The sequence below is a fragment of the Arvicola amphibius genome, chromosome 10 (genome assembly GCF_903992535.2).
Source record: "Arvicola amphibius chromosome 10, mArvAmp1.2, whole genome shotgun sequence".
Lineage (NCBI taxonomy): Eukaryota > Metazoa > Chordata > Mammalia > Rodentia > Cricetidae > Arvicola > Arvicola amphibius.
In genome coordinates, this window is record NC_052056.1 from 87,994,615 (window position 1) to 88,065,632 (window position 71,018).

The 71,018-nt window shown below is 43.1% G+C and overlaps 2 protein-coding genes across 5 annotated transcripts in view; one reads left to right on the forward strand and one right to left on the reverse strand.

The window, feature by feature from the left end:
• Positions 1-3,874: 3,874 nt before the first annotated feature.
• On the forward strand, positions 3,875-53,419 carry Vkorc1l1 (vitamin K epoxide reductase complex subunit 1 like 1). Of its 2 annotated transcripts, XM_038345181.1 has the most exons (3): positions 3,875-4,168; positions 44,970-45,079; positions 48,918-53,419. In XM_038345181.1, exons 1-3 carry the CDS (start codon positions 3,975-3,977, stop codon positions 49,142-49,144), a joined length of 531 nt encoding a protein of 176 aa, XP_038201109.1. In that variant the 5' UTR covers positions 3,875-3,974; the 3' UTR covers positions 49,145-53,419. The 2 variants fall into 2 exon arrangements, with proteins under 2 accessions (XP_038201109.1, XP_038201110.1); XM_038345182.1 differs by lacking the exon at positions 44,970-45,079.
• A 2,980-nt stretch (positions 53,420-56,399) lies between these two features.
• Positions 56,400-71,018, reverse strand: part of Gusb (glucuronidase beta) — a 14,678-nt gene continuing 59 nt past the window's right edge. The window contains exons 1-13 of one of the 3 annotated variants that reach the window (XM_038345189.2): positions 70,831-71,018; positions 68,813-68,998; positions 68,478-68,656; positions 67,700-67,842; positions 67,148-67,335; positions 66,175-66,318; positions 65,803-65,981; positions 65,570-65,716; positions 63,268-63,352; positions 60,585-60,761; positions 57,843-57,913; positions 57,241-57,376; positions 56,603-56,742 (exon numbers count right to left, since the gene is read on the reverse strand). The exon at positions 70,831-71,018 is cut by the window's right edge and continues 59 nt beyond it. In XM_038345189.2, coding sequence (XP_038201117.1) covers positions 57,250-57,376; positions 57,843-57,913; positions 60,585-60,761; positions 63,268-63,352; positions 65,570-65,716; positions 65,803-65,981; positions 66,175-66,318; positions 67,148-67,335; positions 67,700-67,842; positions 68,478-68,656; positions 68,813-68,998; positions 70,831-71,018 — 1,814 coding nt within the window. In that variant the 3' untranslated portion in view covers positions 56,603-56,742; positions 57,241-57,249. Of the gene's footprint in view, positions 56,743-57,240; positions 57,377-57,842; positions 57,914-60,584; positions 60,762-63,267; positions 63,353-65,569; positions 65,717-65,802; positions 65,982-66,174; positions 66,319-67,147; positions 67,336-67,699; positions 67,843-68,477; positions 68,657-68,812; positions 68,999-70,830 lie in introns of those variants that run through there. The other 2 variants (XM_038345188.1, XM_038345190.1) reach the window with 2 other exon arrangements.

Sequence of the window (71,018 nt, forward strand, 5' to 3'; positions counted from 1 at the left end):
AAAAAAGAAAAAAAAAAAAAAGAAAAGCTGGCAAGAAACAAGCCAAGCTAAGGCTGGGAGGCATTAATAATAAGCCTCCGTGCATTTATTTGGGACCCTCCCCGCAAAAAAGACTAAAGAATCAAAAAAGTAAGACCTCACCCAACATGGTTTCTCTGTGTAGCCTTGGCTGTCCTGGAATTTGCTCTGTTGACCAAGATGGCCTCAAACACAGAGATCCACCTGACTTTGTCTCCCAAGTGCTGGGATTCAGAGCCAGGACCACCACCCAGCCCAATTCTCTATGGATATTGGATCAATGGCACAGGGTTTTAAAGGTTTGTTTAGAAAACAGGGTCTCTCAGCGTAGTGAAAGCTGGCCCTGAACTTGAAATCTTCCTATCTTAGCTCTTCTGAGTTTAAATATGACATATGAACTGTCCTCACATTAACGAAATGACAGCAAACCCATTATCTCTAAATGTGAAAATACCACCTGTTTCCTTGCCATAGGCTGTTTCCCAAAGGGAGCTGGGAGGCTTGGACATTCAGACTCCATTTTAAAGCTTTCTAACCCAGTTATTGTTATACCTTAGGGTTCCTGCTCCATCCTTGCTGGGATCCTTTCCAAAATGTTGGGGAAAAGCACAGAATTCTAATTCAGCAAATCAAGTCTGAGGTCATTGAAGAAGCTTGCAGAAAACTTCTGGTATTTTTGTTCTGGAGCAGAGAGGTAAGACAGCAGCAATCTCTTCCTTTGTTCAAAAACAGGGATAGTAGGTAAAGTATTCTAAGGAAAAGAAAGCAGCTTTCAAATATGAAATTACATTTGCCAGAAAATACTGCACATCTCCTGATGCCAATGAAACAGGGAACTGGGGGCTTGGAATGAGGCTGTTTGTAGAGTGCTTTCAGAGTGTGCAGGAAGACCTAGCTTCAAGCCCCAGCATTACATAATCTGGGTAAGGATGTGTGTGCCTATAAATCCCAACACTGGAGAGGTGGAGGTGGACAGAAGTTCAAGGCCATCATCAGCTCTATGGTGAGTTTGAGGCCAGCCTTAGGATATGTGAGACCTGACTTAAAAAGAAAAGAAAAAAGGAAGAAGAAGAAAGAAAAGTGGAGGGACCTTGGAAGCACCAGCGTCAGGTATGGTGATGCCTCCCCGTGATTCTACCCTTCTGCCTGCTAGTCACGCACTTTACCGCTAACTACACCCCAGTCTCTTTGGTGTCCCTTCCTCGCTTTTGGAAACAGCGCTTTCTTGTGCTTTAGAGGAACTGGTCGCTCCTTAATAGAATTTAACAGGTAGAAAAGCAGTGTCTCTGCCTTAAGATGACTTCATTCAACCAAATTTCTCTGAAGTACTGGCTTTCAAGGAGCAAGCAGATGAATTTAAGTCCTATGATACTCTTTTAACCCAAACAAATATCCCCCCCCCCCGTGTGTGTATGTGTGTGTGTGTGTGTGTGTGAGAGAGAGAGAGAGAGAGAGAGAGAGAGAGAGAGAGAGAGAGAGAGAGAGAGGGAGGGAGGGAGAGAGAGACTGTTTATATAAATATATGTCTGGGTTAATGGACTTGTTTGTTCATGGATGTCAGAAGAGGGGGCACTGGATTTCTCAAAGCTGGAGTCACAGGCATTTAAAGTTGCTTGGCTTGAGGCTTATACCCCAACCCCCAGTGGACTATCTTCTAAGTAACAACGTTTGAAAGGGATAGGATATCATCTCCGAGCTCATCTAACAACAGAAGACTCAGGCTGGAGAGATGGCTCAGCTGGTAAAAAATATGCTTACTGCCAAAGCATGAGAACCTGAGTTCAAACCTCTGGCACCTATTTAACGCGGCTGTATGTGGTTGCACCTACTCACAACCCTTGCACTGGAGGTGGGCACAGGGAGATGGGTCCTCAGAGCTTGACCAGTCACAGATTCCAGATTCAGTGAGAGGCTCTGCCCCATAAAAGTAAGTTGGAGAGCCATTCATAAAGGATTACACGCAACGATCTTCTATGTACTCACATGTATATGAACACACACACACACACACACACACACACCACTAATAGAACTTTAAAAGACTCGGATATCATTCCTTCTCTCTGTTTGCTGGAGGTTTAACCCAGAGTCTCACATATACTACGCAAGTGCTCTACTGTTGAACTATAGTTCCCTTTTCTTTAACCCCTTCTTATGGGGGTGGAGGCGGGGAGGGAAAAGCCAGCTGCATTTTCTGGGGGTGTAAATTGGAACAGCTGTTAGTGCCAAGCACCCAGAGAGGTTGCCTGCCACCTGCTAACTATGGAGTGAACCTGAAAGAGGACGTTCAGGGTTTGAGAGAACTACAACCCTGCCTTACATCTTGATTTGATCCAAGGCAGAGGAGGAGAGGAAGACAAAGAAGAGAGGGGATACTCCAAGTGGGAGGATAACGCTAAATTGCATCCAGATTTCTGATCCAGAGAAACTGGAAAAACAAAACAAAACAAAACACACTTCATTGCTTGTTTAAGGGTGCAAAAGATTGGGTTGATTTGTTACCTCACACTGTATAATTAATTGGAAAACATTACTTATTAATCAAAATCACTATGCAATACCCCCCAAAGCCTGAGAGCTGCGCTGGGGGCAAAAGCTAGTAATCGCCATAAACAGTTTGTTTCTTCATAGACACAGAGGCCCTTACATGTATTTTCCTTTCCAGTTTTGGCCACCAGGCAGCTCAAAGTCAGTTATGGCTCAATTTGAACAATTGTGCAAGCCCCTATGACATGACCTGCTTGTTATCTGCCTTCTCGCGTCTCCCTTTCATTTTCTTCTGATTTGCCCCTTTCCACGTCTTGATTTCTTTTTTTGTTCACTTTTATCCTTTTCGTATGAATTATGTTAAAGCCATATCAAATCCAAATTATAGAGAAGTATTCATGGACCCATTTAAAAATAGTCTTCTTTAAAATATAAAAATAGTTTTGCATATTTAAGAAAAAAGTTTTTCACATGTTGAACACAAGATGACTGGAGGTGGTGCCTGGGGAAGATCATGTCATGCAAACGTGTCTCTGGAGCTCTGGAGCCATTGGTCAGGGATAATTTGGATTGGATAAGAAATATCAAGTGATAACGACGAAAAAGAGGGGGGAAAGGGCAACTGACTGCTACCAGGGGCCAAGGGCTTGCCCAGTCATGCACGGTAACAGCGTCTTTGAAACCGATCCTTTGCAACAGGCCCCTCAGGCTAAGCCAAACCACCTCGGGCCTCTCCCCTTCCCCGGCCACACCCCTCAACTCCCCTGGCCGCGCCTCTGCCCCCTTCCAGCACACTAAAGATTTGGCGCTCCGCCCCTTCCCTCCGCTCCCGCCTTCTCTGCCCCATTGTACTCCGCCTCTTCTTTGACCGCGCCCTCCAGTCTAATGAACCCTATCTCTCCGTCCCGCCCTCCACTTGCGCCACGCATCTCTGGCTGGCGGACACCTCCGCCTCTTCCCCGCCCGCGCGCTTCTGGCCCACACCGCCCCTTTTAAATTAAACCACGCCCACATCTTCAGCCCCGCCCCTCGCCTGCGCCGCCTCGCCTCCCTGCCGTTGCGCGCTCCGCCTCCTCCCTCCAACCTTATGTGCGGTTTCTCGTCCCGCCCCAATTTTGGAAAAGCCCCGCCCCTTCGCAAGCCCTCCCCTCCCTCAGACCCCGCCCTCCGCATGCGCCGCACCGCCTCCCTGGCGGTTGCGCGCTCCGCCCCTCCCTCCGTGCCCGCGCGCGCCTTCCCCGCCCAGTCCGCCTCACTCCTCTCGGGGCGGTTGGGCCGCGCGCCTGTGGGGGCGGGGCCCGGAGGAGGCGACCGAGCCAATGGGGCGCGGCGGTGGCGGTGGCGGCGGCGGCGGCGGCGGAGGCGGTGGCGGCAGCGGCGGCGGCTGGGTCGGGCCCCGACGGGCGGCGGCGTCTGAGGTGGAGGCGGAGGGAAGCGGTGGCAGCGGCGGCGGCGGCGGAGGGGGGAAGATGGCGGCGCCCGTCCTGCTGAGAGTGTCGGTGCCGCGGTGGGAACGGGTGGCCCGGTATGCAGTGTGCGCCGCCGGGATCCTGCTCTCCATCTACGCCTACCACGTGGAGCGGGAGAAGGAGAGGGACCCGGAGCATCGGGCCCTCTGCGACCTGGGGCCCTGGGTGAAGTGCTCCGCCGCCCTGGCCTCCAGGTAGCCCGGCTTGAGTGAGGGGAGCGCGACGCGGGCGGCGGCGGGGGGGCGGGGAGCGCGCGGGGAGCTCCGGCCTGACGGAGCGGGGCCCGGGCCGCGACACGGACGGCGGCGACCGGGGGGCGGCGGCCGAGGGCAGGGCCTCCGGGATGAGGTGGCACGGTGCAGCCGGGAGAGCGCGGGCGCGTCCTGGCCGGCGTGACTTGTCTCCCTGTTGTCGCTGTGCGAGGCGTGCGGAGCCCTCGGTGCAGGGATCGGCGAAACCAGTGTCCATCCCCAGGGTCCTCGGACCTCTGCTGCCCCGGGGCAGTGTGGCCGGATGTGCGCTCCCGGGGGTGGCTTTCCCCACCAACCTCCGGTTGTTCAGGACAGGTGTTTTCGGTGCTCAGGCCTCTTTGTACTCCGTAGAGTTAAAGAGAATTGGCAGCCCTTCTGAAGGCGACAGTGACATTTGCGGGTAGACACGCATCTGACCCTTCTCTGGAAGAGGAAGGTACCAGCACTTAACCTATCTGATTTCTTGGATTTTTCTCCCTCGTGTATTTCAAGAAGTGTGCCCAGCAGGGGGAAAATGGCCAGAGTTTGGTTCTACTTTAAGTTTTGTGTAAAAGATGAGTATGTTGTGTGTAGTGAAGATGTTTTAGGCACCTACTACGATGACTTATTTTATTTTGAGAAAGGATCCACTCAGCCCTGGAACTAATCTGACTGTAGCCACCGCAGCTATTCTCCTGCCTCAGTCTCTTTAATGTCGGGAAATGCAAGCATGCACCACCATGCGTGACTTACAATGACTTTTAAATGTTGCTGATTAGTATTAATGGGATAATCCGCAAAAGATTGAATATGCAAAATTTTGCAAAGGAGGTTTGTTTGAACAATTTTTATTTCTTGAAAAGACAATTGATTTTTTTCTGTTACATTTTATTTGGTATTTTTTTTTTCTAGCAAATTTCCAGGTAAATTACTTGGAAAAATAATTTTACACGTTTTAAAAATACTTTTTTTAAAAGGGTACCAGTCATCAAAAACAGCAAAAGTGAAAAGAATCACTGCAGAATTGATGGTTTGTAATTTTAGTAGACACTTTCTGTTCCCAATTTTGATGGTTGTTAAGAGTGCCTACATTTCACTACATTTCTTCCCCGCCCCCTTTTGATAAATTGCTAGGGAGACAGAAATATATAGCTCACTAGTTTATTTTGCCCTCCATATTGATGGAGGAGTATTTGAACAGGCTAGGGTCGGGGTTTCTTCTGTGTTTATATGCAAACTTAAGGCTGTTGACCTTTTCTACTTAGCCCCTTTCATGGTCCAGGTTAGGCTGTCTTGTTGGCTCTTAAATGGAATTTCTGTAACTTTTTTAGGTGTGAACTTAACATTGTGGTCTCATTAAACATTTTTTTTGTTTTGTTTTTTGAGACAGGGTTTCTTTTTGTAGCCCTGACTATCCTGAACTCAGACGGGCTTTGAGCTGAGAGATCCTCCTGTCTCTGCCTCCTGAGTGCTAGGATTAAAGGGGTGCACCGTCATGCCTGACTCATTAAACATTTTTAAAAATGCATTGAGGATATAGGCACCAATTTACATTGTAGAATGTATCAGTGTGACAATGAGCTCACAGGAGATTATTTCCATCCAGGTTAAGTCTTCTTAGACTTATTTCAGATACTTTGAGAACCACTGAGCGCTATCTTACTTTTATTGCACATATTTATGTCTGAGTGGAAGCACACCTAGTGTGGAGGTTGGTGGACAGCATGTAGGAGTCAGTTTTCCACCATATGGGTCATAGTAGAGATTGCATTCAGATCATCAGGCTTGGTGGCAAGTGTCCTTACCAGTCGAGCCATCTCACTGACCCCAATGAATGTACTTTATGCACACGTTTTTGTATATGTTCTTTGTACTTTTGGAAAGGATTTTTACTTAAATATCATAACACTCAATTTGTTGAATGACTAAATATGGAATCAAAAGAATATGCAGCAGCATATTTCAAATACTTACAAACCATGAAATAAAAATGACTAGATAATAGGTTAATATGAAATTTAGTTATAATTATTGCCAACTTTTAAATTTTTTAATGAAATGTATAAAAAAATTTCTGGACCTTTTATTATTTGGTCTTGTAAAAAATAATTTACTGTCTGCTTAAGTTCTTAAAGTGGACTTTTTTTTAAAGAGACTGCCTCTGGGACGAGGCAGTGGTGGTGCATGCCTTTAATCCCAGCCTTAGGAGGCAGAGACAGGTGGAGCTCTGGGAGTTTGAGGCAAAAAGAAAAAAAAAAAGACTGTCTCTGAACCATTTAATAACTATACACTATTTATTCTCATAGTTAATATGCACCACAGGGAAAAAATTTCATACTTTTTGTTTTTTAGACAAGGTCTTTATAGTTCTGGCCAACCTTGAATTGAAAGCTGTCCTGTCTCAGCCTCCTTTTTACTGGGATTATAGCCTTGCATACACACCTGTCCAGTCTTTGTTTTGCTCTTTAATAAGACATGATAAAATGATATTTAGTAAGATCAGTTAATGAATTAAAATTATTTTAAAGTATATTAGCCTCAAAAATCTCTGTATGTCTCTCTCAGTGGTACTGGAGATTGAAGACAGGGCAATTATTAGGCAGATCTTTGTGTGACTGAGTTTCATCCCTGGCCCACTTATTTTTTGTCAGAGTCTAGTATGTTGCATTGACTGGCTTGGAATTCAGAAATCTGCTTGCCTTTACATCCTAAGTGCTGAGATTAAAGGTTTATGCCACCATGCCCAGTATTTTTTCTTTCTTTTTCTTTTTCTTTTCTTTTTTTTTGGGACAGAGTTTCTCTGTAGCTTTGGAGCCTGTCCTGGAACTAGCTCTTGTAGACCAGGCTGACCTCGAACTCAGAGATCCACCTGCCTCTGCCTCCTGAGTGCTGGGATTAAAGGTGTGCGCCACTACTACCCAGCCCCAGCATTGTTTCTTAAGACAGGTCTCATATATAACCCAAGTTAGTCTCAAACTTGCTATGTTACAGTGCAAGTTGAGGTTGGCCCTGAACTCCTGAGATCCTTCACTACTCATTGTGAGATTACAGGTATGCATCGTCATGCCTAACTCCTGTATTTCCATAATATATAAAGTGTGAATATAGAATGCTGTGGCTGAGATTTAGTTATGTAGTGATGTACACAAATATCTTAAATTTGAATTGGAAAGATGGCTTACCAGTTAAGAGCACATATTAGTCCTCCAGAGGATGAATCTAATTCCCAGCATTCATACTTAATGGTTCACTCATAACCACCTGTAACTCCAGCTCTGGGGGATTCAGTGTCCTCATTTTTCTTCTTTTCCTTTCCTTTTTTTTTTAGATATATAATTTTATATGAGTCTTTGCCTGTATATACATATATACACCATGTGCATTCTGACTGAGGTCAGAAGAGGATGTTGGCTCTTGTGGGACCAGAGTTACAGGCATTTGTGAACAATCCATGTGGGTGCTGGGAACGAAACCCAGGTCTTCTGCAAAAATAAGTGCTCTTAATGAGCTAACTCTAGCCTCTTAGTACCCTCTTCTTGCCTCAGTAGACATGTGTGCACATACCTACAGATAAAAATATAGATGTAATTACAAATAAAATCTTCAGTATTTTTAAATTTGATGCCCACTCACTAAAGGATAGATATAAAGGATAGATAAGAAGTAAGGCATTCTAATAGGACTAAATGTATCCCATATATAAAACTATTTTCAAGAAACAGCCTTTTATTAACTAACTTGAGAGGTGTATATGTATGCATGAGTGTGTGTGTGTGTGTGTTTAATGAAGATAAGGGGATTTAGGCTAAATTTGCTTTGTAGGCTGATTTTCTTTTGGAATTGGGTAGAATAAATTTCTACAAGATTCTCTTGATAGTGTGGGAAAGCCCTTAAATAAGCATTATTAGAGACTTCACATTAGTCCCTTTGGTTTGAAAACTGAGTGCCAGATAGTAATAGTATTAAAAGATGCAGTTATTTAGGAAAAAAACCCTTGAGCCTAAGAGTTGGTAGAATGAATGGTAAAGGAAGTTAACAGAAGAGAAGCTTCCTCAGCAAAGTTATTCCTAACCATGTTTTAACCATGAACTGCTTAAATTAATTTTATTCTCATTTCTCAGTTTTTAAAGCTTCTTAATTGAAATAGAATAAGGCAGGCATTAATATTAGCCAGTCTTCAGGTCACTGTGTCTAAGGCCTCTAGTGTTTTGGGAAGTATAATTACATAACAGAGTAGTTCCAGACTTTTGGATTTCAAAAGAGACATTGCCTCCGAAGTTCAAAGGCAGCAGAATTACCAATAACAGCAATAGCAATGGAGCCAGGCATGGTGGCAAATGCCTTTAGTCCCAGCACTCATGAGATCGAGGCAGTGGGCTCTCTGTGAGTTTAAGGCCTACCTGATCTACATAGCAAGCTTCAGGACAGTCCGGGTTACCTAGAGAGATCTTGTCTCAAAAAACAATAGTAATGGTACCATCTGCCACCATCACTGATTTGTTTTAGGGATTTTAAGCAATTTGAAAGAACAGAATCTTAAAGTAACAGATCTTTTCGTTGAATCATTTACCTTTTATTGAAATATTTATGTTTTATCTCCAGTACCACAGAGAAAGGATCTAGAAATGTGTGTTGTTTCTTTGTCAGTTTTAGGCATGATGAGGATTACAGAGGTAGTGACAGATTAGGATTAGAATCATGGCTTCTTGGGTACCAGTTTAGAGCCTCCTATTTCACCCCCTTTCTTTTGGAGACAGGTGAGGCTGACCATGAACTCATCATTGATCTTCTGCCTTTATTTCCCTAGCAATGACTTTGTACCACTATGTCCATCGCTTGCTTTTTGCTAAGCATTATTTTGACCTCTCTGTATTTTTAAGTGTTTGTATTTCTATCAGTGAAATGTTAGTAACTGCTAGTGTGTGAGAGAAAACTTCCTATTTTAATGAATTCAGATGAATTTAAGAAACAGATTGCTGTGTTGCCGTTGTGTCTAGTAACAGAAATCTCAGAAGCAGCTGAAACCAAAAGAAGGATACAAAGACTCATAGAATGAATGTGGATGGCTACCACTTAGTGAAGATAGATAGATGTCAGTATTTACAGGCCTGCTTGCTCTGGGCTGGCCAGTATCCAAATACGCTATGTCTATTATCTTTGGGACAGTCTTCTGAGCTCAGTAACTCATCACTGCTTTACAGATGAGAAACTGAGGCGCACAGTGTGTGAATGGCACTCATTCCAGAGAGCGCAGTAGCAGAGGCTGGACTCTAATGCAGACAGCCTGGCTGTACTCCAAGCACTTTACTATGTTTAAATTCTTTATTATTGGGGGAGGGGAGGTGTATGTGAAGGTTAGAGGGCAACTTTGTGGCAGCTTTTCTCCTTCTGCCTTTTCAGGGGTTCTAGGGATTAAACCCAGGCTGTTAGCCTTGCTCAGCAGCCGCTTTTACCCAGCTCGCTGGCCCAGGTTGTTTTTACTTCTGCTTATTTTTATTTTCTGAGATAGTGTCTCACTAAATAACCTTGACTGCCCTAACCTTACAGTCTTCCTCCTCCAGCCTCTGGGTACTGGGTTTACAGGTATGTGCCACCATGCCTAGCCTTTTACCTTGACTTTAAATTCCATTTAGATGGAATACTGATTTATAGTGGGGCCCATATTAGCAAAACTTATGGAAAGTGTTGTCCTTTTTTTATAGAAATGCATGAGAAATTGCCCATGGTTTTAGTATATTTTTACCTGTTAACAGCAGTCTTTTTGGGAAAAAGACATTACTAAGAAGGTGTGGTGTTCAAGAAGTAAGTTCCTGGAGTGTTTGCCCTCTAAGCCTAGATCTGTGAAGGCCTGCCCTTCATCACACCCAGTAGTTAACAGCAGATACTCAGTGAAATAGCTACCGTGAGGTCTTAGGAGGTTAACCCAGTGAAGAAAGATAAAATAAACCTAGGCACCTGCAGGGGAGAGGAAGATTTAAATCTGCTGGGATAACCCAGAGGGGTCTCAGCCTTCCTGCTGCGACAGTTCCTCATGCTGTGGTGACCCCCAACCATAACATTATTTTTGTTGCTACTTCATAACTGTCATTTTGCTACTGTTATAAATCATAGTGCAAATATCTGTTTTCCAGTGGTCTTTGGGGGTCTTCGCCAAAAAACCACTGATAACCATTTCTGAAAAATGAGTCTAATGAACATAGAGATAGGATTAGGTCTTGGTTGAGCTGGCTAAATCACTAGATAGAACTAAGACTTCACAGGCACTTATTTCCTGTATGATTTGAAACAACTCCACAAAATGGCATTTGGAAAAGGCATGAGCATTGGAAAGCTGATCCTTAAAGAGTAAACAGCATGCATTGTATTTAAATGTGACAGACTTACCTCAGTTAGGTAAGGAGTGAGGTCTAGAACTCAGAAAACCAGACATTCTTTCACATCATGTATTGTGACAAATGTGAGCACCGAGCCTTAAATTTTCTCCTATAAAATACTTGTGCAAGACTGTCAGACCGATATCTATCTAACATTTGTTCCTCAGAATTCTTGTTCTGAGTCAGAATTTCTCAAGTATTTGATTCCTATTCTAGTGTTAACCTTAAATACTATATAGGCATTTATATAGGCTCAAATGCATTATTATGCTAACCTTTTGTCATATTGGGGACCACTGATTTGTACTGCTAGGTTATCTCAATAGACTTGTGCCCAGTTGGGGATAGCACCAGTCCTAAAAGAGTGCATTCATGTCTTATGAAAGCATTTATGTAACGCTGAAATAACAAAACTAGAGATGGAGGGTTAGTTGCTGCAAGGAGTTATAATGGAAGCCAAGAGGTGGTGTGGGTCCGAGTAGCATGAAGGGTCTGGAGGGCAGAACTAGCTCTAATATCAGCTGTGGTTGCACAAAGGTATAACTTTGATAAGAGTTGCACCTGATGTGAGATCTGAATGAACAGGGCATCACGTCAAGGTCAAGTGCCTGGTTGTGATGGTGATGGTGAACTACTTATCATCAAGGAAGCTGGCTGAAGAGTGCTTCCAGAATTTTTCTTTTTTTTTTGCAAGTTCCTGTAGTCTATAATTACAGCATTTTGAAAAAGTAATGTAGCATATTTGGAATATTTGGAGGGAAAATAAAAGTAAGCAAAAGGAAGAACTTTAAATTATCTGTAATGCCACCACCACTCAGGATAAGCATCCTAGAAGTAGTTGCTAAGTTTGTTCATATCCTGGGATTAGTCTTTGCTGTAAAGACTGGCTTTATGGTAGTAGTTTAAGAATTCGGGCCAGGAGTGGTCACACATCCCTGTAATCCCAGCATTTAAAGAAGTTGGGACAAGAGGATCATAAGGCCAGCCTGAACCACCTAGGGAGATTCTTTCTCTTTATCACACACACACAGTCATGCTTGTAGTCATTGCATTGTACAATGACATAAACATATAACTACCTTACACGTGTATCTTTTTTTATAATTATCATGTATTTATTTTTACTAAACATTTATAATTAGCAAGTATTCATATTTTTAAATAATGTACACATTTAACTTGGAGATGTACTTTGTAACCTTTAACAGGTATAAATGTATCCTTAATGCACTGTTCTTGTTGTTGTTTTAAAAGAACAGCCTACTTATCATTTGTGACTGTTGTATCAAATTTATTATTTATTCCTTCATTCCTTCATTTATTTATTTATTTGTTTGTTTGTTTGTTTGTTTTCGAGACGGGGTTTCTCTGTGGCTTTGGAGCCTGTCCTGGAACTAGCTCTTGTCGACCAGGCTGGCCTTGGACTCACAGAGATCTGCCTGTCTCTGCCTCCCAAGTGCTGGGATACGCTACCACTGCCTGGCATAATTTAGTTTTTTCATCAGAACTTTATTCTCACTGTAAATGTTACAGATTTGGATTTATGAAGTACACTGATTTAAAAAAAAGATAAAAAGTTAAATAAAAAAAGATAGGGCTAGCAGGACTTACCTGCAGACCTGATGACCTGAGTTTGATCCTTGGGACCTATGTGGTATAAGTAGAGAACAGATTCATGGGAGTTGTCCTCTGATATCTACACACATATATAGTCCTTCACACAAATAAATAAATGCATTTTAAAATTTAAAAATGAAATTAGAATAAAATCTGATTTGTTTCTCATAGATTCACAATCTACATAAAATTTCATTTAGAAATATTTTGGCTGGGCTATGGTGGCGCACGCCTTTAATCTCAGCACTTGGGAGACAGAGGCAGGAGGATCTCAGTGAGTTTGAGGCCAGCCTAGTCTACAAGCATGGAGTCCTGGGTTCTATCACCAGTACAGCATACACTGGCCTGGTGGTATAAACTGTACCACAGCACTCTGGAGATAGAGGTAGGAGAATTAGAAGTTCAAGGTTACCCTCAAGTACATATCAAGTTCCAGGCCAACTTGTAGAACAATTTGTCATAGGACCAATGTTCAGTTCCTAGCAGCCCAAGGCAGCTCACACCATCATTTATTGCGGGTCCAGGAAGTCTGGCACCCTCTTTGGCACCACACAAATGGATATGTGTACTCGCAGATAAAACATACACATAAAATAAAAAAAGTAGACTTAAAAACACCATTAAGCTTTATAGATCCTTGGGGAGGGAGAAATGCCAGTCAAAATAATGAGATGACATTTTTCATACATCAGATTGGCAAAGAACTGAAAAGTGAGGCTGCCCAATACTGGCAAGGTTACAAGGTTCCTGCCATTCTCCTACATTACTGGTGTGATTTTTTTTCATGATAAGGGAAAATAGCTGTGGTGTGTTAGTGAGAGGAAAAACACTCAATTAAATACACTCAAGATTCAACTATGCTCTAAAATAATTATAATGAGGACTTTACTCAGACATTGTCCTTAGACAGTTTACATACACTAACTGGTGCCCTTCATAGTCCCCACAATTCTATGAGATAACACTGTTTCCCTCATGGGGTAAAGGAGGAAACAGAAACACATTAATGAAGTGATAAAGTTAAGATTTCGACCCTGGTTGACTTGTTTTGATACTCTATTACATGCACAATGTACAAAAATAAATCAAATTTCTTTTTTTGTTTGTTTGTTTTTTGAGACAGGGTCTTACTGTGTAGCTCTGACTGTCCTAGAAGTCACTCTGTAGACCTGGCTGGTTTCGGAAATCAGAGATCCACCTGCAACTGCCTCCTGAGTGCTGGGATTAAAGGTGTGCACCACCACTGCCCTGCTAGAAATAAATCAAGTTCTAAACACAGTGGGGTTGACCTTTCTATCCAATTTAATTCTTTATATTGTCATAGATTTTCTACTATTTTACTTCTCAAATACGGTAATATTTTGGTTGAAAAAAAAATCACAAGACAGCAACAATGTGTTCCTGAAATTCCAGTAGAGAAACCAATACAAAAGAAAGTTTACAGGCCAGATATCGTGGAGCTCACTTGTTAATCCCTGTATGGGGAGGTTGAGGCAGAATGGTGGAGATCAAGGCTAACCTGGACTAAGCTCCTGTATCAAAATAAAAATAAACACAAAAGTGAAACAAAATTTAAAAAAAAATTTTAATGGTTTATTTAACTTTATTTTATGTGCATTGGTGTGAAGTGTCAGATACCCTGCAACTGGATCTTCAGACAGTTGTGAGCTGCCATGTGGGTGCTGAGAATTGAACCTGGGTCCTCTAGAAGAGCAGTCAGTGCTCTTAACCACTGAGCCATCTGTCCAGCCCCAAAACAAAAATTTTTTATGTATGTTTTTGGAGACAGAGTTTCTCTGTGTAACAGTCCTGGCTGTCCTGGAATTCACTTATTCACTTTTAGACCATGCTGGCCTCGAATTCACAGAGATCCACCTGTCTCTGCCTCCAACTTAATGATTTTTTTTAAAAAAATATTTTTATTAATTGTATTTTACAGTTTTTTTTTGTTTGCAAATCTAGCTTGTATAAATCTTTGTATTGATTTGGACATCCTTTGTGTTTTTAAGGGGTTTGAATGTTTTACTTTTTTTTTTTTTTTTTTTGAGACAGGGTTCTGCTGTAGTTTTAGAGCCTGTCCTGGAACGAGCTCTTACCAGGCTGGCCTCGAACTCACAGAGATCTGCCTGCCTCCCGAGTGCTGGGATTAAAGGCGTGTGCCACCACCGCCTGGCTTGTTTTACTATTTTTATAATTCATTTTTATAGGTATCATTGTAATTAGTTTTTTTTTTTTTTAATGACAAGGCCTCACGATATAGCTTTAGTTGGACTGGAACTTACGTAGACCAGGCTGGCCTTGAACTCACAAGGTCCACCTGCTTTTTTTTTTTTAAAAAAAAAAAATTTATTTATTTATTATGTATACAATATTCTGTCTGTGAGTATGCCTGCAGGCCAGAAGAGGGCACCAGATCTCATTACAGATGATTGTGAGCCACCATGTGGTTGCTGGGAATTGAACTCAGGACCTTTGGAAGAGCAGCCAGTGCTCTTAACCTCTGAGCCATCTCTCCAGCCCCTGGTCCACCTGTTTTTGACTCTAGTACTAGGATTAATTAAATGCAGTGCACCACACCCAGTAAGGTATATGGATTTGTTGTGGTAGTGCACCTCGTTAGTCCAACATAGAGGGAGGCAGAGACAAGCAGATCTCTGAGTTTAAGGTCAGCCTGGTGTACAGATCGAGTTCCAGGACAGCCAGAGTTACACAGAGAAAACCCTTGAAAAACAAAAAAGAATGTTCACAGTTTTATCTTTCATAGAACTTTCTTTTGTGTTTATTGTTAAGTAGAGATCTGGCTTATTTTCTTCTAAATAGGTAGGCTTTTGTCTATCTCCCATTTACACACACACACACACACACACACACACACACACAAGATAGAGTCTTGCTGTGTAGCCCAGATTGGCCTCAAACGAGAGATTCTCTCCTCAGTTTGCCAACTGTTGGGATTATAGACACAATCATGCTGTACAGATTTTTCTGTATTGACATGGCTCAGCTGTTCCTCGATAAGACCTCTTGATCTAGAAAAATGTTTTATCTGTCTTTATTCCATTATCACAGTTTCTTGGACCCCCGTGATTTTACATAGTAAATTTGGTATCTAATAGTGTAAATGTGCTTGTTTTCAGAATTTTCTGAGCTATTTGCATGCATATACTGTCATGGGAATCTTAGATCTGGGCTCTAAAAATGTCCCTTTGGGGATTTTGGTCAGAAATGTACTGGATTTGTAGATGACTTTGGAAGGAGTCAGTTTTTTTTCATTTTTTCCCCAGCCAATCCTGCCTTATAGTGCATCTTCCTATTCCTGAGTTGTATTTGATACTTTTTGAATCTAAATTCCCTTTATATTTTTATTTCATTCTTAAGTAAATGTATTAAAAAATTAGCTATTGCCAGGTGGTGGTGGTGCACACCTTTCTTTAATCCGAGCACTCAGGAGGCAGAGGCAGGTGATCTCTGAGTTTGAGGCTAGCCTGGTCTATAGAGCTAGTTCCAGGACATTAAAGGCATACACTCCCTGTGATCTCTTTCTTAATGACATTCATATAATGATTAAGGACTGTTTCATCAAGTTAATAACTGAACTGATACCTTTTTTGTTGGATATTAAAGATACTTCCAAGTTTTTGTTTATATTTTTGTATGTGTATGATACATGCACGTATGTATGTTCACATATGTGGGTGGAGGCCCAAAGTTCATGTTGGGTATCTTCCTTAATTTCTCTCCACCTTATTTATTCATGCAGGACCACTGAATCTGGAGCTTGCCACTTCTGGCTAGTCTAGCCCCAACAGTCTCTTGTCTCTGGGATTGCAGGGACCACCATGTTTGCCCAGCTTTTTTTTTTATATTTATTTATTTATTATGTATACTGTGTTCTGTCTGCATGTATGCCTGCAGGCCAGAAGGGGACACCAGATCTCATTACAGATGGTTGTGAGCCACCATGTGGTTGCTGGGAATTGAACTCAGGACCTCCAGAAGAGCAGCCAGTGCTCTTAACCGCTAAGCCATCTCTCCAGCCCATTTTCCCAGCTTTTTATATGTGTTTTAGAGATTCAGACTCATCCAGCACTGCATATTCTTTAGCTAGTGACCCATCTCCATAGCTTCAGTTTCCAAGTTCTGAAAGTGTAAAGTAAAGTAATGTTGAGCTTAGAAATTTGACTTTATTTTTAAATGTCCTAGCTTGTTTTAGTTTTTTTTGGAAAACATCTCAAAAAAATGAGAAAGAAGAAACCCTGTCTCAAGGAAGGAAGGAAGGAGGGAGAGAGGGAGGGAGGGAGGAAGGAAGGAAGGAAGGAAGGAAGAAAGGAAGGAAGGAAGGAAGGTCTTTCGGTAACCTGTGATTGTGAGCAGTGCATACTGTGGCAGCATGTAAGGAAAAGAAGGTGCCACCTCTGAAGAGGTGAATGTCGTTTTCCAAATTCAGCCCCATATGCCACCTCGTTCTCCTTTCCATGTGTGTAGATGATCTGTACTATTTGTGAAGTTTTGTGAGAGTTTATTGAAGGAGTACCAGGGCAGGTGTGGTAGTGTGTGACTTTAGTCCCACTTTCTTGTGCCGAGGTTGGAGTTCTTGGAACTTGCAGAGCATAGTGAGACCCTGTTTTAAGAAGGAAAAGAAAAGCTGGGTGATGATGGCACATGGCTTTAATCCCAGTACCTAGGATGCAGAAGTAGGTGTATCTCCTGAGTTAGAGGGCAGCCTGAATTACAGAGTGAGTTCTAGTTCTAGGACTATACAGAGAAACCCTGTCTTGGGAGATGGGGGGAGAAATAAAAAAAAAACAAACCTTTGACGTTAAGAATTATGAATTCTGCCAGGCATGGTAATCCCAGCATTAGAGAGGCAGAGGCAGGCAAAAATCTAGGTTCAAATCCAGCCTTGTCCACAAATCAAGTTCCAGAGAAGCCCTGTCTCTAAAAATAACAACAAAAATGTTATGAATTCATGGACTGAGAGATCAATTGTGTTTTGTATTGCTACTATATTTTGAGACAGTGTTTTACTTTATAGCTCAGGGTAGCCTGGAAATTGCCATATAGCCCAGGCTGGTCTCAGATTTATAGTCCTCCTGCTATCTCACTTATACTACTTTTGTTTGGCTTTAAATTTTTTATGTATATAAATATTTGCCTGCATGTATATAAGTGAACCATGTGCATGTCCTGCGCTCTTAGAGGCCAGAAAAGGGTCAGATCCCCCAGAGCTGGAGTTACAGAGAGTTTGAACTACTATGTGGGTGTTGGGTACTGAATCTGCGTTCCCTACTAGAGCAGCAAGTGCTCTAAACTGCTGAGCTGTATCTCCAGCTTCTCTTATCCCTGCCCTGCCCGCAACCCTGCTTTATTCTTAACTAAGACTTGGCACCAAAGTTTAGGACAGAATACTGGCATGAGCTCAGCTGGTACATGTAGAAATGATATTTTTTAGACTCTAAGTTAAACTTAAATTATTGAAACTACTAAAATACCATGAGGTGAGCTATCTCTAATTTTCAGATATGACTAGATCTTCCCTGGAGATCTGAGCAAAGACTAATTTCACTAGGTTCAGTCACCTGCCCTGGGGCATGTAACCAGAGGAGCCCATTTGCCTTGACTGACTGCTGACTTGCTTTGGCCTGCTGACTTGCTTTGGCCATCTGCCAGCCCCCCCCTCCCCCTGCATGTTCTGCACTAGTCATAGCCTTGGCCCTGGGTGTATTCTGGAGAAGAATGTCAGGGGTGGGAGCAGAAAGGTGAGCCATTCCCTGCATGCTGACCTTTTAATGGTGACACTGTCCAGTTGTACAGACTCAGTGCTTCAAAGGCTGCCATCTCCCTCCTTGAGAGTCAGAGCAGAGGAAGAGGGCTGAGATTTGTCTCCTCACAAAACAACTCAGAAATACTTGCATCCATTCTCAGAAGCAGCTGTTTCCTGGTGAGATGCTGTTTGTCTTGAGTCAGAAAGGGTGGAGTAGAAACTGGCTTGCTGAGTATTATCCGTAATCCGCATCCTCTCTTAAGTATGCATCAACCTGAAGAGTGGCCTTCTCTTGCCATGTTATCTTGCTTAATGGTTCACGATGTACTTCTTATTTTCCTCCTGCCACTTGGTCCCTTCCCTTCTTTTCTTGTTGGCCTGCTCTGTATCTGGCCACTAAATGTTGGCATGGATTAGTTCTGGGCCCTCCAGTGACTGTTTTCTCTTGATAGTCATCTCTTTATAGGTTTGTTTCTAGTAGGCTCACTTAGATAGGATCCAAAGTTTGTATCTCCACCTGTGATCTCTTCTCTGGGCACTGATCTGCATGTCGACTTTCTTACTGGACATTTCTGCTTGGCTATTTAAAAGTGCTTTAAGTTCAGCGTTCCCCAGGTTAGTTCGTATTCTTCCCCTGAAAATGCTGTCAGTGAAGAGCATCACTTTGCAGGCTGTTGCTCAAGTCGGAAACACGTGGCTTGTCTGTTACTGTGTTCCCTCCCATACCGAGTGTGGTTGAGTCAGTAGACCCAATAGATTGTAAGAGTCATTGAGCTGTGTGCCTTTTTCTTATAATATTCATAAAGCATAATAACCCCCATAACCAACAGTCAGGTCAGAAGTGTAAGGCTCTCTTCTGATCAACTGACCTCTAGCTCAAAATGGTATCTGAATTTTCTTGAGAAGGCACTTTTTTTTTGAGACAGGGTTTCTCTGTGTAACGTCTCTGGCTGTCCTGGAACTCACTCTGTAGACCAGGCTGGCCACGATCTCACAGAGATCCTCCTGCCTCTGCCTCCCTAATGCTAGTGCTATGATTAAAGGTGTGCACCACTGCGTCATTTTATTTTTTTTTACAGTCTAGGTCTTTTATTTTTGTATTCATGAATTCATGACCTGAACATTTTGGCTATTTTCCATTGGTTCTCACAAAATGCTTTTCTGGGTGGAGAGCCGGGTGCTTCAGTTGAACCTGGTGCTTTTTCTTTATTGCCCCATCTCCCTTATTTTTCTTTGAGATCATTCCCTCATTTTCTTTTACCTGTTTCAGAAGGCTGTCTCTGCCCTCAAAGTGATGAATCTGCTCAATCTGCACATTAATTCTCTTGACAAGAATTTTGCCCTTAGTTTGCTTGTTTACAGCAATGCCAACAACATGGTGAGTGACATTGTTGACTCATTTTTGCCATGTGAACAGTTATGGGCCATTCTGTTTTGAACAATATCCATTCCCTTGATGTTAATAATATCACTCTTCTTGTATGTTCAGATATATGTGGCTGAAGGAACACATCCATGTTTTTTTTTAAGATCTAGGGAACATAAAATAGGCGACTCACCTCTTTTTCTATGTGTTTGGCTGAAAGGCAAAAGTTTAATTTTTGAGATGGTCTCACAGCATAGCCCAAGCTTGTCTTGAACATGAGGTTTTCCCTTTTTCATCTTGACGTTCTCAAGTTCCAGAGTTATAGGTGTGTATCATACCTAGCTCATTTGAATTTTAATGGAAACTTTAATTTTGTTTTCTTTATTCTCTGCCTTTACTCAGTGATTTTTTTTTTTTAAAGAGAATGTTAGAGAAACAGACATATAAACAGACATGATCTTACTATGTAGTCCTGGATGGCCTGAAACACTATGTAGACCAGGCTGGCTTTGAACTGAGATCTGCTGAGTGCTGGGATCAGTGTACATCATGATGCTCAGCTCATTCAGTGATTCTTTGTGAGATTTTGTGTTTGCATACTTGTTCAGTAGTCACTGCTAGATAAAATTCTATTATGAATAGTATAATGGACTTACTCATTTATATTTTTTGTTTGTGTTTTATGTGAATGGGTATTTTGCTTCCATATATGTCTGCGTACAACGTTTGCCTATTTTCATGGAGTCTGGAAGAGAGTGTTGACTCCACTAGGACTTACAGACAATTGTATGGTTTTGTTTTTTTTTTTTTTTCAAAGCAGGGCTTCTCTGTGTAGCTTTGGAGCCTGCCCTGGAACTAGCTCTTGTAGACCAGGCTGACCTTGAACTCACAAAGATCTGCCTGCCTCTGCCGGGATTAAAGGTGTGTGCCACCACCACCCAGCTAGAGCTACAGACAATTGTGAGTCACCAAGTGGGTGCAGGGACTCAAACTTAGGTCCTCTGGAAGATGAGCCAGTGCTCTTAACTGCTCAGCCATCTCTCTAGCCCCTCATTTGTTTATTTTTTGATAGATATTTCAGTTGCTCCCAATTCACAGCAGTTATAAACACTGCTTGTATGAACATTTTTGTGTACGCTCAGTATTAGTTGGTAATGTCAGACCAACTGACATTGGTTGCTTTTAATAGATTTCTACCAGTAATATGTGGGAACTCCTGTTTATTCTTACAAACCCTTGAAACTGTTGCATTTTTGAAAAGATAATATTTCATTTGATAAAATTTAGGCATGTGTTCATGTGTACATGCATGCATGCTGTGTTCACACATGCTCTTGTTGGACTCTAGAGTCCAATCACTGAGGAGAAGTCGCCCCAAGAGACCATCTCTCACACCACAGCTGATGTAAAAGCATGAGTGTAGCGGACGTGGCCGGCCGGCAATGGGAAATAACCAAATTAGCCTTATATGAAATACTCAGCTTTAATAAAAGGAGAAAATGGGAGAAACTTGCAGAGCCAGAGTTCCAGTGAAGAGCATGGAACCAAGAGGGCAAATCACCAAAACACAGATCTTTTAAAGGTATTTTGTGCCCTGGAGGGGTCACGCCCCTCAGACAAGGGATTGGTCAGCTACCCCATCACATGAGGATTTTATCAATTCTTTCATGACAGGGTCTTTCAGCATTAGAGGACAGAAAGACCCCAAATAGCTGGTACAGGCTACGTTTAAAGGAAAAAACCACAGAAGCAAGAGGGGTGTCTGGGGGTTGTTCTTGAGCTATTATGATTGGCTTATTCAAAAGGGCTATTACCAATAATTGGCTGGAGAGTGGTTGCCAGATCAGATGAGGTAAGGAAAAACATCTGAGGATCACTTTGCCCCTTTTCCCAGGGCTTGAGTCAAAACATCAGTCACTGAGTCAACACCTAAGGGTTATCTTGCCCCTATTCAGGGAGATGGAAAGTTCTCAATATCTCAGTACGTGCATGTATAGCTGTTAGGTCCTTGGTTCCCAGGGGGGAGGGGAGCACTACTCCTGAGACTGAGAGGGCTCAGAATTGTCTTTACACTCCTTGTGAGTACAGTACCCTCAGAGGCCAGCAGTATCAGATCCTTCTGGAGCTGAAGTTACAGAGATGGTGAGCCTCCAGTGTGGGGGGTCCTGGGAAGCAAACTCAGATCATCTGCAAGAGCAGTATGCACTCTTAACCTCTAAGCCATCTTTCCAGGCTCAGGCAGACTTTAACACTGTTAATTCATTCTGTATTTTGAACTTCTTATGAATTGGGTCATACTATATTTACTCTTCGCTGTTTGGCATTGTTCACCCAGTATAATGACTTTTTTAATTCATTGAACTTGTTGGCATTATCAGTTTTTAAAATCATTATTACTAGTACTGAATTCTCTTATCTAATTATGCTTCATTTTTTATTGAGTTCTAAGAGTTTGGCTGTTGTGAACTAAGCTGCTCTGAACAGTCACATGCAAATCTTTTCACATATGTTCTCATTTCTCTTGGGTATATCTTTAGGAGTGGTTTTCTGGGTCAGAGTGAGTGTTCGTGAGAAACTATAGAACAATTTCCCGAAGTGATTGTACTATTTAACACTCTTTTTTGGTTTTAATTTGCTTTTTTTCTGATTAGTAAAGAAATTGAGCAGCCTTTCACATGTGCTTTGGCTCTTTGGATATCTTGTCTTTGAAAGACTCATTAAAGTCTTTTGCTCATCTTTCTAGCAGGTGTTCTGTCGTTGATTCACTGCTGTGTAGGAGCTACACAGATGTCACTCCTCATCTGTGGCTTTGCCTTTTTATTAGAGATAAACTTTTTGAATAAGACACCTAGTCCCTGCAGCTCTAGGGATTGAACCTAGGGTTTCACCCAATGCTGGGCAAGTGCTTTACAACTGAACTTCAATCCCAACCCTTTTTTTACTTTGAGATGAACTCAGTAAGTTGTTCAGGTCAGTTTGGAACTTACTGTAGCCCAGGCTGACCTTGAATTTGCAGTCCTCCACTCAAGTGGCTGGGATTATAGACTTGTGCCACCAGATCTTTTTAGAACAGGATCTCATCTAGCCCAGGTTGGCCTTGAAATTGCTATTTAGCGTAGGATAACCTTGTTCTTTTGATTTTTCTGCCTCCTCCCACCATGTGCTGGGATGACAGGTTTACTTTATGTGTGTATGTGTTGCCACTGTGTTCTTGTAGAGGTTAGGGGACAACTCTGGGAGTCACTTCTCTCAAGTTACCTTTTAGGCTTTCTTATCTCCTGAGCAGTCTTGCTGGTCCCCAGCTAGAAATTCTTAATGTTGTAAGGTGGCTTATTTTTGGTTGTTTTTTTTGAGACAGTCTTACTATATAACTTAGGCTTCTAAGTGCTGGAATCCCCAGATCTGGGCAGTCACACCCAACTAATTAATTGTATTATCAACATTCCCCTTTGAAATTAAGACCTTTTAGCTTCTAATATGAAGATATTCCATATTATTTTCTCTCTTACTGTTTACGTATAGGTAACAATTTATAGGGTTTATTTCCTCTTTTAAAAGAACTTTAAAAATCTTTAAATTTTGTGTAGGTATGCATATGTCTGTATGTGGGTATGTGCACATGAATGCAGGTGCCAAGGAGGTCAGAGGTGTTAGATCCCTGGAGCTAGAGTTGTGAGCCAATAATATGGGAAGAAAACTTGGGTCCTCTGGAAGAGCAGTAAGTGCTCTTAACTGCTGAACCATCTCTCTAGCCTTCCACTTTCCCACTCTGTCTGTGTAGCTCAAGTTAACCTTGAACTCAGAGTCCTGTGGTGGCCTCCTGAGTTTAGTGCCAGGATCACAAGTATGTTCTTGGCTTATTTTTATTTATTGTTTGTTTATTTTGAGGCAGAATACACACACACACACACACACACACACACACACACACACACACACACAGCCTCACTCTTCTGGACCTCAACATGTATACAAGGCTGGCCTTGAACTCACAGAGATCTGTTTGCCTCTGCCTCCTGATTGCTAGGATTAAAGATGTGTGCCATCACACCTGACTTTTTCTTTCCTTTTCTTCTTTTTTACCCCCTTTTGAGACAGGCAGAAATCTTTTCATTGGCGTGAGATAGTCAGTTGGTTTTTCTATATTGTCATTATTGGTATTGTATAATTTATTAAAAAATATTAGTCTTGCTCTGTAGAGCCATTTTTGTCATAAATCAGGTAATTGTATAACTAAGGATATATCTGGACTCTTACTCTTTTTGTAATTTCATTTTTTAAATTGGGCCTATGTCTTATTTCTTAAGTACTCTATTTAAAGAGTTCTCAAAAGTGTGAGACATAGGGTTCCTGAGACCATTCAGAGAGTCTTCCAAGTCAAAATAATTTATATAGGGTCCTGGTTTGTTTCTTAATAAAGAAACAAATAATGTGATAAAGACCATGACCAAAAACAACTTAGGAAAGAGTTTATTTGGCTTATATGTCTCAATTACACTTCATCATTGAAGAAAATCAAGACAGGACAGGGTTATGGAGGCAGGAATACAAGCAAAGATCATGGAGGAAAACTTTTTTTTGTTTTTTTGTTTTTTTGGTTACTTTCAATACAGGGTTTCTCTGTAGCTTTGGAGCCTGCCCTGGAACTCGCTCTATAAACCAGGCTAGCCTCAGACTCACAGAGATCTGAGAGATCTGCCTGCCTCTGCCTCCCGAGTACTGGGATTAAAGGCATGTGCCACCACCGCTCGATTTGAGGAGTACTTCAGTCTTGCTCTTCTTGGTTTGCTGTGGATCTCCTCTCAGGGCACTAGGTCTTCCCACATCAGTCTTTAATCCAGAAAATACCCCCAAAGACTTGATTATAGGCCAATCTGATGGAGACATTTTCTCAATTGATGTTTCCCCTTTCCGGGTGTCTTTAGCTTGTGTCAAGATAACAAAAAACTAACCAGCACAATTGTTCCCTTGTTTTTTGACATACACATACATTATTAAACCATAACCTTTCCTTTCTTGTTTATCTCCAAAAGCTCAAGTTAATAGTATGATTTTAATAAATAGTTCTATTCTTTAAAAATATGCTTTAAAAGTTGTTTCTTTAAAGTATTAAAGTATCCACTGTCTTTTTGGTTTTTCGAGACCGGGTCTCTCTGTGGCTTTGGAGCCTGTCCTGGAACTAGCTTTTGTAGACCAGGCTGGTCTCGAACTCTCAGAGATCTGCCTGTCTCTGCCTCTTGAGTGCTGGGATTAAAGACGTGGACCACCACCTCCTGGCTCCACTGTCTCTTTAAAAGTCCAACATAATCTTAAATGTGGGCTCCTGTTAAGAAAGGAAGAAAGAAACCTACAGAGCTTTTATTCCAAGAGGAAATGCCGGGACACAGTTACAATCAATTATAGTCAAAGCAGAACTAAGAATCCAACAGTGTCCTAGGTCTGGGCTCCAGTTTGGATAGTTCCTCTTCTCCAGCTCTGCTCCTCCACAGACACACACAACTTTGTTGGAGGCCTAGGCCAGCTTAATCCATACCTGCCACTGCCCTTGGCAGGCATCTCATGGTCCTGGGGTCTTCACTGTGACTGAGGCTGCACCTTCACTAAAGGCCTCTCCTGGCCTTTCACAGTTCCAAACTTCAGCTGCTCCCCGTGACCTTTTTAATCCTGGACCTTGCATGCCACTAAAAGCAGCAACACATGGGAGACTTACATATTACGTGGTTTAACCTCCAGTTTGAGATGTAATCTTGGTCCCCTCTATGCTTTAGCTTCTCTAAGCACACCCTAAGAAAGTTTTACTTCCCAGATTTTGCCTCAGTGATGTTGGTCTCTTGTTTATCACAGTTGTTTTCTTTTTTTTTTCCAGTTTAATTTATTTTTTATTAAAAATTGCCATCTCCTCCCCTCCTTCTCCCCCTTTCCTCCCCTCCCCTCCACCCACACCCCCACTCCCTCTGTGTGAGACTTGTCAGTTTGGTTGCTCACAGTTGATTTCTTAACCCCAGGTAACAGTTGTCCTAATAAAGCAGAGGTTTCACTTCAGTGGTACTGGTGTCTTGTCACTCACAACTACTTCTCCTGCCATAGCTCATCAGAAAACTCGAGGACTGGAATTTAGTTCCCACCATCCACATCAGGTGGCTCACAACTGCCTGTAACTAGTTCCAGGGTATTTAACTCCCTTTTCTAGCCTCCATGATCACACCTCCATGTACACACATGACATATGCTCAGACACATACATGTAAATAAAAATAAATCTCTAAAAAGTGAGTTCTTCAAGAAATGATATTTGGCAGTCTGAGTACCTGTTTGGGAAAAAAGAAAGGATTTGCCAACTCACTCTAAAGAAGGAAATGCCTTCTTTGAGATACAAGATAGTGCATGCATTTTCAGGGACCAGCTGAGTACGTTTTTTTTTTTTTTTAAATATTTGTTTATTTATTATGTATACAATATTCCGTCTGTGTGTGTGCCTGCAGGCCAGAAGAGGGCACCAGACTCCATTACAGATGGTTGTGAGCCACCATGTGGTTGCTGGGAACTGAACTCAGGACCTTTGGAGGAGCAGACAATTCTCTTAACCTCTGAGCCATCTCTCCAGCCCTGAGTACGTTTTTATATGAATATATAGAAGTAGTAGCTGGCAACCAGATGAAAGTATGGACTTTTTTCAGCTTTCCACCTTCTCTATTGTCTTCCTGATTGGTGCACCTCTCCTAAAGTTGATCACATTTCTGACTTCTGTCCATACCTTGGTTTTGTTCGCTTTTAGTTTTAAGTAAAGTAAATCTTATAGTAGGTTCTCTTTGTCTAGCTTCTTGTGTTTAACATTTTGTCTATGAACTTATATTGCAGTATTTGTGCATGACCTTGTACATACACCCCCTGTGTACTTGAAACCATCTGTAGATTCCTTATCATACCTAGTAGAGTGTAAATACCATGAAACACTTCTTATTACTCTGTATTGTTTTGGGAATGATGGTGTACATATTCAATACATTCATGGTATCAGATATTAAACCTAAGGTCTCATGTGCTAGGCAGATGTACTACATATTTTAGCCTTTATTTTGAAGCAGGGTCTTACTAAGTTTCCCAGGCTGGCCTGAACTGACTTTTTTGGGCCAGGCAGGCCATGAATTTGTGACCCTCCTGCGTCAGTCTCCCAAGGAGCTAGGATTATAGCCACTTAAAACTGAAAAACCCTCACCCAACCCCCCCTTTTTTCTTGAATATTCCACCCACAGTTGATTTAACCAGCAGATGCCAAACTTACAAGGGCCACCTATACACCAGTAAAATTTGTATGTGAAATGCTGTGCACGAACTCAGTAACGTGAGTACATCATTCCATTGTGTGCACATGTACAGTGTGTGTAGGGGTTAGATAGTATTCTGCATTGATAACCATAAAAGTTGGGACAAAACCTATCTGTAAAAAACTATCCTGTCAGTAAATGCTGCATTGATAAATCATAAAAGTTAGGACTAAACCTGTCTATAAAAAACTAGGAAAACAATTTAGTCATACACTGAGTTAGCTCTTAGAATGAGTTTGGTAATACTATATGAATTAATTCAGAAGTCTTTAAGATTCATTAAATGAAAAGAGAAAAAGTGCATCACAATACACACACACATACATACATATGCATGCTATTAATAAGCCATATACTACTATGTAAATTTATTTAAAAGACATGGAGTAGTATTCTTTTCCTCCCTTGGAACCTCTCATACTCAAGGGAGTTTTTTTTTTTTTTTTTTTTTTTTTTTTTTGGTTTTTCGAGACAGGGTTTCTCTGCAGCTTTTTTAGAGCCTGTCCCGGAACTAGCTCTTGTAGACCAGGCTGGCCTCGAACTCACAGAGATCTGCCTGCCTCTGCCTCCCGAGTGCTGGGATTAAAGGCGTGCGCCACCACCGCCCGGCCTAGGGAGTTCTTTCTTAAATCTACATTCACTCATCTTTTTTGGGGGGGCGGGGGACAGGGTTTCTCTGTGTAATAGTCCTAGCAGTCCTGGAATTAGCACTTGTAGACCAGGATGGCCTCAAACTCACAGAGGTCCACCTGCCTCTTCCTCCTGAATGCTGGGATTAAAGGCGTGCACCATCACTGCCTGGGTCCACTCATCTTTAAAATAAAAGATGTACAAGCATATCTAGATGATCTCTGAGGGAATAGATGTATTAGTGGAAGGTCTCTGGAGATGGATGGATGACAGAATTGAAAGATACTTTCTCTGTATAGTTTTTTTTTTTTTTTTGTTTTTTTTGTTTGTGTTTTGTTCGTTTGGTTTTGGTTTTTTGAGATAGGGTTTCTCTGTAACAGCCCTGGCTGTCCTGGAACTCACCTTGTAGGCGAATTTACAAAGATCTGCCTGACTCTGCCTGTTAAGTGCTGGGATTAAAGGTGTGCACACCACTATAGGCTTCTGTATAGTATTTTGTGACTTTAAAACTTTGTTGTAACTCAGGTCTTTAATCCCAGCACTCAAGAGGCTGAGGCAGGAAGATTGTTAACATACTTGAGGCCAGTCTATGTTATGGAATGATGCCCTGTTTCAGAAAAACAAAGAGAAGCACAAAAAAAAGATCAAATTAGTTGAGTATAAAACTTTAAGTTGGATATAGAGTCTACTTGGATTTGGGATGTAAAGGTTAGAGAATCAGGTTCACAGCCATCTTTTGCTACATAATTCAAGGCCAACCTGAGCTACATTTTTAAAAAAGAGTTAAGTAATAAAATAAAACTTGAAAAATTTGATTGTGAAAAAAGTTAAAAATAGAGGTAAAATATATATAGCAAAGCTTACTTAATAATTGTCTTTTTTGTGTGTTTTGTGACAGGGTTTGTCTGTGTATTCCTAACTGTCCTGGAACTTATTCTCTATACTAGACTGTTCTTGAACTCATAGAGCTTCACTTGTTTCGGCCTTCTGAGTGCTGGGGTTAAGGAATGTGCCACCACTGCCTGGTTTGTCTTTTTGTGAGTAGTTTTTGTTTTGTTTTGAAAGAAGGTCTCTTGCAGCCCAGGCTGGCTTCTTTATCCTGATCTTCGTGCCTTTGGAGTGCTGAGATTATAGGCATGTGTACCACATCCAGCTGGATAGTTTATTTTACTTTACACAGTGCCTCAGACTTCATCCATACTATTTCACAACTTTCGAATTCTGTACTTTGTTCATTTATTACTTCTTTTTAAAATAATATAAAAAGACATCATCATTCAGATACTGGTTTAACTGTGAGGTAAAAAATTGATAACTGGTGTTCATTATTCAGCTCAACCAATATTGAATGCCAAGATGTTTGCCAAAATAGCTTTATGTCAGAATGCTATTTGAATCCTGATTTCATTAGGTATTTCTCCTGTGTCCCCAGCTTCTCAACCCCACTCAATAGTTTTTCCTCTGGGCTTATCCAGTGTTGGCACTGTCCTCAATATCTACCTCTTTCTCCCCACACAATCTTGTATACCAAGGTCATTGCTTCATATTTGATGATTTCTCCTGAATCTCTGACCTGGAAAAAGTGGCTTTTCAATGCTACTCTGAGAACCCTCTGCCAGGCCTCTTTGCACTATTCACTATTTTCTGTGAATTGTTTATGGTAAGTTTGAGCTTTTGTTAACTTTTTAATTTTTTCCCCCTTTTATGTAGTTCCCTTTGGTCTCAAATTGTGGTCTTCCTGCCTCAGTCTTCTGAGTTCTAGAATTCCTAGGCATGCAACATCAAATCTGGCTGTGGTAGGATTTTTGAGTGGGTGTGAAACAAATGAGAGAGTTGAAATGATTGGTGCTTATTAGAGGGCTATGCGTCGTTAGAATGGAGGGGTTCATGAAGGCTGTAGGTGGAAAGTATGTGACGGTTTCAGAAATGTCACTTGGAGAGAATGGTTTGCAAAACTAGCCACAACTCTGAACTGTGGTTGATGTCTACAATCCCAGTGCTTAGGAAAGACACTGAAATAAATGTTTTTTTTTTGTTTGAGAAGGTAAAAGAAATAGATAACACAAAGAAGATAAACACATACATTCTGTTCACACACAACATATAGAGGTGGAGAAGAAAAGCGCACACAGATGAGAAGAAGCTGGGGACATAGGAGAAATACCTAATGAAATCAGAAGTTTATAGTGAGTTCCCATCAGGACAGAGCCACAGAGCAAGACCCTGTCTCACAAAGAAACAAACCCCAGAAAACTAGCTCAGTGGTCCAGTGTGCTGTCTAGCCAATGCAAAGCCCTCAGTCCTGTCCTCAACACTAAAAGAAAAAGAAACTAGAAAGCTGTTAGACATTGTATAAGAAAGCAGTTTGTTGCTTATGGGTAGGTAATAATAGGTCACAGTGGCCAGTGATCTCTGAGAGAAAGGAGACAAACCTGCACTCTCTGGTTACTCCAGTTCATATAGAAGTTTGCAGGCTGCAGAATAGAGTAAGGAGTCCAAATAAAATTTGGTGGCCTTTTTTGTATTTTTTGCTTTGTTTTTTGAGACAGGAGTTCTTTCCCAGCTGTCCTGGAACTCACTCTGTAGACCAGGCTGGCTTCAAACTCAGAGATCTCTGCCTGTCTCTTGCCTCCTGAGCCCTGGGATTAAAGGCATGTGCCACCATGGCCACTAAGATTGGAGGTCTTACCTTGGTTGAGAAGCTAGATATAAAAGTTGGGTAGAGTAGGAGAGGAGGAAGAAAGTTTGAAGGTAGATTACATAGGGAGGAAAGATAAAGAAAATTGTAGACAGGCAGAGAGTTTCTTTTGGTCTGGTGAGCATTGATCTGCACTTAGGTGAGAGGTGAGAGGGGGCTACTCTGCCCGAGGAAAGCCCTAGGCAGAATGATCCATGACTTCATACTGTGCCAGGCATAGTCTGTTCCTTTTTGCCAGAGTATATCTGCTCTAATTAAAGGCTCTGTTGCACTACCCTCTCACTGAAGAAGCAATTTTGGAGGGTGATTCCAAGAAACTTAACACTGTGCCAAAACAAAACCTAAGGCAAAAGAGAAATCAGTGTTTAAGCATTCAAAATTACGAAGCATGAAAAGAACCAGGAAATGTGCCTTAAAATCAGGAGGAAAATCAGTTTCATATATGACACACTGGGATTAAGAAAGACACTGAAATAAATTTTTTTTTTGTTTGAGAAGGTAAAAGAAATAGATAACACAAAGAAGATAAACACATGCATTCTGTTCACACACAACATATAGAGGTGGAGAAGAAAAGCGCACACAGATGAGGCACTTAAAACTCCGTAAACTTGAAGATGAAATAATTTAGCAGAAATGAAAGATAAAAAATGGAAATATCAGTAAGTCATCAGTCACTGGACCAGGGTCAACAAAATCAGTCTAACGTGTTTGGAGCCCCTGAAAGAACAAGAGGGGAAGATGTAAAACATTTTTAAGCGATGCCAAGAAAATTACAAATAAACAGATTCCAATAAGCCCAACAGGTGACTCCACCAAGATGAGGGCGCAGGTACTCCACCAGTGAGCATTCATTTCTGTAGGTTTTTATCTGCTCTTTACTGATTCTATTGCTGTTTTAAATTTCACAAGATATGCTTTTTTTAAAAAAAATATAAACTGATTGGCCTAGTAGCTCAGGCTTCTTATTAACTCTTATAACTTATATTAGCCCATAATTCTTATCTATGTTAGCCACATGGCTTAGTACCTTTTCCTGGCGAGGCAGTCACATCTTGCTTCCTCTGCAGCTGGGTCACGACTGGAGACTGAGCCTCCCTCTTCCCAGGATTCTCCTGTTCTCATTGCCATGCCTATACTACTTCCTGCCTGGCTACTGGCCAATCAGCATTTTATTAAAAATAATGCAAGTGACAGGATAAATGACCATTGTCCCACAGCACTTCCCCCTTTTTGCTTTTTTAAAACAAGAACTCTGAATCTACTTGTTTAGCTTTTCTCCTGACCATTATCCATAACAACTTGTAACCAACATTCTAAATAAAGGCAAACATCCATAATCCATTTTTTGGGAATGTGGGCATAGTTTTCCAGGAACTTCCTGCTGATTGGGGGTGCTGATAATCTTATGGGGACCTAAAGAAAATTTATAATTTTGGTCAAGTCATGATTGGAGTATCCTGTGAGGCTTGCTCATCTCAGGCAGCAGTCTTGAATCTATTCTGGATGTAGAACTCAGACATCTGGGCCATCTGCTTCTATTGGAGATTTCACAGGGGATTTTCCTTGATCAAACCTGGTTTTTCTTAACCCAGAATGAATCCACAGCCCTCTCATTTCCTGTGGAAACAAAAGCAAAACCTATTCTTCAAAGTAACACACCTTTGACTTAATTTTAAAATCAAGGTATTTTCAAAATACCTATCTTGGATTAATTTAGCAGCATTTATAAACAAATATCTTTTAGCAGCTGTTGCTTTTTCCTCAGCATTCAAACAATTTAAAGAGAACATAATAACATACAGTATCCAGACTCTGTGTATTTTTCATCTTTACATGGCTTTATTTTAACCTCTATTTCTTTCATTTTTAGTTTTTGACTTTTTGAGACAGGGTTTCTCTGTGTATCCTTGGCTGTCCTGGAACGCCTCTGTAGACCAAGCTGTCCTTGAGCTCACAGAGATCTGCCTGCCTCTGCCTCCAGAGGTGTGCACCACCCCCCCCCCAACTGGCAAGACTTGCTTTTTCTGTGTGATGTTTTTTATTTGTGTGTGTGTGTGTGTGTGTGTGTGTATGTGTGTATGTGTATATATATATTTAGGATACAATATTCTGTCCTGCAGGCCAGAAGAGGGCACCAGACCCTATTACAGATGGTTGTTGGGAATTGAACTCAGGACCTTTGGCAGAGCAGGCAATGCTCTTAACCTCTGAGCCATCCCTCCAGCCCTGTGTGATGTTTTTTAAAAGATGAGATTTCACTTTGTGTTTTCTAAGTTGGCCTTGACTATGTTAGGCTCCCAAATGCCTAGGAGTACAGGCACACACCTCTGAGCCCAGGTTGAAAAAAAACTCTCTAAAGTCTTTTCTCCAATTTCTCAGTTAATGTCTCATTTCATGATGATCTACAGATAGGAATATGTCCCTAAATCATTTATTTGGGGAATTTATTTAAAAAAAAAACCTTTTTTTAGTATAAATATTTTTCCTGTGTGAATATATGTCGATACCTGGTGCTTGCAGAGACCAGAAGGAAGTGTCAGATCCCCTGAAGCTGGAGTTTTAGGCAGTTGTAAGCCACCTGACATGGTTACTGGGAATCAAACTTGGATCCTCTGCAAGAACAGTGTGCGCTCTTAACCACATCTTTCCAGCTACTGAGGAACTAGAAGGAATTTTATGCAGAATGGAAATTTAGGATTTTGTTTTGGAGTAATGGGGGCTTTTGCACCCACAAGTAAAAATACATTAGAACTGGGTTAAGTGCACACTTGTGATCCCAGCTACAGAGAGCTTGGCGTAGGGCTGCTGTGAGAGGGTGAGGGCAGCTTGACCCCGCCTCAGCCTCCTACTGCCCCAAGAAGTGCTTCACTTAAGGTAGAAGACTTGATGCCAAGGACATTCTCATTCCTGTTCACACCCCCAACTCCTCCAGAAGTGCGTAGTGGAGTTCCTCTGGAAGTGAGTGTAAAATTGAACGAGTGTCTACAAGAGCTAGTTCCAGGACAGGCTCCAAAGCCGCAGAGAAACCCTGTCTCGAAAAAAAAAAAAAATTGAACGAGTGTTTACTCTCAGTGGATCCTTTAAAGAAGAGTGGGAGTAATGGGGAAGTACTCCACCCAAAGCCTCAGTCTAGGTAGATGACTTTCAGAGGTCTCATGCTCCCTACATTTAACATAAAATTCATCATTTAATCTAGCTTTTGATTTCCTTCCTCATACCCGAAAACTTATTTATACTGGCACTATTTCTGAAACCCCCCCCCCTTTTTTTTTTGGTGGTAGCTAGCTTGAAAGAGCCTGTACACCTGCTTTCTCTCCCCTAGGAAGCCTCAGTAGACCTTCCAGCATTTAGTTACTTGGAAATACCACTGAACAAACACTGCTATTGTTTTGTCTTATTCTCAAATAAAAAGTTCTCATATTTTCTTTTCTTTCTTTCTTTCTTTTTTTTCTTTTTGAGACAGGGTTTTTCTGTGTAGACCTTGCTGTTCTGGAACTCATTCTATAGATCAGGCTGGCCTCAAACTCAGAGATCTGGATGCCTCTGCCTCTGGAGTGCTGGGGCTAAAGGCTTGCACTATCACCACCCAACTGGAAGATATCATATTTTTACTGCTGCTAGCTGGGCTAACCATCCTCAGATCTTTGAACTGGATGTTTAATTGTTGTTTGAATTAAAATTACTTAAACTTTGGGAAGTCCAGGCAGGCTTAACAGAACATTCTGGTACTTCCAAAGACTCTTTATTTGTTAATCTAACATAGTTAGGTTTTGTTAGGGGAGAATTGGGAGGATGGTTCAGTTTGTAAAGTGCTTGCTACAGAAATGGCTGGGTGAGGCCTGTCTGTAATCCCAGCACTGGGAAGGTAGAGACTGAAGGAACCCTGGGACTTGCTAGTCAGCCAGTTCAGCCAATCAGTGAACTCCGGGTTTAGTGAAAGACCCTGTCTCAAAAAAAAAAAAAAAAAAAAAAAAAGGTAGAGAAGCTGTTGAGGACGACAATCCACATCAACCTCAGGCTCCACATGCATCTACCATATACACATAAAGATTTCAGTTCTTTCAGAGAATGTTCTACCAGTCTCTTCTCCTTTAATAATCTCTATGGACATGATGCTGGATTAATAGGAAACACCATGTCCTGGTTCTGACTTTTATTACTTAACTGTGGAAACAGGAAAGCTGTGTGTGAGATCTGTTAATTTGTTGGTTTGTGAAAGCTGAACTATTCTACATTTAAATATTGACATGCTTAAAAATATGCTCCTGTATGCTTCAGATTTCTAATTTTTAAATATTAAAAATTTAAATTACTTGAAGTATTAACAGCATCTTAAGCAACAGAGATTTATTCAGAATTTTATCCATATTTAATCTGCTGATCAAGCTAAAGACACATGTAACTTCCTAAGGCTAGCCCAGTGTTTCCCAAACTATGGTGAAGAGTCTGAAATTTCCAATCCAGCAGTTGAGAGCAGGGGACTCGGGTCCAGTTCCCAGCACTCACCGTGGTTCACAGCCATCCATCTAACTGTAGCTCTAGGGATCCAGCTCTCTCTCTCCTGATCTCTCTGGCACCAGGTGTACATGTGGTGCATAGACATGCAGACAAAACATTCAAATTATTTAAAAATGTTAATTTCCAGTCTAGAGACTGGGTAGGAGTTGGGGTTGACTCATGTGGTTAGTGCTTGCCAGGCAAGCGTGATACTTGAGTTCAATCCCCAGTACCCACAAAAATTCTGCTGTGGTGGTTAGCTTTTGTCATCTCAGTGCTAGGAAGACAAAGACCAGAGAATTCCTGAGATCCCCTAGCTAGCCAGCCTAACATAATCAAGGGCAGGTTCTAGTTGGTTGTTTTTTACTCTTTGTTCTTTGCTCTTAACTTTTGGGAGCTTGCCACCCAACTCCCAAAATAATACACGTGAAGACTTTTTTTTCCCCACAGGATGTCTCTGTATCTTTGAAGCCTGCCCTGGAATTAGCTTTTGTAGTCCAGGCTGGCCTTGAACTCACAAAGATCCACCTGACTCTTGCCTCCTCAAGTACTGAAATTAAAGGTGTGCACCACCACCGCCTGCGACTTATTCTTTCTTATGAATGTCTGGCTTTACCTTGGCTTGTTTCTTCAATTACCCCATCTATCTTTTGCCTCTGGGCTTTTACCTTTCTCTGTTTTTATACACTTTTTATTACTTCTTACTCTGTAGTTTGCTGTGTCACTGGGTGACTGGCCCCTGATGTCCACCTCTTTATTCCTTTTTCCTCTTTGCTCTTTTCCTCCTCCAATTTATTCTCTCTGCCTGCCAGCCCTGCCTACCCTTTCTCCACTTAGCTAACAGCTATTCAGCTCTTTATTAGACCAATCAGGTGTTTTAGACAGGCAAAGTGTATAGCTTCACGGAGTTAAACAATGCAACATAAAAGAATGCAACACATCTTTGCATCATTAAAATGTTTCACAGCATAACCAAATGCAACACATCTTAACAATAATATTCTACAACAGTGAGAGACTGCAAAAAGCAAGGTGGACAGCTTCTGAGGAGTAAAATGTGAGGTTGACCTCAAGATTTGAAGTTGATCACAAACACGTGTGCACCACTCAACATGAACTCGCACATACCCACATACAAATACTAATTAACAATCCATTGTGGATGGATGGATATGTTTTTAAAATGTATCACTAAAGCAAATCAGACATGCAAAATACAAACTCAAATAGTTTAGTCAACTGACAATCAACATTTCAATACTTAAATAGGACAGGATAAAGAATTGTAAAAACTGGACATAGAATCAGATGCAAAGTTATTTTGTAGTTGTAATAATAAAAAAACTACAGGGGAGCAGTATTTTGTACCAACAAATACTATTTCTAAGATTTATTTATTTATTTTGTATACAGTATTCTCAGTGCTATGCCTGCAGGCCAGAAGAGGGCACCAGATCTCATTACAGATGGTTGCGAGCCATCATGTGGTTGCGGGGAATTGAACTCAGGACCTTTGGAAGAGCAGCCGGTGCTCTTAACCACTGAGCCGTCTCTCCAGCCCAACAACAAATACTATTTCATCAACTGTTAAAAGCTTTTAAAAAATATTTTATTTTTTTTCAGGCAGTGGTGGCGCATGCCTTTAATCCCAGCACTCGGGAGGCAGAGAGGCAGGCGGGTCTCTGAGTTCGAGGCCAGCCTGGTCTACAAGAGCTAGTTCCAGGACAGGCACCAAAAGCTACAGAGAAACCCTGTCTTGAAAAATCCAAATATATATATTGAGAGTATAAGTACATCATTTTCCCTTCCCCAAACTCCCATATAGTCATCCCTGCAATAGTTAAAGTTTGTATCTGGCAGGTGAGAGTGCCTCTGGTTGGTTATCTCAGAGCGGTACCACTCTTGAATGACAGCTAATCCCCAAAAGTACAAAACCACTGTTAGCACATTCTGTTTATAGGATTAGAAGAAAAGACCGTGAGTAGTTTGATCCTATTCAGAGTATTCATTCTGAATTTTATACAAAATGAAGTAATATATAATCTTCAGTGCATCTTCATCTTTGAACAGTAGCCAATTCATAGATTTTATGTTGTAATTAAAGTAACTTTACATGAAAGGATTAGATTTAGTCCTGCTACATTTTCTTTAAGTAGATCTCATTTGGTTGGAAAGTCAAGTTTGAATTTTTTGTTAAGTTTTTACGATCATGATAATCAGTGAAAAGCATTTTTCAAAGCTGATTTTTATCTCCCTTGAAGTTCCTAACTTTTGTTTTCACTATTTAGAAACTTTTTTCTTATATTTTTATTTTATAATTGGGGGTCAGGAGGTGCCGTGTGCCATGACATTCATGTGGAGGTCAGAAAACACTGTCTAGAGTCAGTTCTCTTCCACCACCTGCGTCCTGGGAATCAAACTCAAGTCGTCTGGATGGCTGGCAGTTGCCTTTATTTGTACTATTCAGGATTCTCTAGATTAAATGGATTCTCTTGGATTATATGGGATGAATATATATTACATATGTACATATGTATGTATCAAAGAATTTAAGTCAGCTTGCATTAAAACATTGTGTTGGATCACACCCAGAGACTGAGAACCTGTTAGTTGCTCAGGTTTTTTTTTTTTTTTAGTTTGTTTTGTTGAGACCAGATCTCTACACAGCCCTCCCTGTCCTGGAACTCACTGTTCTAGGCTGACCTCCAACTCACAGAGATCCATCTGCCTCTGCATCCTGAGTGCTGGCTTTAAGGGCATGAACCACCATACCAGGCTTGTTCTTTTTGGTTTTTTGTTTCTTTGTTTGTTTGTTTTGTTTTGTTTTGAAGTTGAGTGAATGACTCAGCACCCAGAGCAGTCCCAAGGTAGATGTCTCCCATCCATCAGATTTACAACCCAGTGGTTGCCTAGTCCACAAGGCTAGGTGCCCGAGGTGTTAAGAGTTTGGTGCAGGAAATCTGAAAGGTTCCTGGAGAGCCACTGGTCCATGAGGGAAGCACGGAAATACTGTTTCTGATATTAGTGAAGGAATCAGCAGTAGCAATAGGGCAGATCAGCTCCTTGGCAAGACAGAAGGCAAAGCCAGCAAAAGGTGAATAGTTGCCTTCAGTCACACCTTTTTGATCTGCACTGCTATCAGGACAGTTCTCAGGAGAGGCTTTCTACTTAGGTTATTCTGATTTCTGGCAAGTTGACATTATAACCAGCCACAATACTTGCTGAGCCCTCTCGAAGGCCCCTTGTTTTCATTTCACTCTTTATACTTGTCTGCTTCTGACAGAGTATTATGATCTCACCCTGCGACGGTGGTAGTGGTGGTACACGCCTTTAATCCCAGCACTAGGGAAGCAGAGGTGGGCAGATCTCTGAATTCAAGGCCAGCCCTGTCTACAGAGTGAGTCCAGGGCAGCCAAGGCAAGAAGAGAAACCCTGTCTCGAAACCACCCACCCCACTCAAGCTCAAAACATAATTCTTTTAAAGGGTATTAGATAAAGAAAGCTAGAACTAGAACTCAGAAATAGAACACTCTGGATTCTGTCCTCAGCCCTCCCATTAAATAAATGGGAAGGGTGGTGCTGGAGAGATGACTCAGTGGTTAATAGTACTGAATGCTCTTCCAGAGGACCTGAGTCAATTCCTAATACCAAGCACATGCTGGTTAACTCCAGTTCTAGGGAATAAAATGCCCTCTTCTGGCCTCCATAGGCACTGCATGCATGTGGTGCATAAACCAAAATACTCATACACATAAATAAAAATAACAAAATCTTAGAAAGATTAAAAATAAATAAATGGTGCTTACCACTGCACCTGGCTAGAACTAACTTCTTAAAAATTCAGCCTCAATGCCAGCCTTGACTGTTCTTCTGGCACAATCCACTTTATTTTTTAAGAAGATCTCTTCATTGGCCTGAATCGACCAAAAAGGCTAGGTCAGCCAGCTGATAAATCCCAGGAAACCTCTTGTGCTTCCCAGTGCTGGGATTGCTTGTCCGACTCACCATTTCTGGCTCTTTGAAAGGGTACTGATGGACCACATCAGGTCCTCATGCTTGCTTAGCAAGCACTTTACCAGTTGAGCTATTCTCCCTTCCCCAGCACACACACACACTCTTTAGTATTGTTGCCCCATCAGGCAACACACTGTGTTTTCAGTCTTTTGCCATCAGTCTTGGCACCGAGGCTGAATTTTTGTAAAGATCACAATTCTTGGTCTTCATCTGCTAAGATGCTTCTTCCAGCTTACATTGGTTTGCTGCTGCTGGTGCAATATGCCAGTGCTTGTTTGTTCATATGTAAAGATTTTATTTTCTCTAGTTTAACTAGTATTAAATTATAAATTAAGATGGGCATAATGGCACGTGCCTGTAATCCCACCACTTGAGGTTGAGTCAAGAAGGATCGCCATTAATTTGAAGTCAGCAATATAACAAGTACCAATATAACAAACTAGCCAATGCTTCATAGTAAGACCCTGTTTTTAAAAAGAAAAAAGAGCCAACTGGTGGTGGTGTGCACCTTTAATCCTAGCACTCAGGAGGCAGAGGCAGGCAGATCTCTGTGACTTGGAGGTCAGCCTGGTCTACAGAGCAAGTTCCAGGACAGATTCCAAAGCTACACAGGAAAATCCTGTCTTGAAAAACAAAACAAAAAAGCAAAGCAGTGTGTACATATGCTAAAAAACATAAATCTGCTAGATGTGGTGATGTATTCTGTTAATCACAGGTAGAGGTGTGTTGACAGAGGTTTCTGTCCTGCCTGATCCTGTATCTGTTCAGCCCCAAAGAAACACACAGACGTCTACCTTATAAACTGGTTGGCCTATTAGCTCAGGGTTCTTATTAACCAATTCTTAGGTCTTAAATTAGCCCATAATTCTTGTCTGTGTTAGCCATGTGGCTTGGTACGTTTATCAGAGAGGCCTTCTCAGTTTATCAGTGATACACTTCCTTTATGACTGGGTGACAGACAACTGACCTCTCCTCTTCCCAGAATTCTCGTTTTCGTCGCCCCGCCTATAGAAGCAGGCAGAACTCTGAGTCTGAAACCATTCTAGTCTACATACAGAGTTTGTGACCAGCAAGAGCTACATAATGAGCCCCTGTCTCAAAAAACCAATCAAAAAGTACATGGTGAGGTCTTGTATTTCCAGTTTGTTCTATCTCCTATATATTTTACATCAAGAATTCCAGTAGAGCTGGGGAGATAGCTCATTGAACAGAGGGCGTGCTATGCAAGTGTGAGGAACTAAGTTCAGATCCTTAGCACTTAACACCTATACAAAATGTTAGAGGCTAGGGAAGCAGTGACAGGTGGATCCCTGTGGCTCAGCAAACTCTAGATTTGGTGAGGGACCTTGTCTCAAAAGATAAAATGGTGGAGCATAGTGGTGTACGCCGCCTATAATGCCAATAATCTGCCTCCAAACCTAGAGGAAACTTGTTGGGTTGTCTCCCTATAGCACTATAATTTTGCTTTTTTATGACTAAAAACATGAAATCAAACTTTATATACTTCACAGCACTCATCTTAGACCTTGTGCTCTGCTTCACTTCTGGAGTGTTGGGGTTATAGGCTTGCTTCACTATGCCTAGCTGGCAGACTACCTGAAAAGGAAATATTAAAGCTAGGTGAGGTACCATGCTGGTTGTCCTAGTACTTGAGTGACAGAGGCAGGAGATTACTATTAATTCAAAGCTATCCTGATTGAGTTGATTCTAACTGGGTGACATACCATGACCTTGAAGGTCAAAGCCTTCTCTCTCCATTAATTATTAATATTAATCTTCTTTAAAGTGCAACATAAAAATATATAGCTATAGGTGTTTTGGCAACATTCCTTTAGTAAATGAAGTATTCATATGAATGTTCCCTTTAGTAGTTGTTAAGACATAATACCAGCATTAAACTTCAAGGAAGCAGTTTAAAAGACGTTGCAGCTGAGTAGTGGTGGTGTATGCCTTTAATTCCTATCCTCAGGAGGCAGAGGAAGGTAAATCTCCTGAGTTTGAGGTGAGCCTGGTGTATAGAGTGAGTTCCAGGACAGCCAGGGCTAGAGAAACCCTCGAAGAAAAAAAAAACAGTGTTGTCCAAAGACAGCTTTCTGGTGGTTATGGTTAATGGTGGCTCACACCTGTAATCATGCTTGGGAGGCTGAGGCGGGAAGATTGTCACATGTTTAAGGCCAGTCTGAGCTACATCGTTCTAGGCCAGTATAGGCTACAAAATGAGAGACCTCACATCAAAACTTTAAAGAAAAAAGAAAAGAAAAGAAAAGAAAAAAGAGGTAAAGTTCATAGAAATGAGTGGTTGGAATGCCCTCAGATGAGTTCTCAGACTGTGTGTGTGTGTATCCAGTACATGTGGAGGCAGGAGGTCAATGCTGAATGACTTCTTAATTTCCCTCTTCCTTATTAATTTTTTACTTTTTTATTTATGCATATTTGTGTATATATACCACAGAAATATTTGGAGGTCAGGGGACAACTTGAGGTAACCAGTTCTCCATCCACCATGTATGTGAATCCTGAAGATTGAATTCAAGTTGTCAGGCTTGGCAGCAAGGGTCTTTACCCACTGAACCATCTGCATATTCCCACCTTTATTTTTTGAAACAGTCTCTCACTGGTCAGGGACATACTGATTTGGCTAGGCTGACCCCTAGCAAGTCCCAGGTATTCATTTGCCTGTGCCCCACCCCCTAGCTGGGATTACAGGTGCCATCACACCTAGCATTTTACAGAAGTTCTGGGGCTTGAACTTAGATCTCCTTACTTACATTGCAAACACTTTACAAAATCAGCCATCTCCTCATCCCCTCAGCCAGGTTTTGATGAGAAATCACAGTCTCCATTTCAAGGTATATAGGAAGTGCATTTAACTTTCAGGGACAATTAAAGGGAAAGCCACCAGATTTGAAGTTACTTAAGGAAACCCAGTGTGTTAATGTTGTCTGGGTGTTGTTTTACTGAAATATGGCATCTGAGAATATCTGAAGGCAAAGGATTGACAACTGAAACAAGATCAGTTGGTGTTTATGTAAACAGAAACATAAATCACCAAAGTCCTTAGCCACATGTTCACTCTTGCCTTCTCTGATGCCTTTAACCATTTATCAAAGGTTATTGTTGATGTCATAAGTCTCCTGACTCTAAAATTCCACTCATATCCTGACTACCAAATTTATCTCTAGCTTGCGCTGCAAGTTGATACATCTAGTTGCTTATCTGTCACCTCTACGTAGATGCATAAAGACAACATAAACCAAAGCTGAGTTTCGATCATATCTTTCCTAGCTCAGAAAACACAGCTTCTTTTCCCAGCTCCTCAAGTCAAAGTCCTCATTGTTGCATCATTTCTTTGTACTGTGTTCCATCTGGGAGCAAGTTCTGGGACCTGCGCCTTCCAGATATCAGCACCTGGCTAAACTAACACTGAGGCTAGAGTGCTTTTTATATTTATTTGTTTTTATTAGCACTATTATTGGATTTTTGAGACAGGATTTCTCTGTGTAATAGTCCCGGCAGTCCTGGAACTCACTTATGTAGACCAGGCTGACCTGGAACTCACAGAGATGCACCTGTCTCTGCCTCTTGAATGCTAGGATTAAAGACATACACTGCTACTCATGGCTTATTTTTATTTTATTTAAAAATTTTATTTTATGTATTTGTATGGTGTTTTGCTTACCTGTATGTCTGTTAACCACATGCATGCCTGGTGTTTGAAGAGGCCAGAAGAGGGAGTTGAGTCAGAACCTCTGGGTTGGAGCCATAGACATTTGTGAGCTGCTGTGTTTCCCAAACCTAGGTCCTCTGGAAGTCAGAACAGCCAGAGTTTCTCCAGCCCCCAACTTATTTTTATTTTAAAGTATGTGTGTGTGTTCATTTATGTTTGTTCAATGCCCAAGGAGGCCATAGAGTATGTAATAAGATCCCCTGGAGCTGTAGTTACAAACAGTTGTGAGCTACCTGACAGTGGGGTCTGGGAACTGAACACAGGTCCTTTTCGAGAACAGTGGGTACTCTTAACTGCCCAGTCATTTTGCAGCCCCCTAGAATTATTATTATTTTGGACACAGAGTATCACTTGTAGCCCAGGCTGACTTTGTAGCCCAGACTGACCTTAACTTCTCATTCTCTTCCTGCCCCAGCCTCCTAAGTCCCAAGATTATAGAGGTATACAACCATACCCATTTCAAAATAATCATTTTGTGTGGTGCCTCATGCCTTTAATTGCTGCACTAAGGAGGCAGAAGCAAATCTCTTTGAGTTCCAGGCTAGTCAGGGTTACACATTTAAAAAAAAAAATGTTTTTAATTCTTTTATTTTCTTTGTATGTTCCACCAATACTGACTCTTTGGCTGTTCAGACAAGATTACTTATGGGTGTGTGTATGCATGTTAACGGCATATCAGAGGACAACTTGTAGGGGTTGGTCCTGAGAATTGAACTCAGGTTATCAGGCTTTATGACAAAGGTCTTTACCATTGAGCAATGGCCCTTTTTTAAAAATTTATTATTTAATAATTTTTTTATATTTAATAATTTTTTAAAAATTTATTATTATTATATATAGTTGTGCGTGCATGATGTGGACAGGGATGGTGGTGGATGGCCATGGCACACATGTGGAGTGGATTCTCTCCTTCCACTTTTATGTGAGTTCTGGGGTTTGAGCTCACTATCCACAGCATGTAGTAAACATCGATGTGTAAGCCTGGAGCCACTCTGAGAAATAACTACAATTGCTACAGCTGGCTCAAATGGGAGATCCATTTCTAGTTGGTTATTTTTGTTGTTGTTTTGACACAGGGTCTCATTTTGTAACCCAGGCTGAACTAGGGACTCACTGTGTAACTCAGGTTAGCCTCATACTCATGATAATCCTTCTGCTTCAACCTTCAGCGTGCTGGGATTACAGACATGCACCCCAGCCTTAGCTCCTTTTGTTGTATGTAGTCTTAGCCCCACTGCCAGCCCATTGAAGCAAAATCTGCATTTTGTTGACAAGTCTTCACTAGGTCACTTCATTTTACCAGGTGCTGCCCTGGAACGTCCCACCCCCATTCTTCTGTGTATCTGAGTAGGCTTGTTCAATCCTGAATGTTATATACTAGGTAATGATTTTTTTATTTTTATTTTTGCCATAACTAGAATGTAAATCCCATGAGGGCAGTGCTGTCTGTAGGGTGCTGTACCTCAGTGTCTGTACTCTTCAATAAGTATTTGATGAATGAAGAGAATACATGTAAGTAATAGAACTGAAATTTTATTTGTTTGAAATATGTAAGTCTATTTAATAAAAATTCTCTGTAGCTCTCAGTTCCAAGATTGGAGTGGTTTTTTTTCAACATCAGTGTGGAGGGGTTTTGTTCACTTGCTTTGGCATGAAGTCCTTTAAACCAGCGTGACTTGATCATTCATTCTTATTTTCAGACGTTTGTCTTTACAGCAAAGTTGAAGTGATATTCCAGTGTATCCTACTAAACTCTACAGTTATTTCCTTTTTGAATTTAGGAAGCACTGTCATTCTGAGTTAAAACAGAAGTCTCTTAAGGTTTTTAATCCAGTTACTGTTGGTCTGTTTGTATTATCTTATTAAATCATGATTTTAATAATTTCTTCTTAAGAAAGAGGATTCAAGCATGGGTAATAGAGGTGGGAAAGATATTAAAGGGGTGGACAGAATGAAATCTATACATGTATGGAACTGTCAAAGAACAAACTCAATAAAAGTTATTTTAAAAGACTCTGAATATGTGAAGTCACAAATTTAAAAGTTAAACTTTAATGAAAACAGAGAGTGGAATGTGAGGTATCAGATTTTTACTTGGGGAGCAGGATTTTAGAAGAGACCAGTGTTTCTGGTATTTCTCTGCATTCAACGATCTGTCCTGGGGTATCTGTTCCTCATGTTTACCTTGGTGACGTCTCCAGTAAGCAGCTCTCAGTGTGTTGATTTTGAGTACAGCTTTGGAAGGGACCACATCAGTAGTTTTCAGCGGGGCACTCAGCAGTGGCTGAGGCTTCGGTTGGTGGTCACAGCTGAGAGTGGGAAGTGGAATGGGTGGAGGCCAGGGACCTTGCTAAACACTGTAGCGCAAGAACAGCCCACACTTCTAAGAATTCCCTAGTTGGAAAGGTCTGAGAGGGTGACTTGAATTGAGAGAGGCTTTCCTTTGAGTACAGTCAGGAAAGAAATCTTTACCTACCTCAGGAGAAGAGAAGGTGAACCTGGGGGTCTTAGATGGAGATACAGAGCTTTTTAGGGAAGTTTTTATTAAACCATCATTTTAATAAATCAGACACAATACAGGAGTTAGTGATTGGCCTTCCTCTGTGCATAAATCATTCTTGGAACAAAAGATATTTAAGTGTTTTGTGAACATAGTTTATTTTGGAATTGGATAACATTTTCAAATAATTTTACATTTTAAAAATTAGGGAATCTCAAATATAGGGTTACTGGTTTTCCTTATTTTACAGATGGGGTCGAGGATTTGGTCTTTTGGGTTCCATTTTTGGAAAAGATGGTGTATTAAACCAGCCAAACAGTGTCTTTGGACTTATATTTTATATACTACAGTTATTACTTGGTAAGTATTTATACAGAGATACAGAAATAAGCTTGTTATACCCATTCAATGCTTGTGTCTTCGCCCTAAAGTATATCATCGTAGTAAAAAGCACATGCTGATGATAGAGAACCACTATGGTGCAGCATATTTTTGTGAAAATGTGATTCACTGCTTTTTATGATTTATTGACCTTGATGTCAGTGGACCTTTAGTCATGACTCGCAGTGTGTCCTGATGTCCAGAAACCCAGCCCCATTCGTGGAAATTATTACTCCAGTCTTCTTGTAAGCTCTTTTTAAAAATGACATTATAGACTCGAGCTATTTTAAAATACCACATATTAAGTAAACAGCAGTAAACTGCTATAATTTTCATTGTATTTATGTATCTACTGTTTCTGTATCTAGTGGGTCTTTGGTTTGCCCCCTGTGGTGCTGGGATCAAACCCAGAATTGTATAATTGTGTTACATCTTCAGCCCTGCCTTTTGCTTAAAAAAGAAAGTCTTATGCTCTCTTATTTTCAATATAAATGTCCTAAGTGTCTGTGAACATCTCAGTTTCACATTTTTACTAAATAATGCCACAGGGATCCAATTTTCTTTAAAGCACCTCCCTCCTTGAGTTATTTCCTTGAAATAAATTTCCAGGTATGAGGTTAATGAGTCAAAAAAGATTTTTTAAAATGGATTTTATCAGTTATTGCCATATTGCTGTCATCCCACCCCCACCCCACTCCTGTCATCTGGTCTCCATCTAATCTTCATTTTTTTCCCCTAATCTTCATTTGAAAGGTTGTTTTCTTGACAGATTTTCTAGTTATCAAGTATCAGTAGCCATCTTTGTAATTTTACTGTATTTTAATTTCCTCTTGCTGCCCACTAAGCTTATTTGTGATAATCCTCTTATCCTTTGAAATGTTGGTTTTGTGGTTTCGCTTTGGGTCTAGTGCTACCATTTGTGCTTTGCAATTCAACTGTTTAATATTCTGTTCCATTGTTTGTCAGCTCTTCTGTGCAGTGATTGGTTAAGTCTGCAGTTGGCTTGTATGATTCACATTTGGAATATGATTTTCTTTCTAAAAAGTTTTATCAAGTTTGTCCAATTCTGAATGCACATATTTATCCTGCAGAAATAGGAATGATAATGCATTTTAAAATAGCAAAGCTGGGGGCTGGAGAGATGGCTCAGAGGTTAAGAGCACACTGACTGCTCTCCCAGAGGTCCTGAGTTCTAGTCCCAGCAACCACATGGTGGCTCACAGCCATCTGTAATGAGATCTGGTGCCCTCTGCTGGCCAGCAAGCATACAGACAGACAGAACACTGTATACATAATAAATAAATATTTTTAAAAAAATAGCAAAGCTATCACTGGGAACTCAGCAGTAAGTAACAGCTGAACTAATGAGGGCTTATCCACATTAGAAAGTTCTGTGTAGTCATTAAAGCAAAAGTGAGTGTGAAGATTAAGATGCTGTCCAGAAAAAAAAAAAAAAGGAAAATGGGGTTTAAAGAATAGGATAGTCATGTTTGTATGTGCATGTAGAAGCATAGTGAGGGGTTCTGTGGTTGGAAGGGAGAATTTTCATCTCAAATTTATTGGTTCTGAGGGATTTCTAAAGTATAATCCCAACTCAAGGAACAACTCCTTTCCCCTTATAGGAAAGTGCTTAGGGAAAACAATCATCCATGCTTATGTGGGAAATCGAGGCGAGGCAGGTCTCCATTTATAACAGTAATGTGTTGGTTCCATTTCATGATGCATAGTTTCATCGTATGCATTATTCCACTCACGTTTTCCTACTTTTCTAGTTTCCACGTGCTTCTGTAGTGTCAGTTCTTTTGAATCATCTAACACATCCCTGGTGGACTATGTGACTGTCATCATTTAAAATTAATTTTTTCACATAGTGCTGTGTGGTGAAAAGTAATCCCACCTCAGTTCCACCTCACTTTATCTCCTTTGCCCTCACCCCCCGCCAGTTTATGGTTCTGGTTTGTTTTTGCATATATAAAAGATACAAACACATGGTCTTAATTTCTTTCCTTTCAAAACATAAAAAGCAAATGCTGTGTCTCCTGTCCTACAGCTTACTTTCTTTTCTCCCCCTTTGATTCTTCTTTTTTGCTTGACTGATCTATGATCTGTCTTAATGACCATATATGTATGTGTGTGTATGTAGTTTGTTTGTTTGTTTTGTTTTTTAAGACAGGGTTTCTCTGTGTAACAGCCCTGGCCTTCCTGGAATTCTCTTTGTAGTGCAGGCTGGTCTCAAACTCACTGCCTCAGCTGGGATTAAAGGCATGCACCACCAACTGCCTGGGTCTTTTTCCATATTTTTATATGGATACATTGGGGTTTTTTGGGTTTTTTTACAGCTATATAATATTCTATTGTTAGAGTTATGGCATATTATAAAGTTCTCAGTTTTTCCTCAAATAACAAGTGCCTGTATATGCAGCAGTTATATAGAGTAACAGTGCTTACAGGGCACTCTGAGCACCTTATTGTAGTTCAAATAGTCAAGCTCTAACTGAGCTCACTTAATTCTCACAACAGGTTTAGGAGGTAACTGTTGAAATTTGAGCAGAGAAAACGCAGTACTTTACATATCATTTTAGTTTTTGTTTGTTTGCTTGCAGTGCTGTTATTGAACCCATAGCCTTGTGCATCTAGATGATAAGAGATCTACTACTGATATTCATATCTAGCCCACCAGTATCATTTCTCAAAATATTTATTTGTGTACATATCTCAGATGAGGCTAGAACTCATAGCCGTGGCTGTACTTAGATTCACAGAAGACCTCCTTCCTGTCTTCCCTTCCTGAATGCTGGGATTATAGAGTGGATCACCATGCCTGGCTTTTGCATCATTTTAAAACTTTGACAAAGGTGTCAACACTAACTATTAGGCTTCGACTTTTAGCATAGGTGATTTAGCACAGGTGGGGGCAGTGCAATTTGAGAAAATTGAACATAGTCTAGGCTTTGCTGGCACACTAGCTATAAGCTCTGTCTTTTTTTGACCTTGGAAAGTAATGTGTATAGCCGTGGTGTCGCTGGCATAGTCTTTGTCTCTCTGATATTAGGCAGTTACAGAACAGTACATGTGAAGGGAGTCAAGACTCCAGACACACTTTTGTCTTGAGCCCTGGCTTCAAATACCCCACTCTTGGGACAGGGTCTTACTGTAACCCAGGCAGGCCTCCAGTCTTTAGTTCTTCTGCCTCAGCCCCAGCATGCTGGGTTACAGACATATGCTACCACACCTGGCTCAAACTGCCTTTTTTCCTGATTGTTTTGATGCACATGTGGCTTACTGGCCTGCTGTAGTTGCCCTTGTTTACCAGCTAGCTATCCTAAAGTGTTTCAAAGCTTTATGTTTTGTTTTTTCCTCTTCAGCCAGTGTTCGCAAAGGTATCAACAGGTCTGGGTCTTTGGTAAATTCCATCTAAACATTCTCCCCAGATAGGGAACCTACAGTTAAACATCAGAGGGGAGGATCTTACCCAATAGGTATGGCTTGAAAGGAAAGCTGCAGCCCTCGTTCCTGTGCCCTTTAGGAGACTGTCAACATCTTTGCTTAAAGTGATTGCAAGCTTGCATAGTTCATGTGCACGCTTCTTGTGAAATAGTAACAGATCAGATACCTGGCAGCTCTGAAGCAGTCCTTTCAGTAAAATTCAGCCCGCTTAATGTTAAAACAGACGGGTGGTTTTTGCATTCTGTTTTCAGAGTCAAGAAGGTAAGGTCAGTATTGATAAGCTACTGCTTTTAGCCACAGCCTGTTACTTATCAGTTGAGAAGCTTCTGTCCAGTCCAGGCCCTGATCTAGCCATGTCTCTCTCTTGCAGGCATGACGGCCAGCGCAGTTGCAGCTCTTGTTCTCATGACCTCCTCCATCGTGTCCGTGGTGGGGTCTTTGTACCTGGCCTACATTCTGTACTTTGTGCTGAAGGAGTTTTGCATCATCTGCGTCACCACTTATGTGCTGAACTTCATTCTCCTCATCATCAATTACAAACGACTAGTTTACTTGAATGAGGCTTGGAAGCAACAGCTGCAGCCTAAGGAAGACTGACGGCTGGTGGATTCCCACTCGACTGTCTCAAACACTTCTTTCATTAAGTTTATTTTGCAAGGTTTTGGTTTTTTTTTGTTTTTTTTTTTTAATTCACAACAGACACTTTCCCTGAGAATCTTAAACTGATTTTTTAAAATACTGTAAATTAGAAGGGGCCCTAGCTATTTTCTGTGTCAATCTTCATTTTAAATCCGGATACAAAAAAGGATACACCGAGCCAATCAAAGACAAGCTTTAACTTTACCTTGAAGATGTTTCTGAGATAATAAAATGTAGCCCTTGCCCCCGGTCCTTAACCGTAAAGTGAGCAGCCATTGCTAGTAATTCTTTAATGTGTAAAAATTCAATTTCAGGTATAACAAATGTGATCATGAACATGAAAATATTTTAGAATAGATACTGTATTAAATATTGCCATGTTTACAATATGTAATATGTTTTTAGCTGATGGATTTAAACCTGTAGATTCAATTAGAGTCCATTCATGTGATATTTGTAAATAAAGGTAGAAACATTGGATCCACCCCTGCAGAACTCACTGTACAGTTTAGTTGAAGTGTAGCAGTGAGGAATTGTCAGCTCATCATGACTGATACATAGTGGAGATAGCAGACACCAACAAAACATCTTGGGAAATGTGCTGACAGCCCTGGTGCGGGATTGACAGCAGAAACAGTAGGGTGCTTGGTTCCCTTCCATCTCCTACTCTGAGAGGAAGAAGTTAAATTTGAACATCCAAGTCAAGTTTGACTAGTAATAAAACTGGATGGATCCTAACTGCTTAGGATGTCATGTGACCAGACCTTTAATTCCGAGGCTCTTGGGACACTGATGGTAGGAAATGGAGAAAAACTGAAACCACTATGGCATTTTTGGGCAAAGCCTCTTAAACAGTAGCTGACCTTTCAGTACAGATGTGTTCCTTTGAAACTGGTGCCAGTCAGCTCAACAGTATTAGGACTGAAATAAGCACAAGCCAAGTGCTCCAAGGTTGACCCATAGTGTTTCCTTTCTCGTTTCTTCTTGCACTAAGGATTGTCAGTAAGTGTTTCAGAATCACATATTGAATTTGTAAACCTTAGGGCTGACACGTGGACCAGTTTGCTGACTCAGAAGAAACACAACACATAGAAAGACCAGGAAGTGAGACCTGGAGACTTTGTCCCACTCCAGTAGCCACACAGCAGCAGTGAGAAGAAACCCGGAGGTGATCTGAATAAACCTGGAGGACATGGTGACTGTGTTTCTCTGGTTAGCATCTTACAGGAGATGTTAAAAGTGCCTTCTGTCTTAAATCTCAAACCAAATCATTCTGTGTGTTGGACTGGGGCAGAAGTATCCCTCCTTTCATTTCTTACCATGAAACAGAGAACTTGCATTCTACCAGAAGGGGCTGTGCGGCCATTTTATTCCTTGGGTTGAGAAGTAGTGGAAGTGTTTCTGTATATGATTTGGTTAATCATTATGTTAAAAATAGGCAACTAGATGGCAAATTTGGAGACCTTTTATTTGCCTTCTTTTTGGAGGGAGGGAACAGGCTTTGCTTTGTAAAGAACGGTCAGTAGTCGTTGAGTGGTTTACGACCTTCAGTCACAACTGATGCACTGTAGGAGTTCTGGCCCAGAGCAGGTATAAAATATGAATTGTAATGCCCTTTTAGTAGGCTCTAACCAGTTTCTTAAGACAGCTTAATTCTGATTTCTTCAAAGGTTGTGTTTCCCCACGAATGTGAACATTTCCATGACTGTCTTACTATGTACACATTGTTGTCTTCTGAAGTAGTTAAAGAACTTCTAGAAAGTACTGAATGATATTTTTGGAGGACAAATAGTGAGATCATCTCATACCCCTTCGTCCAGCTCTCCCAAGGCAGTGGAAATGGCTAATAGCCAAGATTTCTGCTACTTAGCAATATCAAGGCTGTGCTAAACAAGTCCCTTGGGTCCCAATTCCAAATTATCCTTTCTGTCTTTTATCACTCAGCAGAGTGACGTTAAAGCTTGTCTTATTACAGGTGTCTTCAACACTTAAGAAAAGGAGAGAGCATCCCATCCACCACATCCGTCATGGCTTCCCTTTGCTTTCCTCAGTCTTGGGAGTACCACCATTATAGATTGTATTTTTTGTTTGTTTATTACATTCCTGTGCCCTAACAGAATGAATACCCTTTCTCAGTGAGAGTTAACAGGTGCTGTCTGAAGTAAGAATGCCGAACTGTGTGCTCATGCTTGACTTTGGTCCCTCATTTGGGAGGTAGAAGCAGGAGGATCAGGAGTTCAAGGTCATCCTTGACTACATAGAAAATTAGAGACCAGCCTTAGCTATAGCAGCCCCATCCTTAAAGTAAAAGAAAGAAGAAGAAGAGAAAGAAAGAAAAGGTTTGCTAAAGTATATGTTCTCAGTAAGCGACCCTACTGTGTTTTATTTGGTAGTTTTGCCCTGAGGAAATTCAGGTTCCTCTCTGTACCTTCTGTTAAACCTAGTAGAATGGGGGAGAGAAATACTGTGCTATAAAACTGCTAATATTATTATGACTGTTTCAGACTGAATATTGAAACACTGAAGAAGCTGGGTTTGGCTGGGCATAGTGACACACACCTTGAATCCCAGCATTTGAGAGGCAGGGACAGGTGGATCTCTGAGTTGGAGGCCAGCCTGGTCTAGATAGCAAGCTCCTGGCCAACCAGGGTTATATAGTGAAACCCTGTCTCCAAAAGCATACCCACAAAATAATAATAAACACTGAAGCAGAACTAACAATAAATGTGGAAGGGCAGACTAGGAGGACAATGACTCCTACAGTAATTCTGTGAAGCCTTTCGCTCTGTAGTAATAGTATTTGAAGGAGTACGAGAAGTTCCAACTAGGCATGCTCCAAGACTCTGGCTGGCCCTTCCCCACAGCTGGTTTCTATCAGGAGGATAAACTGGAGCAACTCAGGTCTAACAAGTTGCACTAGCTGCATTCCAGAAATTACTTTTGCTTCATATATGTAGCCTCTCCTTCGACTCTTTTGTTATTGTTATTCTTTTGTATATTTTTAAAGACACATGATCTCTGTAGCCTAGGCTGTCCTAGAACTCAGTACGTAGCTCAGGCTGGCTTTAAAGTTGGCATTCCTCCTGCCTTAGCCTCCCAAGTGCTAGAATGAGTGGTTCAAATTTATTATCTGTAAGAATGTTGAAAGACATCGACTTTTTTCATATAAAGAAATAAAGCCCACTTGTCATTCTTGCAGAGGACTTGGGTTCAGCTCTTGTCACCCACATGTCAGCTTAACAACAGTCTGTAACTCCAGTTCAGGGGATCCGATGCCCTTTTCTGGCTTCCAAGGGCACTGCATGCATATGGTGCATAGACATTAACGCAGGCAAAACACCCATACATACAGAAAAGTATTTCATTTGGTACAAGATATCCTTTACCTATGAGGTAAGATAGAGGACAATGAGATTAATATTGTTGCTTTTTTTGTTTGTTTTTATTTATAATTATTTTCAAAAGACTACAGTGAAAGTGTAGCCGGGCATGGTAGCACATACCTATAATCCCAGCACTTGGGAGGTAGAGACAGGAGGACCAGAAGTTCAAGGGCAACCTTGGCTTATATGAGACTTGTCTCAAAAGCAAAAATTAAAAACACTGCTCAGCAATTACTTCCTAAGCTATAGTTGGCACCATCAGTTGATTCTGATGAATACTGACAGGTGATGGCTTTACCTTAAAAGTCAGGAAAATGTCAGCAGAGCTCCTCACTGTCATTTCCAGGAACTGTTTGGGGATATGGATTTTACCCATCCCTGTGTTTTCCTCCAGCATACATCAGTGAACCTGCCCCTCTACACCTTTTAGCATTTGAGGCAGCACATTTATGAATCCAAATTTGTGAGTACAACCCTACAATCAAAGGGCAGAGTAGGATTCCAGGCACTTGATCAAACATCCTCTGCCCCCTTCTGAAACTAATTGGCCCAGAAGAGATGAACTGTTGTGAAGCTGTATTGAGCATGGCCTAAATAATAGGTGTATACGACCTGTGAAGTGTGTCCATCTAAAATATTACTCATGCTTTGAAAGCTCCTGAGGAAACATTCATGTAAAAAGGAGTTCACTGGGAAGATTCCCTCTCTAATATAGATAGAAATATTCTTTATCAGAGATTTAGGATACCATTTTGCTAACTGGTAAATAAAAACATGTAAATATGTAAGAATGTTTATTTGTTGCACATAACTTTTTTGGTATAAAATAAATGTAGACGTTACCTGTGGACATTGTGCTGCCATTCTTACTTCGTTGTGGAGTCTTCAAAACGAAGCTGGATGGAATGAAGTCTCGAGTCAGGAAGAATGTGCCGATCCCTGGTACTGTAACCCTGTCCCTACACATACTAACTTGAAGCCTTTTCTCTTAAATCCCGGGTAATTTATAGGTGATGCAGATTTCTTAGGGATTATATTCTTGGATTCCTGTGGGTTTATTACATATGTGATTGTTAAGAATCCATGTTAGGGCCGCGTGCTTTGGGAGCTTAGTCTTTAATCACAGCAGAGGCAAACATAATTCTGTGAGTTTGAGGCCAGCCTGGTTTACATAATATATTTCTAGGACAGCCAGAGTTACTTGGTGAGACCCTGTCTTTAAACAAAAAAAATCAATGATAGGGGCTAGAAAGATGGCTCAGTAGTTAAGAGAGCACTTGCTGCTGTTGCAGAGGACCTAGGTTCAGTTCCCATTGCTGACATGGTGTCTCGCAACCACCTGTAAGTACAGCTCCAGAGGTTAAAAAGTCCATGACAGTTGAGCTGGGGACATAGCTCAACAGAAAAGCATTTGTTTAGTGTGCTCTAAGCTTAATTCCCATCAGCGGGAAAAAAAAAAAAGGCAAAAAGCCAGATATTGGTGGCACATGTCTGTCATCCCAGGACCTGGGAGGTATAAGTTTGAGCATCAGGAGTTTGAGGGCATCTTCAACTACATACTGAGTTGGAGGCCAGCCTAGGCCGTGTAGGATGCTGCCTCAAAAAACAACTGACAAAGAATGGCTCAGGGGTTAAGAGCACTGGTTGCTCTTCAAGAGGACCTAGGTTTGACTCTTAGCACCTGCATGGAAGATCACAACCATCTGTAATTCCAGTTCCCGGGGATCTGATCTCAAGAACCAAGTGTGCAAATGCGGTGGTGCAGAGACATACATTCAGGCAAAACACTCATACAGATAAAAGGGAGGTGGTGGTGGTGTTGACAATAGATGTTACATAGACTGTTTTAGGATGTCTTTCCATAGCTTTCTTTGATTTTTCCATCCCTATAGTTTGTTGTTTATTGTTTTACTTTTTACTCTTGGCTTTTCGGGGGGCCTACCACCCAGCTCCCAAATAAATCATACACAGAGGCTTATTCTTACTTATAAATGTCCAACCTTAGCTTGGCTTGTTGCTTGACAGCTTTTCTCATCTTAAATTATCCTGACTACCTTTTACCTCTGGAATTTTACCATTTCTTAATTCTGTGTATCTTACTTTCACTCTTGCTCTGTAGCTGACTGGGTAGCTGGGTGGCTGGCCCTGATGTCCCTCTCTCCTCTTCTCGCTCCCTCTTCTCCCAGAGTTCTTCTCATATTTATCCTTTCTGCCTGCCAGCCCCGCCTGTTTCTCTCTCCTGTCTCACTATTGGCTATTCAGCTTCTTCAGGTGTTTTAGACAGGGAAGAATACTGTGCTGTATATACCCTTGTCTCAGTGGAGCCTCTGCACCAGGGATACAGGGACAAATCCCAGCCACAGAACACTCATATAGTCCCTGTTTAAAGAGCCAGGTCCTCGCCAGTGGCATTGCTGAGAGCCATTGGGCTTCTACCCAAATCCACCCTGTCAAGTTATAAAGAAGCCTGTGGAGACAGTAAAGTACTTGCGGTACATGCATAAGAACCCTGGGTTCAGCTCTCAGAACTCACCTCAGAGCTGGGCTGGGACCGATGGCATGTGCTTATAATTTCAACACTGGGGAGACAAGCTAAACTGAATGAATTCTTCCCTAGTCTGAGACTCTGTCTCAAAAACCAAGGTGGATAGCACCTGAGATTGTTTTTCTGGCCTCCACAAGCATACGTATATACCCAAAGACTAGCTGGCATTGCGGTCACAATTCAGAGACTCGTATTTGAATCACTTGTCCTCTCAGTCATGGAAAGTGGTCTGTCAGTTGCTGCACTATATAGGGACTTCTCTTTGTATGTGAATACCCATGGAACTGTGGCTAATCTGTGGGGCGTTTGTTCTGAGACAGGTCTGCCTGCCTTTGCCTCCCATGTGCCACTCCACCCAGCTCCTTTGTGGAGTTTAATGAGTGGAGTCTTCGTTTTTTTCAGACAGCTCTGGTTGTCCTGGGACTCTCTTTTTTGCTCAGGCTGGCCTCAAACTCACAGAAATCCTCCTGCCTCCACATCCCAAGTGCTGGGAGGGATTAAAGGTATATGTATATGCCACCACCACCCAGCTGAGTCTTTGACTCTTATTGGGTCAAGACTAGACAGTTTTGATGCCCAAGCATGGGAGTTGGGACAGTGAATATCTGTCACCTGTAGCACTTGGAAACCAAAATTAACCGGGTGGGTGGTGGTGTACACCTTTAATCCCAGCATTTAGGAGGCAGAGGCAGATGGCTATTTTGAGGCCAGCCTAGTGTGCAGAGTGAGTTCCAGGACAGCCAGAGCTACACAGAGAAACCATGTCTTGAAAAACTTTATTTTATTTTACATGTATGGCTATTTTTCCCACATATATGTCTGTACACCACATGTATGTGATACCTGCAGAGGCCAAAAGAGGGCTTTTGTATCACCTAGGAAATGGAGGGTTTTTTTTGTTGTTGTTGTTGTTTTGTTTTGTTTTGAGACAGGGTTTCTCTGTGTATCAGCTCTGACTGTCCTGGAACTCGCTCTGTAGACCAGGCTGGCCTCAAACTTACAGAGATCCTCCTGCCTCTGCCTCCTGAGTGCTGGGATTAAAGGCGTGCGCCACCACTGGAATGGAGTTTGTAATCGCAGTTGTCTGCCAAGTGCTAGGACTTGAACTTGGAATCTCTGAAAGAACAGCCCACACTGTTAACCTCTGAGCCACTTCTCCAGCCCCTTACCTTATCTTTTAAGGATGTGTGAGTGCCCAGAGCCTGATACCAAAACCTCAGTAGAAATGACCTCAGTTCTCAGCACGCTCTACTGAGCTCAAGCACAGATACTCATACGCAAGGCATTCCCATACAAGAAAGGCTTTATTATCACCAATAATGTTCCCTTCTAGCAGATCACAAATCCAAAGTAAAGAAACTCTGGAACCAGGAACTGTCTGGGGATACCTGCTCTGTTGAGAAAATGCCTTTCATTTGTCTCATTAGAGGTTGCATCTGCAGTGAGGTAGTTCTAGCTTTAGAATGTAAATGGTCTGGTTCCCAAACACTGAGTCATTGGCACTGAATGGTGATCCATGGTTTCACTGACAATCCTCCAATATCTCTCTCGCAAAATAAACGCTGCACTTTTGGGCTGTCTTTGACGAGTGAAGATCCCCTTCTTGTTTCCTATTACTCTGATTGGTGCTTTAAAAAAAAACAACAACAACAAAAAAAAACCCAAGGGGGATCGATAAGATGACTCAGAGAGCAAAGAGCTTGTCATTAAACCTAATCACCCCAAATTCAATCACAGGCACCCACATGGTAGAGCAAGCAGACTCCCCAAAGTTGTCTAGCTTCTACTTGTGTCTTAGGGCACATCAAATCTCCCACCTACTCCCCCACATGCTAAATAAAAATGTAGTAAAGTTTAAAATACTATGGAGGAGCACACATTTAATCCTAGCACCTAGGAGGCAGAGACAATCAGATCACTGAGTTCCAGGCCAGCCTGGTCTACAGGTCAGCCGGGGTTGCATAGTGAGACCCTACCAAGAGTTGGAGGTGAGCTGAACCCATTTTAACTAAATGTAAAATAGACCAAAGCAAGTACTTTACTACCTAAACATCTCCCCAGCCCCATTTCCAGTATAACTGGAAAAGCCAACCTGAGAAAAACCCATAAACCTAACAGACACTTACACTGGTTGGTCATAAAGTCAGCAAAATTCCAAATGAGTTCTCCAACCACATATTCTTTTCGTTTCTGATCGAAAACCAAATGATAATTCTCCAGGAGAGCTTTCTGGTACTCCTCACTGAACATGACAGGTGGATCCTGAGATTCAAGACAAAGGGAATGTCAGAGTTGGGACTGAAGTGTTAGATAAAAATTAGAGATCCAGCTGGGTGGTGGGGTTGGCACACACCTTTAATCCCAGCACTCTTTAAAGGCAGAGTTAGGTGGATCTCTGAGTTCAAGGCTAGCCTGGTCTACACAGCGAGTTCCAGGACAGCCAGGGCTACCCAGAGGAACCCTGTCCCACAAAAACAAAACAAAATCCAGTTTTGAGACAGGGTACCCCTAAACTGCTCAGGCTGGCCTTGACCTTGCTACCCTGCCTCAGCCTCCCAAGTAACTGGGCTGTTACCACCCTGACTGCTCAGGTTAACTAAACTGTGTATATTCATTCTCTCTGACTTCCACTCTCCCCCAAGTCTTATCCGCCACAACAGCACCCAGGTGACCCCTCTCCCTCATTTGCATGTGATTGGAAATCAGATGATTTTTAATTATATTCTACCTTAAATAATTGAGTTGGGGTCTCTTGTTCCATTTAGTCCAGTTATTTGCTGGGGATCCCATCTCCGACCACTGGAACAGAGGGATTACAGGAAGCCTGCCACACCAGCCTGGAGCCTACCTGGGTGGTGGGGAGCTGAGCTCTCCTCCTCATGGTCACAGAACAAGTACTTTCCTTGCTGAAGCCACCCCACAGTCCCCAGCCCTAGCTGCTCTTAAAACTTTAAAGTACTGGGGCTGGAGAGATGGCTCAGAGGTTAAGAGCATTGCCTGCTCTTCCAAAGGTCCTGAGCTCAATTCCCAACCATCTGTAATGGGGTCTGGTGCCCTCTTCTGGCACCTGCAGGCATACACACGGACAGAATATTATGTACATAATAAATAAATATTTAAAAAACCTTTAAAGTACTTAGGAAGTAAGATATGTGCTTACCTCAACTGTCAAAAAGTTTGTTGTGGGGCAGGGCGTGTGTTTCTTTTTTGGTTTTATTTTCAAGATAGGACCTTACGACCCAGCCTGGGGGTGGCCTAGACTGTCCTCTGACATGCAGTCACCCTGCCACAGCAGCTCCTTCGTGTGGGACTGACTTTTAGTGTTGTTATTTTAAAGTCTATCCATAAGCGGCTGAGGAGATGGCGTGGTGGTTAAGAGTGTACTGTTTCTGCACAGCACCCAAGTTCAGTTCCCATCTCCTGTGGTAGGTGGCTGACGATCACCTGTGAATCCAGCTCCAGGGGACTCTGACACCTCTGGCCTCGGGGCACCCTGACACATGCACATATCTACCTACATACAGTCAGTCACACAGACATACACATAATTAAAATTTTTTTGACAGTGCTGGGGATTGAACCCAGGGCCTTGTGCAAGATAGGTAGGCCCTGTACATTGCACTGTATCCCTAGCCTAAAAAATTTTTAAAAAACTTATGTAGGGGGCTGGAGAAATGGCTCAGAGGTTAAGAGTATTGGCTGTTCTTTCAGAGGATCCTGGTTCAGTTTCAGCACCCACAAGACAACTCACAACTGTAACTCCCAATTCCAGGGCATCTGATACCCTTACACAGAAATTCATGCAAGCAAAATACCAATGCACATTAAAAAGAAATCATTAAATTTTAAAAATTCTTGTGTATGAAGTAGGTACAAGTATGTGTATGTGCATGGGCGCAGGCATAGAGAAGTCCGAGGATAGCTGTCAGTCCTTGCCTTCCGCCTTGTTTGAGAGAAGGTCTCTTGTTCACCACTTTGTGCACCGGGTGGGGACTGGGATTACAGATGTGTACCACCACACCTGGCATTATGTGGGTCCTGGTCATCATGCTTTATAGCAAGCACTTTATCTGAGTCATCTCACGTAGCCCAGGCTAGCCTGCAACTAAGCATATAGCTGAGGCTAGCCTTGAGCTCATTCCGCTTCCACCCAAGTGGTAGAACAGACTTGTGCCACCTTGCCCATCATGATTTGTAATGGGAGTAGACCCACGCTAATACAGTAGCTACAAGCCGCACGTGGCTATATAAATTAGGATCAATTTAGTCTACTACCTACATCTCAGATCCCAGAAGCTGCTACCAACACCTGTCTCGACAGGAGAATGTGTGTTTGTTTGTTTGCTTGAGACAGGGTTTTCTGTATCCAGACTAGTCTCAAACTCTTGTAGGCAAGGATGATCCAGATTCTTTTGTCCCCACTTCCCGGTGCTAGTGTTACAGCCATGCACAAACACAGGGGCTTGTGTGTGCAGGGAGAGCACAGCACGTTGAACTCCATGCATGCTGAACAAGCATTCTGCCAGCTGAGCTACCTTCTCCCAGGCTGAAAATTACTTTTTGGTTTTTAGAGAGAGGTTTCCTCTGTATAGCTTTGGCTGTCCTGGAACTCACTCTGTAGACAAGGCTAGCCTTGAACTCATAGCAGTCCACCTGCCTCTGCCTCCCAAGTGCTGGGATTAAAGGTGTGTGCCATCACGCAGCCTGAAAATCACTTTTAAAAAAAGGTTTGTTCATTTTTTAAATTGTGTATCTGTGTGTGCACTACAGCCATGCAGGTACCCGTGGAGGCCTAACGAAGGCATCACATCCTCTCAGAATGGAGTTACAAGCAGTTGTAAACTACCCGATGTGGGTACTGGGAACCAAACTGAGATCCTCTAGAAGGGCAGCAAGTGCTCTGAGCCATCTCTCCAGCCCACAGGCCAAGAATCTTAGAAAGTCATTATTGGAGCCTTTAATCCCAGCACTTGGGAAGCAGAGGCAGGTGGGTCTCTCTCTGTGAGTTCGAGGCCAGTCTGGTCTACAAGAGCTAGTTCCAGGACAGCCAGGGCTGTTAGACAGAGAAATCCTGTCTTGAAATACCTAAAACAAAAGAAAAACAAAAAGGGCCAGATGTGGAAGCTCACATCTGTCGCCCCAGCACTCAAGAGACTAAGGGAGATTGTGAGTTTGAGGCTAGCGTGGGCATCGAACAAACATCTTTGCAAAGAAGAAGAAAAAAAAGAAACCCAATGTGGATAGCGGGTTGGGGGTGGTGGTATGGAAACAAAGCTAAAAGTGGGGCTGCCTCTGGAACTCACACAAGCCAAGCAGAGGCCTGCATGCAGGGGCACAGTGTGTGTAGAGCTGGGAAGGTGCCTGAGAGCGAAGGCTGAGTCCCTAGCCCACCTGAGGGCAGGGACAGCCCAAAGAGATAGGTAGAGTCACCACTGTGGTAAGTGGTGATGAAACTGTCTACACTGTTTACCTGGTGAAAGCCGGCAATTGTGTCTGCTCCATATTCGCTCTGGATAATTGGCTTCTTGTAAGTCTTATACCAGTTCTCAAACTGGCTCTTCAGCTGTGGCTGGATCACCTCAAGATGCCCAGAATCATGATACCAGGAGAAGTAGCTGTTCACACAGACCACGTCCACGTATGGGGCCTAGGACAAGAGCAGTCAAGTGAGTTTGCCCCCCATGCTGACTATCTCTTCAAGGTCAGACTAGAATGCAGACGATGTAGGTGATCCGACCCAACATGTAGGGAATAAAGCCAAGAGCAGACCCTCATGGGGCCAGTCTGCAATTCTACATGGAGGCTCCCACTGGGCCATGGCTGGAAGTACAGCAGGGCGCCATCCAGTCTCGGACCTTGTTGGAGTTTGCTCCTTCCTGTCCCTGGTCTGCTGTGGCCTTGCCTGGAGATATGACCCAACTTGAAGAGCAGATAGCTTTTCTCTTCACAGTTCGGGTTTTGAGACCCTTAGCTAGCCCAAGCTGACTTCAAGCTCCCTATGTAGCCAGCACTGACCTGGACTGATGATCTGCCTGCTTTCACCTCCCAAGTGCTGGGGTCACAGGGGTGCCCTGTCTACACCTAGTTTTCTGCCTTGCTGGGGATCAAGTCAGGAACTTGAGGCAAACATTCTTATTGATTAAGCTACATCTCTTGCTCTTTATTCTTTTGGAGGATGGTGTGTGTGTGTGTGTGTGTGTGTGTGTGTGTGTGTGTGTGTGTGTATGTGTGTGTGTGCACGTGCGTGCTGGGGGTGCAACCCAAGGGCTTGTTGGTGTTAAGCACAGGCTGTACCACTGAGCCACATTGCCAGCCCCTCAGAGTCTCCTCTGAGCCACAATTGAGAAGGCAATGCTGTGAGCAGCAGACTGGCTAGATTTTTCCCTAGCAGTGATGAGGGTCCACAGGGAAGGGACAGGAATGTGTCTGAACAGCAGGGAAGAGTTCTGCATCTAACTGGCTGGCCTCCAGTGTTACCTAGGCATGTCTCCTTCAGGCCACACTGCTCGGCTCCAAAGCTACCCTTTGAATGGTGAGTGCTTTCCCAAGGGACCTCAGATCCTCTCCAGGCTGTGGTAGTGGGAAGCTGCAAGCAGCAGAAAGCTTTGGAGGGTCAAGGAGTGTCACTTCATAAAGCACACTCCAGGTAAAGAGGCCAGGCACAGGGCACCCAGCAAAGCCATCCCCACCCACAGAGAAGATGGGTAAGTGCTGGAATAGCCAGCACCCGGGCCTCAATGCAAACTCTGTTTTGTTTTTTTTTTAAGGGTGGGTTCTAGAGATATAGAGAAGCCAGGGATAACAAGACTTTTGTTATTAATTATTTTTAGATATTTATAAATGAGTGTTTTCCCTGTATATTTGTATATGCATCAAGAGGTGTCAGATCCCCTGGAACAAGATATTTATGAGCCACCATCATGTGGTTGCTAAAAACCTAACTCTGGTCCTCTTTAAGAGCAACAAGTGCTCTTGACCAATAAGCGAAGTCTCCAGTTCCCTGACAAGGCTTTCTTATTCATAAGGAAATGACTGTCTCAACAAGACCCTGTCTCAAAAAATTAAAGGGGGAGCCAGGAGGTGGTGGTGCACGCCTTTAATCCCAGCACTCGGGAGGCAGAGGCAGGCGGATCTCTGAGTTCGAGGCCAGCCTGGTCTACAAGAGCTAGTTCCAGGACAGGCACTAGAAACTACAGGGAAACCCTGTCTCGAAAAAAAAAAAAAAAAAATTAAAGGGGAAGGTAGGTGCTGAAGAGATGGCTCGGTGACCAGGAGTTCATACTGTGGGTTTGAATGAGGATAGTCTACATAGGCTCATGTTATAATTCTTGGTCTACAGTTGGTGGAACAGTTTGGGAAGGATGAGGAGGTGTGGCCTTGTGGGGGAGACTTATCCCTGGGGGTGGGTTTTGACGTTTCATTCCAAGTGGCTGAACCACCTCCAGCTGCCCAGTCATGATACCAAGAGAAGTAGCTGTTCACACAGTCACGTCCACATGCGGGGCCTAGGACAAGAGCGGCCCCCCTCAAAGTCAGGATAGAAAGCAGATGTGGCTGTGTGCAAGATATGAGCTCTCAGCTACTGCTCCAGCACCGTGCCTGCCTGTTGAAGTTCATAAAATTAATTTAAAAAAATGGGGGGGGGGGAATGAGTCTGACCAGCATGCTGGCTCACACCTATAACCTAGAGCTAGGAGGATTTTGAGTTCTAGGCCAGATTAGGCTACATAGTGGCATTCTGTCTACAAACAAATGAGCCAACAAACATGGAAGTTGAAGGGAGGAAAGGGATCAGTGGGAGGATGAGGTGGACAAGGGAGGGAATGAGTGGCTATGATCAAATCCACTATATACACATAGGAAAATATAGTAAGCCTGTTGTTATGTATAACAGGCTTATTATATTTTGTTATATGTGTAAAATAACTATATATAGAATATAAATAGATGCTAATAAAAATCATCTTTCAAAAAGCCCAAGTCTACAAACAAGTACATTGCCTTGGCTCTACCACAGCCTTCTTGGGTTAGAAGCCACACCGCCTAGAGGATAAGCAGGAAGTTAGTCACTTTAACCACTTGTGAAAATGGCTGAACTGGTCAAGCACAGGTGAGCAGAGGCAGTGTGGGGGCCACCCCACCCCCAGGCTCACCCCCAGGTCTGCATTGTATTTTTCGTTGGTCACAAAGGTCACTGGGCGGGTGGGGTCCAGGGCTTTGGTGTGGGAGATCACAGTCCTGTCAGTGGGAGGCAGAAGACAAGCTGTCAGATGGGAGGGACTCTCAGACACCCGTCTCTCCCTTTCCTTCCCATCACCCCATCAGCGGTGGCTCCCAGCTAAGGCCATGACTGCACGGAGCCGCGAGAGCAGAGATGAGTACAAACCAAAGAGGCTGCAGAAAGGAAGGGAGTGTAGCACCCTGAAAGACAGTCAGATGGGGGAATGGGGACGGGGGGAGAACATGATTTAAACTAAGAGTTGGGAAGCCTCCTGAAGCAAAGGTATTAGTGCTGAGTTCAATTCCATTGACTCATGAGGACTAGAGAGGAGAAGACCCAATGGAAGGACTAGTCAAGGGTTAAGATTTGGTACTTGGGACCTATTCCCGGCCTCCACGGCACAGATCACCATCATTCACCGTTAAAAACCCCTTTTACGTCTTTTTCATCGTTACTCTTCCTGTTTGGCCCCTTGGTCTTAGGCTCTGAACCCACCCTTTCCAAATAGCGCTAAACCAGCAAAGGTCAGTCTGGGTTACTTCAGCCCAGCCAGTCCTAACCCATCCCTGCTGTCCCTAACAACTCCCTTGCCACCTCCTGAAAAAGTTTGGGAGCCTCAGTAAGCTATATGCTTCCCCTTCAAGAAAAAAGCCTTATCCACCTAGCCCTGGTCCCGAAGCCCCCTGTAAACCATGAGCTCTGCAGAACTCTGAGTGTCCAGAGCCGTCACTGGCCTGAGCGAGGGTCATTCCTCCAGGCCTGCCTCCTACAGACTCAGAGGAGCTCACTATGTGGAGTTGGGATACAGCATCAGAAGCTTCGGTTGTCTCTGTGACAAGCGGTATAATTCACCCTAAAGACGCAGTGACAGTCTCGTGACAGATGAAGGAATGGGCCTGGAGGTAGAGCTCACTGGTAGAGCACTTGCCTAGCATGCATAGAGAAGGCCCTGGACTGGATCCCCAACATTAGAAAATATTTAAAATCTTTCTGTGTAATTAAAAAAAAAAAATCCCCTTTTATGGTGCTGGAGAGATAGCCCAGTGGTTGCTCTCTTCCGAGGACTCGGGCTCAATTCCCAGCACCCACATGGTGCTATAACTCCAGTTACTGAGGAACTGATGCCTCTGGCCTCTGAAGGAAAGACGCACACGTGGGACAGGTATATAGGCAGGTATATACCCATTCACACAAAACAACTTTAAATCCTATTTATATTCTCATGCCTGTGTAAATTGGTTTTATGAACCCAAAACATCATAAAGTAGTTTTCTGTAGTTTTATCATATGTTTCTATCTAAAATGAACGAATGAAGGCCAGGTGTGATGGAGCACACCTGTAATCCTAGCACCAAGAAGGAAGTAGAGAAAGAAGGATTAGGAATTCAAGGCCAATTTTGGCTACGCAACAAATTTGAGACCAGCCTATACTACTTGGGACTTTGTTTGAAAAAAAAGGGGGGGTACTGAAGAGATGGCTCAGAGGTTAAGAGCACTGGCTGCTCTTCCAGAGGTCCTGAGTTCAATTCCCAGCAACCACATGGTGGCTCACAAACATCTATGAGATCTGGTGCCCTCTTCTGGCGGGCAGGCACACATGCAGACAGAACATTGTATACATAATAAATAAATAAATTTAAAAAAAAAAGAAAAGAAAACAAGAAAAGGGGCTGAATAGATGAGTCAGTGGTTAAAAACACCTCCTGCCAAGCCCCGTTGACTTGAGTTCAAGCCCCAGGACTCACATGGTGGAAAGAGAGAACCCATTCCTACAGGCTATCCTCTGGCCTCCACATGCCATGGCACATACAAATAAAGTACAAATAAATCTAAAACCAAAAACATTGTCAGACTTAAGGCGCCATGCCTGTGATCCCAGCACTCAGAGGGCAGGGTCAAAAGGATCAGTGCAAGGCTGATGCATAGCAAGGGACGCACAGCAAGACTCTGTCTCAAAAACAATATATAAAATCCAAAGTTCTGTGTATCAAAGGGAGCTCTGGATTTCCTTCCAGGTATGTCTAAGAGGGTCTTAATGGGTGGAAAAACCACACTTTGGGTAGGCTGATTTGGGTTCTCAGAAATGATGGGCAAGGAGGGGACACCGACATTGGCGGTGTTCATCTACCCCTTCAAGGCTGACTTCCACGCTCCTGGCTGCCTATGGAGGTTGAGCCAGGTCAAAGGGCCACGGCCACAGGCCTGAGTCAGCCCCGGGGAGGAAGGGTACTCACTTGAAATAATAAGCAGCAGGTTTCAGAGCAGAAGCAGGCTCATTGGCCACAGACCACATCACAACTGCAGGGTGATTTTTGTCCCTGCGAACCAGCTCGTCCATCACCTCTAGGTGGTGCCGAAGAGACTCGTTGCCAAAACTCTGGCTGTGGAGGCAGAAAGGAAAGGGTCAACCAAGGGCTCTGAGAAGAGCCGGGCGGGCTGGGCAGTGTGGGCAGTGAGGGGCACTCACGGCAACTTGATGCCCACACCAGGGCACTCATCAATGACCACAATTCCGTATCGATCACAGAGCTGAAGGACCTCCTCCGCGTAGGGGTAGTGGCTGGTGCGGAAGGAGTTGGCACCAAGCCATTTGATTAGGTTGAAATCCTTCATCAGCAGTGGCCAATCGAAGCCCTTCCCTCGGATCTGGGGGACAGCAGGGCTGTGTGACCTCTGCCCTTATCACTGGAGAATACCCGCTTTCTTCTGAAGCCCCAGCCCCTATAGAGACACCTCCCTATTCCCATCTCTGCTCAGTTCACACACCCAAGCCCATGACAGCCTCTTTAGAGCACATGAACTCCCAACATCCCACACGGGAATACCAGTCACAACTCACATCCGAATCCTCATGCTTGTTGACGCCGTGGAAATAGAAAGGCTTCCCATTTATGAGAAACTTGCTCTCGGTGACAGCCACTGTTCGAATCCCAACAGGGAGGGTGTAGAAGTCAGACTCAGACACAGTTGTTGCCATTCTCACCTAGGAGACCAATGTGCCGGGCAGGGGCACCCAGGTAGACTGAGCCTCATCCTTCCCGACAGGAAGGACTCGTCCCATGCATGACACTTTGGAACTTTTATTTTTTTTCAAGACAGGGTTTCTCTGTATAACCCTGGCTGTCCTGAAACTTGCTCTGTAGACCAGGCTGGCCTCGAACTCACAGAGATCCACCTGCCTCTGCCTCCTGAGTGCTGGGGTGCACCACCACCAACCCACCTTTCCTTTCAAATCAGACCTGTGTGTCCTAGGCTGGCCTCAAATTCACTTGAAGCTAAGGATGACCCTGAACTCCTGACTCTCCTGCCTATGCACCTCCATGTCTAGCTGGCTATTTTGCTTTTTGGATTTTTTTCTTTTTGAGACAGGGCTTCTCTGTAGCTTTGGAACCTATCCTAGAACTTGCTCTGTTTACCAGGCTGGCCTTGAACTCACAGAGATCCGCCTGCCTCTGCCTTGAGTGCTAGGATTAAAGGTGTGCGTTATCACTGCCTTTTTTTTTGAGGCAGGGTTTCACTATGTAGACCAGGCTAACCTCAACCCCTATACTCATTTGATCCTATTATCCCATACCCCTGGGCCTGGCTAAAAAGGACCTGTGTATCCTGCTATCCTGCTTCAGCTGAGATGCCGAAATTATAGTCTCTGTCTTTAAGAACATAATCTCAGGACTTTCCAAGGGATAGGCAAGCTGGGAATTTAGGACAGTGCCTGCCTAGCTAGCTACCTGTCCTGGACTGCTTAGTGAAACTACAGTCACCAGGTGGCAGCAAAGGGCCTTTTCTTGGCCCAAGATCCAAATCCCCATTACCTCCAAGGAGTACAGGTAGGCTGGATGCTCATGCATCAGATAAGGCCACCAGAGGTTGGCGCTAGGGACCCGAAGTTGGCCCTGTTCCCCCGTTTCCTGGGCCACGACTTTGCCATCCTCATCCAAAAGACGTACTTCTAGCTGGAAATGTTCGTCTCCCTGGACGGAAATCCAGTAATTCACCAGTCCTGTGGGAAACAAGAGATGGGGACAGAAACGGATAGGACTTTACCATTCCCACAAGTCCTCTCAGGCCCCAAGACCCCAGCAAACAACTGCTTGATGTTTTTCTTTTTCAGCTTACTGTGCAGGGAGGAGCGGCTAGGGGGTGGTACAACAGGGGAGGGGCCAAGTGACTCAGTAGCTTGGCTATGTTACTCCAGACAAGACCACCCTTCTAACTGGTCCTCACGTGGTGGGTTACTTCTGAAGGCCTTGTTAACTCAGGCAGTCTGGGTCTCGTCCCCTGAGGGTTTTGAAGCAGGTGACGCTGGGGAGATGCTTGAAGCCTTTTTTCTTAGAGGTAGACTCCCCACTGCCAGGAGCCCTTACCGACTTCTTGTTCCACATCAGTGGTCACAGTGATGTCGTCGATGTAGGTGGTAGGCGTGGTGTAGAGGACCACAGACCGATGCAGTCCCCCATAGTTGAAGAAGTCAAAGCTTGTGTTCTGGAAAAAGTAATTCTTGGGAAATCTAGGGTAGAAAAATGAAGGTTGATGGTTCCTTTCCTGTGGGGGTTTTTTGGTTTTGCGAGACAGGGTTTCTCAGTAGCTATGGAGCCTGTCCTGGAACTTACTCTGTAGACCAGGCTGGCCTTGAACTCTGCCTGCCTCTGCTTCCCAAGTGCTGGGATTAAAGGCGTGCCCCACCACTGCCTGGCTCCTGGATCTTTTAATCGTGTGTGTGTGTGTGTGTGTGTGTGTGTGTGTGTGTGTGTACCACAATACCCATGTGGAAACAGGGGGCAACCTCAGGTACTGACTCTTGCCTTCTACCTCCAGACAGGGTCCCTTGTTGTAGCTGGCCTGAGAACTTCAAAGAATCCCATCTCCACCTCTTATCTCGACACAGGCCCACAGAAGAACACTGGAATGACAGCTACAACCTGTCACATCCATTCTTCCATGGGTGCCTGGACTGTAAGCTCATGTCCCCATGCTTACACAGGGAGTATACCACCCACTGAGCCATCTTCCCAGCCCTCTGCTTCCTCTGACATTTAACCAGCATGTATTCTGTGGTCTCCGCAGATCCGGGGCTAAAGTCACCCTCCCGATAAGGGAGTCCACGGGACAGGGAGGGGAGGGGAGAGGAAGGATGCTGCTTACGGGGCATCAGTCTTGTGGATGATGGACCCTGGTGGGAGGGTGTGAGGGGTCAGTGTGTTGTTGATGGCGATCGTGATTCGGCAGGTGGTCTGGGGTCCAGTCTGGACCAGCTTGCTGATGTCGGCTTCAAAGGGGAGGTGACCCCCTTCATGCTCCACCACATGTATCCCATTCACCCACTATAGACACAAGGAAATATGAGCCGAGGGCAACGGAAGTGAACCCTTTCTGTGACCCACGGCACAGACTCGACAGCCCAGGTTGCTTCCCCCCCCCCCCCCCCCCCCCCCGCCTCACCCCACCCCCTGCCCCAGCCAGCCGTGCCCTACACTGACCACAATGGCATGGTAATGGGCACTGTTGATTCTCAGCACCACTCTCGTGTTTGTGTCTTGGGTCCATCGCTGTGGCAGGACTGCTTCCCGTTCGTACCATACCCAGCCGATAAAGTCCCGAAGCCGTGCCTCTTGGGTGACGTCATTGAAGCTGGAAGGGACCGGCATGTCCAAGGTTGGGCCCGACTAGGTAAAGAAGAGCCGGAGTCATGATGGACTGGGGCTGTACCTCAGCTGGTAGAGTGCTGGCCTATCATGTGTGTGACCCTGCGTGCCAATGCCAGCACTGCATGAACCAATGGTGCTGGTGCCAGCACCCGGGAGGTGCAGCCAGGAAGATCTGAGTTCAAGGTCATACCCTGGTTATCTAGCGCCTGCTAGATACAGAGGATACACGAGAGTCTATCTAAAGAGCAAGAATCAGGTCCTGCAGTGGTGGTGTAGGCCTTTAATCCCAGCACTCGGGAGGCAGAGGCAGGCGGATCTCTGTGAGTACGAGGCCAGCCTGGTCTACACAATGAGTTTCAGGACAGCTGTGGTTACACAGCATGAATCAGGTCTATTCTTCATGCCTGCACTCCCCAGCGCTTCCCAGAAGCACGGGGACACAGAGGAGGGACTCTGTAAGCTCGGGCTGCACGTGGGTGGGTCGCCTGCTGACAAGTGAAGTATATGAACAGTTTGCACAAAAGGCAGACGGCACCAGGGCCAAAACAGTCCAGCCTAAGATAGGAAGCCCCAGACCGTGACGTAAGAGTCAGATGGCTACCGCCTGCCACCACAGGAAGGCCAACAGCAGGGCACAGGGGGCCCTGGGCTGAGGAAACTGAGAAGGCGCATGGAGGGCACTTCTCCTCCTTACTTCCTCCTTTGCTGAATGCTGGGTGGGGCAGATGAAAACTGAGTGGTTAAACCAGGTGTGGTAGGCTCATAACTTGTAACCCTATCACCAGGGATTGGGGAGAGTGGGGGTGAGGGTGTTAAGGCAGCAGGATTGCTATGGGTTGGAGGTCAAAGTGGGCCAGAGTGCTACCTCAAACACACACACACACACACACACACACACACACACACACAGTCACCAAGCCTCATGACCTGAGTAGATCCCTGGAACCTAGGAGAGACCAGACTCCAGTGAGTTGTCCCCTGACCTCCACATGAACTGTGTGGCACACGGGTGCCCACACGCATGCACACACAAGTAAGTAGATATTATAAATATTAAACAAAGAAGACAGAGAAATATGGGGAAGAGGGAGTAGAGCCAAAGAGGGGAAGAGGAAGTGAGGGGGAATGAACGAAGGAATAAATGAATGAATCCCGGAGAGGCGGAGGCAGTGAGCACACAGGTTTTCTTCAACCTGCTCCTGCACCAACCCTGCCCAGTTAGGAAGGGAGAGCAGAGATGGGATCCTCCGCTGGCTGGGTGCTAAGTCATGTCCTTTATCTGAATCTTGCAACCCCAAAGACCGGCAAGGCTACTAGCTCTCCCCTCCTCTATCCCCACCCCAAATCATTGTGGTGGGCAGCATCACCAATGACTGCGTGCACACTGCTAGGGGTCTGCTTCTCACTAGCTGTGCCAGAGCGTGCAGGAGGCAAGTACAAACATCCACTCCAACATGCCAGAAAACTGGAGCAGGAAACTCACCGGGCTAGCCAGGCCAGCCGGGGTTACAGAATGAGACAGTTTCAAAACAAGAACAAAAGGCTCAGTAGTGACATGAATACACAAGGTCCTGGGTTCAACCCCCAGCACAATGAAATACAATGAAAAGCTTTTTTAAAAATCCGTTGCCTGGGGCAGCGTTCGCCTAGCAGAATCCCTGGAGTCCATGTGGTTCTGGGGCATGTGAGGTCCCACTTCCTCGTCAGGCCGCTCCTCTCCCCAGCCTGCAAACCCATAACCTCCTCTAGACTGGCACAAGGGAAGGGGATCTCCGGGTACAGGCACCCCTCCTCCCATCCCCCGGCTTCCGGAAGCTTCCAGAACCCGGGTACCCCCCGGGAGCGCACACCTCCCGCAGCGGCTGCCTGTACCACTGCTGTTCGAATCCCAACAGCCGGTTTTCGGAGAAGTCCGCGCGGAAGTGCCACAGTCCGTCCAGCACCTTGAGCTCCCGCGAGGGGGTCTCCACGGGGAAGAGCATCCCGCCCTGCAGTGCCAGCGCGCAGCTGCACAGCAGCGGGCCCAGCACAACCCAGC

Bases quoted from the DNA above. Each gene is read 5' to 3' on its own strand.
- Vkorc1l1 (XM_038345181.1), top strand. From the start codon at position 3,975: ATGGCGGCGCCCGTCCTGCTGAGAGTGTCGGTGCCGCGGTGGGAACGG. The intron at 4,169-44,969 runs GTAGCCCGGCTT...CTTATTTTACAG, and splicing joins TCCGCCGCCCTGGCCTCCAG to ATGGGGTCGAGGATTTGGTC. The intron at 45,080-48,917 runs GTAAGTATTTAT...TCTCTCTTGCAG, and splicing joins TATACTACAGTTATTACTTG to GCATGACGGCCAGCGCAGTT.